The 72,089-nt window shown below is 30.6% G+C and overlaps 5 protein-coding genes across 6 annotated transcripts; 3 read left to right on the top strand and 2 right to left on the bottom strand.

The window, feature by feature from the left end:
* The first annotated feature begins 26,841 nt into the window (after nt 1-26,841).
* Nucleotides 26,842-30,233, top strand: LOC133687787 (CBL-interacting serine/threonine-protein kinase 21-like). Of its 2 annotated transcripts, XM_062107110.1 has the most exons (15): nt 26,843-27,349; nt 27,443-27,505; nt 27,613-27,684; nt 27,775-27,882; nt 27,964-28,035; nt 28,135-28,188; nt 28,347-28,472; nt 28,557-28,646; nt 28,728-28,853; nt 28,924-29,035; nt 29,123-29,238; nt 29,325-29,390; nt 29,476-29,550; nt 29,669-29,775; nt 29,851-30,233. In XM_062107110.1, exons 1-15 carry the CDS (start codon nt 27,188-27,190, stop codon nt 29,906-29,908), a joined length of 1,407 nt encoding a protein of 468 aa, XP_061963094.1. In that variant the 5' UTR covers nt 26,843-27,187; the 3' UTR covers nt 29,909-30,233. The 2 variants fall into 2 exon arrangements, with proteins under 2 accessions (XP_061963095.1, XP_061963094.1); XM_062107111.1 differs by lacking the exon at nt 28,557-28,646 and having other exon boundaries at nt 26,842-27,349.
* Nucleotides 30,234-34,049: 3,816 nt separating this feature from the next.
* Nucleotides 34,050-34,839, bottom strand: LOC133687914 (pathogenesis-related protein PR-1-like). Its single transcript, XM_062107256.1, has one exon. It carries the CDS (start codon nt 34,798-34,800, stop codon nt 34,294-34,296), a length of 507 nt encoding a protein of 168 aa, XP_061963240.1. The 5' UTR covers nt 34,801-34,839; the 3' UTR covers nt 34,050-34,293.
* A 5,898-nt stretch (nt 34,840-40,737) lies between these two features.
* On the top strand, nt 40,738-43,433 carry LOC133688625 (flavonoid 3-O-glucosyltransferase-like). Its single transcript, XM_062108173.1, has 2 exons — nt 40,738-41,332; nt 42,404-43,433. The coding sequence occupies exons 1-2, from the start codon at nt 40,840-40,842 to the stop codon at nt 43,261-43,263; spliced, it is 1,353 nt and encodes a 450-aa protein (XP_061964157.1). The 5' UTR covers nt 40,738-40,839; the 3' UTR covers nt 43,264-43,433.
* An 11,084-nt stretch (nt 43,434-54,517) lies between these two features.
* Nucleotides 54,518-57,584, top strand: LOC133689872 (protein DETOXIFICATION 16-like). The gene is made up of 8 exons (XM_062109958.1): nt 54,518-55,054; nt 55,427-55,971; nt 56,071-56,157; nt 56,253-56,309; nt 56,389-56,627; nt 56,922-57,040; nt 57,144-57,230; nt 57,318-57,584. The coding sequence occupies exons 1-8, from the start codon at nt 54,785-54,787 to the stop codon at nt 57,375-57,377; spliced, it is 1,464 nt and encodes a 487-aa protein (XP_061965942.1). The 5' UTR covers nt 54,518-54,784; the 3' UTR covers nt 57,378-57,584.
* A 7,109-nt stretch (nt 57,585-64,693) lies between these two features.
* On the bottom strand, nt 64,694-66,543 carry LOC133690198 (transcription factor MYB36-like). The gene is made up of 3 exons (XM_062110422.1): nt 66,142-66,543; nt 65,893-66,022; nt 64,694-65,672 (listed from the first exon to the last, which is right to left on the bottom strand). Exons 1-3 carry the CDS (start codon nt 66,275-66,277, stop codon nt 64,838-64,840), a joined length of 1,101 nt encoding a protein of 366 aa, XP_061966406.1. The 5' UTR covers nt 66,278-66,543; the 3' UTR covers nt 64,694-64,837.
* Between the last annotated feature and the right edge of the window lie 5,546 nt (nt 66,544-72,089).

Genomic DNA, 72,089 nt, shown 5'->3' on the forward strand with positions numbered 1-72,089 from the left:
AAGCCTTTTAAATGGTTAATGCGGTAGGCATGCTTTTCTTTTTGTAAATTTTCAATCTGTAATTGTTGATTTGGATCAAGAAGGAAGAAAAATAAATAAATTTCGTTGACTTAACTTTTAGGTTAAAAGAATAAGACAAGTAAAAATTGTTGATCTTTTTAACGATAGTTTGGAATACTTGATCGTTTTTCTCTCTTAAAGCTTTTGTCACTGCATATAATTTTTTTTTTTCAATGCTTAATTTGATTGGAGTTAAGGAATTAATTATGTACTTTTTCTAGTTAATTTAATCTTTTTTTAATCTTCCTTACTTAAAGGAATTTTAAGTATTTGCTTGAATTAAAAGAATATTTATTTTACTTCGATGATTAATCTAATTCATTGGACATTTTTGAATCAAGCATATAAACACTGAATTATCTTTTATGTTTTTTTCATAATTTTAATTTTCTTTAGTTTTCTTATTAATCCCTAATCTTTATTTCAGTTTCTCATAAGAAAAATTAGAATAATTTCCCTTGGATTCAACCTGGCTTTCACTATCGTGCTATAAAAATTAATTCCTTAAAAGGAGAGAAAGGTCATAATTAATTTTGGTGGTCTCAACAATGACCAATTGTTAAGGTCCTAGGCTCCTAGTCGTGCTTAAGTTTTCTGCCCGTTATTGATTCATGTATTACTCATTGCTTTAAGCTTTATAATTTTGATCTTATTTATTGTTTCTTGGGCTTTACTATATTTTCTAGTCCTTTAGATTTTCTTTCTTGGGCTATTTATATTACCTGTTAACGTAGTTAGGATTGGCCTCTTACATATCAGAATTTTAGATTATGTTGTTAAAAAAATAAAAATAAAAATAAAAACCTCTAATCACAGAGTTGTACCGGGAAAATCCTAACACCCTTGAAGTCATATTATGATTTGGTTTCTCCTCCCCTCTTCTCTTTTGATAAGATATATATATATATAAACTCAAATGTTATGGGTTTCTTTAATGACTCTTTCTTTGGAGATTTAAGTTCTGATTTTATTTTGTGATGATGTCCCAAAAAATTCAAGTAGCTGAGGAGCAAGCTTAGGTATTTAATAATCGGTTAATCTCTTAATTCTAGTAATCTAATCCATTCTCTCTAGATAAGGTGGTTGATAGTTGGTACTTGGCGTTTGGTAGGTCAAAGTGAATGGTAATTGGTACCTATAAAAAAAAATTTTATAGATTTATGAAGTCTCAGATACTTAGGTAAATATTTTTTTAGAGAGAGAAGACAATTATATTTAAAAGAGAAATGCTCTGAAAATATATACACAGTAGAGAATGGAGATTGTGAACTTGGAGCTTGAAGGATTCATGGTTTATCTATAATCCATGAATCTTGTCTTTTTATAAAGAGTAAAGGCTAAAGTATAATTTTTTCCTAATAGTTTTGATGAGGAAAAATATTCCTAGCATATGTATTAATAAGATGGAAATATGGTAAGCCATTGTGAGATTTTTATACACTATCTCATACACAACATTAATATTAATGAAAATATAGTAGGCCCTTATATGACTTTTATACACTATCACTGACACAACATTAATGTCGATGGAAATATGGTAGACACTTAGAGGACTTCTAAACACCTAAAGTTGTAGGGAAAGTAAGATCCAAAATATAGTTGAGTCTATAAGGGCTGGGCTTTTTCCTAGGTTGAGTCCATGAGAGTTAGGCTTTTTTCCTAGAATAAGCCCATGAGATCTGGGCCCTTTCCCTAGAATGAGCCTATAAAAGCTGAGTTTTTCCCTTAGGTTGAGTCCATAGAGTTGAGTTCTTTCCCAAGACTAAACCCATTAGGGTTAGGCTCAGGCACGTTGCCTAAAACTAGGGATTTTTAGGACTTTATGGGGGTCTTTTAGGCTTGTTAAACTTGTGTTTATCAATAGTGCTCCAAGTCTTGGTGATATTTTATAAGTAAAGACTTAGTAAAAATGCTCGATACAACAAGTTTGTTGAATTTTCTTTGTTTTAGAAATGGGGTGGAAACCTCGGGTAATATACCAGAGAACCCATGTGTAAAGCATACACCGTGATTGAAAAAAAATTCTAAGTATGTAAATGGGAACCATGAATGAACATATGCCAAGAAATTTTTTCTAATAGGTGGAGAAACTCATGGAGGAGAAGCTCGTACTTAGTAAAATTTTTAAGAGGCAGAGGGGACGAACCCATGTTGATGTCAATACTTAAAAAAATTTCTAAGGTAATGAGGAAAACCCAAGGAGGGTCAGCCTATATTTAGAAATATTTCTAAGAGGCTAAGAAAAATCCAAGGAGGTTGAGCCTTAGAAAATTTCTAAATGGCTGCAGGGAATCCAAGGTAAAGCCCAAACTTAAAAAAGAAAATTAAAGGGTAGAGAGGATGGACCTATGTCAACGTCAATTCTTAGAAAAAAAAATTATAAGGTTCTAGTTAGCCTTGATGGTATATATTTGGCTATAAAACGAGGTCTTATTTCTTTGTTGAGATTGGTCATCTCAAGCTATAAAGAAGGGTGAAGCTATTAAACTAGAAAAAACTCTTTCCAATAAGATTATGCAATTGCACTAAAAAGAACCCTTTCCAAAGAGATTGTGCAGGAGTCTAAAAACCTCCATTAAAGATCTGTAGATAAAAAATATATGTTAAAAAAATAATTATTTTAATCTAAAAATAAACTTATTTCCTATAGGAATATATATATATATATATATATATATATATATATATATATATATATATATATATATCCCGAGGTGATTTGTTGGGCTATAGGGAGGCCTTTGATCCATCCTTTGAAAAGTGGTGTCATTGCACTAAAAAGACTCATAGTCAATCCCTTCCAAGGATGTGGCTATCGTGGGTGCTAAAACTTACTTAGATGGTAAAGCCTAATTTTTCCACTAAGCGACCAACACAACCAGGGTAAGGGGTTACACTTGGTTGTCGAGCTATTATAAGTTAGAATGGATAAAAGTGCTTGCAGTAATGAGTAGATCCATCATGCGTTCTAGCCCAGGTGTGTCATAGTTATGTTCTATAGAATGACTTGGAAATGTTATTAGAAAGAAATTGATGGCTTTTTGATCAATTTTTCATAAATGACGTCAATGATGATGTTAAAAAGAATCAAAGTAACTTAACAACAAGGCTTATTTGTTGGATAATCGGTTAATCTCTAGATTCTAGCAATCTGATCTATTCTCCCTGATCAATATGGCTAGTAGGTAGTACCTGCTGTTTGGTATTCTAAAATGGATGGTGGCTAATGCCTACAAAAGGCCTATTTTAATAGGCAAAAGAGATTTTATAAATATATATATAAATAGAGAATGAAGATTGTGAACCTAAAGCTCGAAGGATTCATGATTTATCTATAGCCCATGAGTCTTACTTTTTTATAGAGAGAAAAGGCTAAAGTATAATTTTGCTCTAATAGTTTTGATAAGAAAATATATATTTGACATATATATTAATAAGATGGAAATATAGTAGGTCATTAGGAGATTTTTATACATTATCATTTACATAACATTAATGCTGATAAAAATATGATAAACCTTTAAAGGAATTTTATACATTATCTCTCACACAATATTAATGTTGATGAAAATATGATAAGCCCTTAAATGATTTTTATATACCTAAAGGTGTAGGTGGAGTGGGATCCAAAATGTAGGCTGAGTCGGGCTCTTCCCCTAAGCTGAACCTATAAGAGACGGGTTTTTCCCCTAAATTGAGCTCATGGCATTGGATTCTTCCCTAAAGTTGAGCCTTCTAGGGCTAGGGCCAGCAATGTTGCCTAAGATCGTAGATTTTTGGGCCTTCAGGAGGGTTTAGACCCGTTAAATTTGATTTTATCATTTTGTTTTATTTATAAAACTGTTTGATTATTTATTGATAAAGATTGCTACAAAGAACCAATCTCACCAAACTAAGAACAAGATGATAATAGATTTTATAGTATTGATTTATTCAATTCTTTAACTTTCCCATGAAGCTAATACTCCTTTTAAAACTTATAATGTATGCCATTTCAGTACTTAAATAATGTGAAAACATACTTGCATGATAATTTTAATTCATTAGAATATTTAATATTATTAAATTTCTTTAGTGAAAGAGGTCAAGCCACACTCAATGGAGATTAGAGTTAGAGATTAGATTTAGGGGAAGGTAGACTTAAGACTAACAATTTTAATATTGAAGACTTAGAGATCAAAGGTGGATTGAAGAATTGAAATCTCAATTCTTCTATTTCTAGAACTGTTTAAATGTGAAAATATCTCATAAAACATATCTTTTTCTTTCTTTTTTCTTGTTTTATGTGTGTTTTAGACAAACAATATTTCATGTTTCCTATTATATTGAAACTAGATGTTCATATATTTTTAAGTTTTGCACTTAAAATGTTTTTGCTCACATTATGTTGTGTTGTGACTAATGTGTAATGTTATAAGATTAAACACATTTTAGTAATGAATTTTATACTTTGAGTAAAATCTCTCTATTATTTGATACTTTATTATTTATTGTTGTACTGTTTGAACTCATATCCACATATATATATGTGTGTGTGTGTGTGTAGTACAAATTGTCTAAAAACTTTTAATTGATTATTACATTTTTAATACAATATTATAGCATATCTCCAATACTAATATGTAAATTCACCTCATTTCTAATTAAGAAAAATAAAATCAAAATTAAAAGGCTTTAGCATGTTTAGAACCAAATCACATTCTGAATTAAATTCAATTCATGAACAAATTTGAATTCAATTGATAACCTATTATAATTTTTATATTTGAAATAAAATATTAAACCACATAATTAAACTCAATTATACTATTTGGAATCCTTGTGAAAATGAATTGAATTAACAAACTTGACTATTTTGCCCTTAATTTATATTTTAGATATTAGGTATTCTTATTGATTTATATTTATACCACTCATTTGTTCCTCATGTGTTTATCAATTTTAACAAAATTATTTTAATAGAGAGGTGTATTAAAGAATAAAAAAATTAAAGATTACAATTGATTGATGTTTCTATAGAATAAATAATGTAATGTATAAGAACATATTAATAGTTTGCTATAAGTATAAATATTTAGTGTTATTTTGAAGAGATAATTAATTCCATGGTTATGAAATATAATTTAATAGATAATAGGACACCAATAATTAATAACACTTCTTTTGTTTTTATGAAAATAAAAATAATTAATACCAGTGGAATGCAGCCATTATTTGATTAATTTATTTTTCTATCTAAAAACATTCTAGGTTTCTTGCTCGAGCTTCACCACATAATTGGATCTGAGCTATTTAATGATTTGGTTTCCGGCAAAGAGGAGTAACCAAATTGTTTGTTCATGTTTGAGCATTAAGTGAAGTTGTGCTAGATTGATATAACATTTAGTTGACAAAATATTGCTCTCAGTACTAAGGATAAGCAAAGAAATTATGAGTCATTTAATCCAATGATCGATTGAAAAAATAAGTATGAAAAAAGAAAGCATTAAAGCTATATATATATATTTGACATACTAAACAACCTATGTAGCATGTATTAGCTTGAATATAGTTCAGCAAAAATAATCTATGGTAAAGAAAAAAAATCACAATATAATGTGCTACCTGTTTTATAGACTATCTCTAGTCATCTCTGATAATTCTGAAAGGTCACTTTTAAATTATAATGTGTTAATTTAACTTTTTTTTTAATAATTTGATTTGTAATATTGATCATGAGTATTTTTTTTAAGTGAGTTTTGTTTTATTTATATATATGTTGATATTGATTGATATGTGTTAGATTTTCTTTTTATGCGCGGATATGATATGTGAAAATATTTTATTTACGTATGCTTTTGTATGCATGTTTGATTCCATGGATGAAAATGTGTTCAAATACGATTTGTGTGGATGAGTTTATTTGCATTTTTATATAAGGTGTGAATCCAAATATTTTCAATAATAGTATTCTTATAAAAAAAGGAAATAAATTTAAACAATAATATAGGTGCGAATTTACTTTTTAATCTTGTGCACTATTTTTCATGGATGAATATAATAATTTGGGTTGTGTCAACATGACTTATCATAAATGAGTAAGAGAATTCAGGTCCATTTTAGACATAATCAAATTAATTGGGCTAAAGCTTGATTTTTATCATCTTTATGAATCCAATATTCATTTTAGAAATGACCAATTCAACAAGTCTTCTTTAAAAACAAAAAAAGAAATCAATGTTGAATTTTGTAAATGACTTAATCAACAACTATTCTTTTTTAAATGATCGATATTAGAAATTTTGCAAATGATCTAATTGGCAAGTCTTCTTTTTTAAAGGGACTGATGATGAGTTTCGCAAATGACCTAATTGATAAGTCTTCTTTTTTAAAGGACACGTGTCAAATATTTTGTAAATGGCCTAATTGGAAACTGTCTTTTTTTAAGGGATCAATGCCAAAATTCTCACAAATAACCTAATTAATGAGTCTTTTTTTTTTAAGGAATCAACATCAAACATTTCAAAAGTAGTTTAATTGATGAGTCTCATTTCCCAATGGGTCAACATCGTATTTTTTTAACAAATAATTAAAATAAATTGCAAATAAAACTCAGAAGGTAATTAGGATAATTAATGTATGTCAATTAAAAGATAAATTTAAGAGAAAACATATACTAAAGATAATCTTTCATTTGAAAGTACGCGGTAAGAGTGATATCGTTCTTTCCTTAAGCATATATTATCTTACTTGTGTCTCTGGAACCAATTCTTATTTCTTAGGAATCCTAGTTTCTTATAAATACTATGTGACAATTCCATTTTTCATATCTTTTCCCTTTTAATCTTGAAGATTTCTATTTATATTCAAGTGCGATAATATGATACGAAAATGTTGGTGACCACCATTAGTTGTAGTGCTTTGTACTATCATTGATGGAGAGGATGGTGAATGTCATTAACTTGTTGGCTAGAAATAGTTGTTGGTCGAGAAAAGAGGTGTATGATTGTATAGAACATTATGCGGGATTGCATTATTGACCATTAGTTAGAAAATATAGTGTCAACCCGCATAAAAGTCTGTGCTTGCAAAGAACTTGTAAGTAAAAGCATAAAAAGAATTTATGAGTAGTCAGTGCATAACACTACATTTTGAGTCCTAGGAACTTGAAAATTTTTTTTGGTGTGTGTGTATTGGAGAGTCCATGTGCTAAAAAGAATAGGAGAAAAGGAGTGCACCTGCAACCAGGAATTTTGCATGGTACTTCTGAGGTCAAATCAAGAGAAAAAAGATGAGGCAGCATGAAGACTTTGTTGTGTGGGCCTGGCCCAAAAGGTGTACAGATGGGAAAACATTGAATACTCTCAGATCTCAGTTACTTTTTCCCCATCCCTAACTCCCCGTGGTGTTTGCTTGCTTTTTTGGTGCGTAACTATATGTAGACATAGACAACATAAATGCATGAGGATTTTGTTAGCTCTCACCTTGTGTTGTGTTTCTTGAATATCATACACACAACGGAAATAATAAAACAAAATTATTTAGGAGTCCCTATAATCCTATTAAACAGATCTAGAGTTGTTAAGAGATTTATTCCTTGAAGATCTAATCTTTTTCGGCTTTGAATAATTATTTAAAGATTGGTTTGTTGCAAACCATAAGTTATCCAATTGTCTGGTCTCCAACGGTAATCCATACGAACCACCAGTGAGAATATCATAAATACTTTTATAGGAGAGAGAGGGAGTTATGCCTATAATACTAGCTATTTATTATGTAACTTACATAGTTTTTTTGTCTAACAAACAACCCTTTTAAAAAAATTAGAGACATGGCATACTATTTATAAAGAAATCTGAAAAACCCTATAAATTAATAAAATATCAATTTACCCCCTAAATAATATCCATATATTAATTCAGGATAATTTTTCTGAGTTTAGAAATATAATCTCTGTATTAATTATATTCTAATCCTTAATTTTTAAAATATATTTTAATCAAATCATACTTAATTAAATCATCCTAGTTTAATTTCTGACTAATAGTTTTTAATGTGTGTGCCTATTAGGTTCCTAATGTATTTGCCTAAATATAAATTATAATTATAATTAAATAGAATTAAATAAATTAAACAATTTAATTTATTATCAATTCAACAATTTATTAATTTATATTTGAAGATCAAGTGTATTGTCTAGTAATGTATCATGATCCCTCAAATATTAGAAAAGTCATTAGTGGTGTCGCACGTCAAAATCCGCGCGGCGTCCGCTGGCGATTTTTTCTATTATTATTATTTGTGTTTTGCTTGGTTCTTTGGAGTCGCCACCTAGTATTATGGTCACTAGGAACCTATGGTATGCGAGAGTCTGAGTAAGGGACTGGTTGTGCAAGGGGAAGACGCATCACCCCCAGTGCACCCTACCTAAGGTAAGCTGCATTGTTGTTTGATTATTTTTCTAGGTCAAGTTTCTATTCGTTGGTCTTTTCTAAGGTTCAAGGCAGATCTCCCTTCATGAGGGAGTCTCTACCTTATTGGGTTAAATCCTAACCGTTCTAAAGTCTAAATGACATTTATTTACACCTTGTATCTTTAATACTTGAGGGTGTACTTTATCGTGTAATTTTACACCCCACAAATATTAAATTCTACATCTGGATCCTAAAAAAAAATAAAAATAAAAAAAAGATTGGAAAAATGTTTTTGATATTTTGGCCAAACCCTAATGGATGATCATAAACCAGTTATGATATCCATTTTTTGGATTTTTAAAACATGAGAAAGATGCAATTTTTTTCATTTTTGTTTTTGAAAACAAACATGCTTGGAAAATTATTTAGGAATTGGCCGTATGCAATAAAATATTTTTTTTCCTTTTTGAAAACTTTCTTTTTTAAAAAAAATATTTCGGAGAAAACCGGGTATTTTAATACCGGACTTGTATCTCACAATGTAAGTATACAAACCAATATTAAGCAAACTTGGTGGAAAAATATTTGAGAAAACCACAAAATTTTTTAAATGATTTTTTTTTGAATATTTTTGAAATTTTTTCTGCATGAACAGTAAACATGAATAGTAATTCATGTCTGCTGTTCATGCGTGAACAGTGACGACGAAGAAGAAAGGGAAAGGGAGCGGACTACCTGGCGTGGCGGCGATGGCTGGCTGGAGGAGGAGGACCTGAAGCTAGTGGTGGAGACGGCGGTGGAGTTGGCCGGAGCGGCTGCAGCTGGAAGAGGAAGAAAAGAAAAAAAATCTGCAGCAGGAAAAGGGAGGAAGGCTGGTTTTTTGGCTTACTTTGGACTCGATTTTCTCCTCCCTCTGAGCATGAAGATTGCTACTATTTATAGGGCTGGAAAGAGGGTAATCTTGTCTTCAATGTGGAAAAAGTCTCAGCCGTTGATTCGACTCGAGTAATCCAAGCTGTTGGTTCAAAGTGTGCACCTCGAGCTGCAAAATTTGGCAGCTCCAGGCTATGAACTGCCCGAGGTGGCCACTTTGAGCCACTTAACGGAGCACTTTCGATGTTTATAGGCTCCATAGGATACTTTTAGGGGATAAAGGGGTTGCAGGTGGCCATTTGGGTTCATGCTTTGTCAATTTTGGGGAACAAACGAGGCAGAAAATGCTCCTGGAAGTCTGCCACTCGGGCAGTTTCGCGGGGAAGATGATGAACAGTGACCCGTTTTTTTTTTTTTTTTTTTTTTTGCAAAAACTTGGTAAAAATTAAATTAGGTCTTTCAAAATTCCAATCTTTCAATTAAGTTCAAATTAGGCCCCCAAACTTAATTTTTCACCAATTAAGCCCTCAAATTAATTTCGACCCGCTTAAAGTGTAATTAAGTCCTTGCACTTAATTAAATCCTTCAATTGGATCCAAATTAATTCTTAAACATAATTAAAATTTAATTTGGCCCATGATTAAATCAAATTGGCCTATTAAAAATTTAATTACGTCATTGGACTTAATTTTTATGCAAATTCGTCCAATAATCATTTAATTTGACCTTGAATTTGCATTTTTTCTCTATTTTTTTGGGCGTAATGGGGTACAATTAGGCCTTGAATTTCCTCCAAAAATTACAGCTTGATTTCCCAGTCTGCTTTCTCCACGTTACCAGCCTTTATTTTATTTTTTGATTTTTTTTTATTTTGAAAGAAAAGTGAATTTTGGGGAATCACCCAAAATTGGGTGATGACAAGTGGTTTGACTTAACCTTTCAGTTATTGATTTCTTAGTGTAATTAATATTCTTTCATCAATAATGTTTCAATGTAACATTAAAGCTTGCAGTATGTATGTCATGTTAAATTATTTTTGTTCTCTATATAATAGCCATTAATTGTTTGAATAAGATTTGAAACTCTTTTCAAATTTTATTCCACCTTGGTCAAAGATTTCTCAGTGAATACTATTTGAGAACAAGTGAAACATTTTCCCTAACTCATCTAGGCTGATGAATCCTCTATTGATCACTCAAGTACCTTCATATAGCTCATGTTATATCCAATATCCAATATCTACCCTTTTGTTACCTCTATTAAGATGATATGTAACAGGATCAAAGCATAGCATTCTCCATATAAAATAACTTGGTGATCTCAAGTCTAAAGATCTCTTATACAACTGTCGTGTAATCCTTCCCATAGATATAAGTGATATCTTCATATGAAATTCTTATACGGGTCAATTCATTGTATATGTCTTATAACATGCACCTACATATTAGTTTTAGGTATCCTTCATACCTTAACTTATGATAACAACTGCTTCCTTTCATAAAGAAAATAACATAATATATATCAGTCTTCACAACTTTAATAAATGTCCATTATTTAAAAAAGTATTGACCAGGAACATTTTAAAAACAATGCTTTGATGCAATAGAAATTTCATAATTATAACAACTTTATAATTTTTTTTATAAAATATTTTATCTCACAGACTTTATTTTTACTTTAGATTTATAGATCAAATATTACATTCACTAATATAATATTATATTAATATTAAAAATAAATTAAATCTCTATTAATAATAAATATGTATTTATATGAATATAATAGTGTGGTATATTAAACTAACACAATGATTGACTAGCATTCCCCTTTCCATTCTTTATGGTTCACATATAGCCCCTTGTTTCGTTTTGTTTTTGTTATATTCCCATTATCATTTCCTATTTTATAGATTTTTCTACACCAAAACTTTGAAAATAAAAATTAATATTGTTCATTCATGCACTTTTGACTAAATTTTCCTTTTGATTTTTTTTTTGTTGTCTCATACTCCCACTAAGAAGTTTTTTTTTTGTCTTTTGTGTAAATAAACTGAAAATAAATTAGATGTTTATAATTGTTTCATCTCTTTTATTTTTCATTTTTGAAAAGTGAACTTTCTTTGGCTAGATTTTTTTTTTCAGCTATTATGATTCACAAGCTTTATTTTTTTTCTTTGATTATCCTTATTGTTAATAACAAATTATCTCTTTGCTTGTGCAGGCTTTATTCAGATGTATAGTTTCTTGGTTTTTCATGGTAAAAACTCAATTTTTACCAAACCAAACTAGTTCAGTTGGAACCAATCTTCAATTCGACCAAGATTGTTTTCTTAAAATATTACTGTTTTTTATTCGGTTGATTTTTTAATCCCAAACTAGATTGGATTATAAGCACCCCTGAATCTGATACTTGTCTAATCTCCACCATTTTTTTCCACTTTCATTTAATTCCTGGACCCACAGTAATGCCCTCTTATTTCCAATTTCAACTATGTTACAATTTGTAGTTTCCATGCATTTAATTGCTTATATACAAGCTACGGTCCACTTGGATAGCTGCATAACATTAATTAACATTGTTCGTGGAGATTATTTCACTCTATTATTTTCCACTTTGATCACTAGCATATTCATGTCCAACTACCGACGAAATCAATAGCGCTTCACGAATACAAGTTCTTACACTTTGCTTTTCAGTTATTGGCTTGTTGCAGCTATTTTTTATCCCAAAGTTTTAAAAAATAGAGACAAAACAATACCATACAAAATGTAATATAACAATTAATCAACAAAAAGTTTTTCCCTCACAATTTTAAAATTTAATAATTTAAATCCATATATTTTTCTATTTCTAGTGATGAGATGATTGAATTTAAGTGCCATGAATTCCTTGACGTAAGAGCTTTGATTTGATAATATTTTTTATTAAGGTAGATGTTCAGGTTAGTTTGCACGTACCTCGACTAATTCTACGGGTCCCGAAGTTAACAATAATTTAAACCTCCAGTGGTCCTGAAGGTACTCGAACTCATGATCATTAAAAAACAAACTCAAAACCTAATCAATTGAACTACCTCTTAGAGTTGATTTGATAATATTATAACACGATGTTATTGCTAATTTGCTGGAGATCCTGACCAAGCAAAATTCTATATATCTCTCTCTTTCTTATTATTTTTTTAATTATTTTTTACTTTTCAAATATAATGGATATGATTTAAAAGTAGGAAATGGTTTCGGATTATGAAAGTTAACATTTGTCTTGGAAGTCTCTCTCCCTCTTGAAATACTTTCTTTATGGATACCAAATAGACTCAACCCTAATCTAAAGATTGAACCAACCAAAGTTTATCTTCTATATGTTTCTTTTATCCTAAAAAATATAGCAAATTTTTGTATCTCGTCTCACCCTTTTCTATATGTTCCTTTTATCCTAAAAAATATAGCAAATTCCTATATGTTCGATATGTTTTTTGTTTTTTTTGTTTTTATAGAATAGCTTGATTTTCTTTTATAGAAGAATGTTAGAAGCTTAATGAAGAGTTTGCTCCTTAATGAAAATATTGATCAGTCCTGGAAACAGTGCAGGCGTATTCATTGGCATTTGTTGAACTAGTCAAGTGCATTATCCTTCGAGGAAGAACTTTCTTACATTGCTCTTGATCCAAAGGCACTAACAATTGTGACCTTTCTCTTGTAGAAGCAAACCCAAGCCCTCACAAATGGGCATGAAATCCAAAACCAATGCCCTTACATTGTTTGGGCTGCAGCTGTTCCCGGTGGTGGCCGAAGACTCGAGGGAGGCCAATTATGGACCATCAATGCGAATCCCTAAACAACGCAAACCGTATTTGGGCAAGGACAACCTGCAATTTCGATGGAGTCGGGTGAGGTAGGTGTGAAACAGGTGATTGCAATTCTGGCAATTATGGTCCAACAGATTTCTCTAGGTTTTTCAAGCAGAGGTGCCCTGACTTATAGTTATCCCAAAGATGACCAAACAAGCACCTTTACTTGTCCTGGTAGAACTAATTATGGGGTGATATTTTGCCCTTGAAGCCATTTTAAGCCAGTGTAAAATGAGAACAAGGGCCATGGTTTGAATTCACTCCTGATGGGATGAATTGTTGCTAGGGTCATAATGCTTCATTATCATAAAATCTTACTAGAATGTTAACAGTGGCAAGACCCTTTATTTTCTCTATTAAATTCCTAATACCAACTGTATTTGATCCTCTCATAAGCATATGAAGTACTGTTTTCATTTTTGGATGAACAGGAGAAAATAATTCATTCCAACCATAGGAAACTATAAAATACAACAATGTTGCAAGCAACCTAAATAAAACGATTCATGTGCTGATCAATACTCTTCCTTTTTTGTTTAATCCTTGTTAATCTGTTGTGCTTGCTTTTAAGTGCTTCACAAGAGGTACTGATCAATAGAAAATATTAATTTACTGGTAGAGTAGAGTGCATTAGCCATCAAATTAGCAATTCTAATACTAACGAGAACCTAAAATTGTAGCATCCATCTCATCTCCACAGATAACTCCTGGTACCAGAAAACAGAACACGCCATCTTAAAACTAAAATCTACATGTTTTTTATCTCCTGGTTGAAGCAGTATGCAGGTGTTTGAGTCATTGAATCATCTAAAACTAATGCACCTTCCTCAAAAGTTATTATATGAGTGGAAATACCTACCAATATATACAACAACAACAAAAAGCAACCATGATCAAATGAACGAAGAGCTCTGCAGCTTCAAATTAATGAAACAATATAAAAACTCATAAAAATCACATCTGACAAGCCTCCCTCTTAGTATAAATAGTAAGATATGGCCCAAATAGACCAGTGATAATGAAATCTTAAATGGTTTTAATTAATAAATATTAAAGGCTATAATACTCTTGGTCAATGTTGAGAAGCAGTTTTTGTATTAAACTGCATAACACTTGATAGAAGTATGGAATACAAAGTCTATTTAATAACTGTTTATTTTTGCAGTAAAGAAATATTTTTAAACAATTTGAATTTTTTTTAATTAATTAATTTTTTATGTTTTTAGATTATTTTGAAATGTTGGTGTTAAAAATAAATTTTTAAAAAATATTATTTTGATATATTTCTAAACAAAAAGTATGTTGAAAAGCAACCTTTATTACAATACCAAATAGACTTTTAGAAAACTGGTACCCTATAACCATACATTTTCTTTCATCATAAACCTATGTGAAAATTAGAAGGGTTAGAAGAAAAATATAATTTTCTTCATAAAACTATCGCTGCTATTTGTATACTTTATTGTTTGGTTCAAAGAAGTTGTTTAGTAGTGGAAGTGTTTTTGTTTGAGAAGAGATGAGAACTGTGCAGAATGTGTATATGCTCATAGGTTGGAATTTAATCTGGTTAGGATTAAGAGAAGAGAGGTCATAGTGTAATAGACTGAACAAATAGCCCGATAATGGACTCCAAATGGGTAATTGGGTTTAGAAATTTCACTATGGTCACCAGCCAAAACTAAAGTGGTAGTTAGACACTTGGCAATATTCCTTGGCAAGACTACATGGATTTACATCAGCGCACTTAGAAAGTATGGTCAAGACTATAGAAAATAATATAAATTTTATTTTAAAATTTTATTTAATAATTTAAATGAGTTAATATAGTTTTTTTGATTAGTATTAGAGTTTTGATAATTAAGTGGTCATAAGTTCGAATCTCGTTATTTCTATTATTTGATAAAAATTAAATATAAGGTAATGTGGATCTATGCAAGTTTTAAGTTTAAAGGGTTTTTATTTGAGGAGGTATGTTAGAGAATAATATTAATCATATCTTGAAACCTTACCTAATAGTTTAAGTTATTGAGTTGAGAATTTGATGATAAAAAATAAAAAAAAATTAATTTTCACTTGTAAAAATAATTATTATCATAAGTTTTGGAAGTCACTTCCATGTCCTTTGATAATAATAAGGAACATTTGTATAAAGATGAATTGCTTGAAATAATTAGAATTTTAATCTGTTTTTAATGTGAAGTAATTATTGTTATATGTTCCTAAGTATAATTAAAAAATATTAAAAACATGATAAATTATGACTATATGTTAAGATATTTGTGTTTACAGTTTAGAATTTATATTATGAATGATTTGTTAGTCACTAAAATGTTTAAATTCCTGTGACTATATGTTAAGATATTTGTGTTTATAATTTAGATTTTATATTATAAATGATTTGTTAGTCACTAAAATGTTTAAATTCCCGAGACAAATCAATTTCAAATTGAATAATATTTTCCTTTTCAATTACTCATTAATTTTGATACTTATAAATATCATGATGATTGTTTATTTATGAGTCAATTGAAATTTGATGTTATAAGATATTTTAGAATTATCCAAAGATTGATTAGTTATTTTTATGACCAATGAACATGATTGTTGATAATAAAAAAATATTATTAGTTTTGTTTATATATTTAAAATTAGCAAATACATCTTATTAGTGCATATGTAATTATCAAATGAAATCAAATGTTATTAACATCATTATCGTTATTTTTTTATATTATTGCATCACCCAAAAAAAACATTGATTTACATTTATGGTTTATGTAAATTATTATTTGAACATGTGTCATGTAAGTTTTTGACTTGAAGCATTAATTTTTGAGCTTTTTTACCAATCTTTGCAAGTATTTGTTCTTATTTCTCTCATTTGCATGCTATAAGAAATATTGGTCTTAAAATATTTCAAATTTTGATATTGATTAATATTAATCAAAATTTAATATTATTTTTTACACTGACATAAGTAAAAATATATTTAAATTAAAAATTATAAGATTCGAGAACTGTATTATTATCCTTTAAATAATTTTGGATTGCTTTCTAAAATGCACGTTAGACTAACATGGATGGAAAAAAGGGCTTTGGACCACCATATTATTTTTCTTTTGTTTATCCTTTTGCACTAACACACGCTAAAAAGACATGCATCCATCACCTACGAAGCAAGCCATAACATATCAAACCACAATTCATCAAACTCCATAAATGAAAACAAACAACACTCCATTCCAAATTACATATGTCCAAACAATCCAAAAATCACACTCACAAAAGTGAACAAAATTTCACCAATATTTCAACAAATGGTATGAGATTAGTGATTGAACTTCCAAGGTGGATGGTGTGTCCGAGAATGCCAAAAAGGTTATTGGAAAAGTGGTGGCACATGCACCCATCACCACCGGCGCGTGGCGTTCACGCGCCGTCACCGGTGGTAACTGCCATATAGTGGATCTAAAACACCTCATTCCCCTTGCTTTTTCTAAGCTAACGGTGTGGTCAATGGCCACCTAGGAGAGGATATTGTTGTGTAGTCCCGCACTATGTGATGGTGGGACCACCATATTAATTGTCAAGAGACATGCTGTCTCTTGGAATTTAAATTAATGTGGGTCGGCTACTGTAGACGCAGTAGAGAGAACAGATTTGAAAGAGAGAAACAGAGGAGAAAAACGTGAGAAAGAAAGAAGAGGAGGCAGCAGAGCAGTCTGTCTTCTTTCTTCGATTTCCAGTTCCTTCACTGTTGGATCGGGCTGAGATTTTGACAGAAGCTTCTAGACACGTTCCTCTTCATTCTGAACGGTTGGATTGAAGATTGGTGGTATGGAAGCTGGTCGTTTTGACAGAAAACAGGGCTGTCAGTGTTGTGAGCTTTTCTCTAACATTACTCTCTTTAATCTTGTTGTAATATGAGAATAAGTTGTTCTTGATGATATATATGTTGTAGCCCTTAGTTGAATCTGAGGAAGAACCGTTGTGAACCCATTATTTGTGATAGTGGAAGTTTTTAGATGGACTCCGGTCCCGTGGTTTTTTCCCGCATCGGGTTTCCACGTAAAAATCTTGGTGTTGATTTGTGTGATTGTTGCATTATATTTGTTCATTGTTTGATTCTGTTTTTACTGCACAAAGAGAGAAAAAGATTAGGACTTGTAAATTATGAATTGTATTCCGCTGAATTGATTCGGTTAATTGATTCGGTTAGTTTTTCCTAGTTTTGTTTTGATTTCCCTCTTACTCTCTTCCTTGACTCTCTCTTTTACTAGTGGGTGTTGCTGTCGTGCATGGCCATGGTGATTGTGGAGAGGAGGTTATGAGTTTAGTGTTCATCGCAGGTGGCGTTGTCGTTGCTACTATCAACATTGTACTGCTTTGTATGGTTTCAAACGATGAGATCAAAAAGGGAGAGAGTCGGGTTCGGTTTAGGTGGAGAGGGAGAGACCAATGATTGTGTCTGAGCTGATAGGAATGAGGGCTTAGGTTTGTTGATATGGAGGAGTTAGGAAATTACTGGGAGGGAGTTTAGTGGCTGCCGTAGGTGAAAGATTCGTCACTGGTTGTTGCTTCAGTGGGTGTGAGCTACAGGTCGTCGTTTATGGGGTCGAGGAGAGAAGAGATGCTGGTTTCGGCTAAAGATTGTAGCTTGAGGTTGGGGGTGGTTTGGCCAGGTGTCAAATGATGGGGCTATCGTTTTTTCAAAGGAGGGTGCGTGGCTGACTGCTTGGTTGGAAATTACTGAGAGATAAGGGCAGCTAGGTTATTTATTTATTGTGTTATTTTGACGGAGGGAATAAGATGGAGGAGGCTAAGGTTTTTTATTCAAACAGTGACCTCTCAGCTGCCATTCTTAAGGTTTTATAGGCAAAAATGGAAAGGCGTAGACCTAAATCTGACCCTTTGATGGTTGAGGGTCTGAGGCATAGCTATCACATTCAGTTCGAGGGTGATCGGTTAAAGGATAGACTCTCGGTTTTTATAAATCAATCCGAATTAATTTAAAAACAATTAAAAATAATTAAAAATTTTAATATTTTATATGAAAAAAATTAAAAAAGAATTATATAAATATAGATTATTAATGTTGTAAATAATAAAGTTTAAAATAATATTTAATTTTTTTTTATCTCACATTAAAAAAATACTATATTATCTTTTTAAATTGAAATATTTAAACCAAAAAAGTTTTGTATCTTAGATTCAAAAAAATATAATTTTTTTTTAACATAAAGTATATATATTAAAAAGTTTCAAATCTCACACTGAAAAGAGATTACGTTATTTTTTTTTAACTTGAATTATTTAAATCAAAAGGTTTTTTATCCCATATTGAAAAAACATAATTTTTTTCTTGTGAACATAAAGTATATATACGAAAGGATTTCAAATCCCACATTGAAAAAATAATTTTTTTCTTAGAAACATAGAATATACATACTAAAAGGTTTCCAATTCCATATTGAAAAAATATAACTTTTTTATTATGAATATAAAATATATATACAAAAGGGTTTCAAATCCCACATTGAAAAAATAACTTTTTTCTTGGGAACATGAAATACATATACTAAAGGGTTTCAAATCCCATATTGAAAAAATAAAATATTTTTCTAATATTTATATAATTAAGTTTAAAAAATGTTAATAACCAACTAAAAAAATATATAAAAAGAAAGGTATAGAAAAAAAACCACATTTGAAAAGAAAAAAAAATCGGGTCTCGTTCAGGTCATTAGTTGATCTACCGAGTCGATTGAGTTTTGCCGGGTTATTGTACCGGCCGGTTTTTTAACAAATCTGGACCGGTCCCATCACCAAACCAGGCCGGGTTCAATAACATTAGTGTGAGGTCCTTGTTTTAGCATAATGACAAAGCTCGTCCTGTTCCGCAGTCGTCCTGTTTGTAGAGGATGGATTTTTGTTGTGTTATGGGAGCAGCAGCTTGGGGGCAAAGAAAATAGATTACAATTGTTGGATCTATTGACTGGCAAGGTTTCTAGCAAGGTTGAGAAACCTTGCAATATTTTTTGGTGTGAGAGAGAGAGAGAGGTTAAATCAAGGTTGAGAAAATTGACACCTCGGCAATATTTTTTGGTTTTAGAAGAGGAGGAAGATGAGTGGTAGCTAGATGATATGTAGTTCAGGTGTTATGAATGAAGAATCAGATGACAAGTAATTTGTCAAAGCTTTTTCTCAATTTCTCTCCCTAAACTTTCAAAACATTTCAATTGAGCCCTAAATTTTCCCTAGTTTTGACAATCTTGGCAATTCACCCTTGGTTTTCTTCAAATAGACTTTCAGATTTCCACGCACCTTCTGCCATTGGTATTGGATAACTTTAATTTAGTTTTTAATTAACTTTTAATTATTTTAAATTCACCCTTGATTAAGTCAATTAAATCATCAAAACTTCAGCATCTACTTATTTTGGTATCTTGGCTTTAGTTATTGTAATTTTAACCCGAGTTGACTCTTATTATTTCTCCAAGTTAATCCTTCAACATTTACTTAGTTGAGAAATGAATTTCATGATTTTTTCATATGGAATGCTTCCGGTCTAATTCTTAGGGTTGCGGGTTTGAAAGTTAATGCAAGTTGATATTTTTTTTAAAAAAAAAAACTTATTTTCTTTTTAGCTTTGTGATTTTTTCTGTTTTCTTTTCTACCGAATTATTCCGATCTCATGACTTGGGCGTCAGGTTTGAGAGGTTAATCTGGATTGTCTCATCATTTATTTCCCGAGTTATAGGTTTATCATACTTACTCGGATTGACTCGAGCCAGGGTTTCTTGTCCCTGTTTTTACTTTATTTTATTATTTTATATTTAATGAGATGAAAATTAATGTACATTTTTTGTCCTTCTTTATAAAAATATTTTTTCCAAGGTTGTCATTTTTTTTTAAATAGTCTATTTGCTATTGTTATCTTTTATATATATATAATTTGATTAAAATAAAATTAACCTATTTAACCTATTCTAATCTATAACCTGGTCTAAAAATATAGGTTTTTGTATTAACTACTATAAGTTTGTTTTCAGTTGTATTTTAAAAACATATTTTATTTAAGAAAATATTAAATTAATATTTTTTAATATTTTATTATGATTTTATATCATAATATTAAAAAATTTATTTGAATATATTTTTAAATAAAAAGTATTTTTAAAAATTATATTATTTGACGCAGCTGCCTCGTACCCAAAAGAACCAAAAAAATAATTGCATCAGCTTTGATCTTGTCTTAATCGCTTTCCCTTCCATCAATCCCTAAGACGCCATTTTCAAAATATCACTCCAACTAATGCAATTAGCAAAGTACATAAACTAGTTTAAGGCTTCGAATCTCTCCGTATGATGGGGCCAAACAATGGACTTATCACTTCTTCAAATTTCATAAATGATCTGGATTTTGTGTGGAGGCGGACATGGACGGATCCAATGGTTCAAATTGATCGGGTTAATTTATGAATTGATAGAAGAATTCTTTTTTTTTTTTTTGTGATTCTGTCGGTATATTTTTTTCAATAGAATCAGTTTTTAAAGACCTTGTCAATGTTATGCAATAGTCCGGTGGTGAATTACAAACTGAGAAAAAAATTTACCCTTCAAGCCCTTTTTGTAGAATTACAATTATTAATTTTCATTATTTTTCTTTAATTACCCGCTATAATTAGGTAAAAAAACTTGATAGTTTTGACTATAAATTTTACTTCAAAAACCAAAATTGTTTAAGAGTTGGAAAGCTATTGTTAATATTGTTCATTCCTAGGTTAAAAATGAGATGGTAAAAAAAAATTATGGGTCAGATAATTATTTTACAACAAATTCAAACTCAAGCCAAGAATAAATTGAGAAAAAAAAATTTATAATCCAAAAAATTATTAGTGTTGAAGATTATATAAACTACAAAGTACTTTTCATTATATAAATTATAATTTCAAGGTAGAATAGAGGATTTTGGATTTTACAAAAATATATCAATTAAAAATTCTTTGTAATTAATTTTTTATTCATTCATCATTTTTTTTTAGTGGTGTTAATATTTTATATTAAAGAATTTTTGTTAGAGAATAATTTCAAATAAAGTTTTTATTCTAAAAGTGAATGAAATTGAATTAATATATATTCCATATTAAATAAGGTTTTTCTGGTGTTGTTGAAATTTTTTGTTTTCAAATACTCACCTAATTTTTTTTCTTGGGAATTAATGACACTTGTCATTCCCTGTCCACAACTCCGCACCGTATCTATAAAAAGAATCATTTATTTATTTAGGTTTGTATGAGCATCTATCAAATTTAAGTTACATTATCGATCATTCATATTTATATTATATTCATTATTTATTAAGTAACAAATTTAAATGTTCATATTCGATCTAATCTCAAGTAGCCATAACTCAATATATATTGAATTGAGTCTTAGATTGGATTTATCAATATCGATAACTATTTTTCACCCATTGAATAATTAAGAATGGTTGATATCTATAACCAAACCAAAACAATAAATATCCAAAAAAATATTTTTTATAAAAAATATAACCATGAGGAATATAACCTAGTTTATCAGGTCCTAAGTTTGCTTTTTACATGTTACCAATTTGAGTTTCATAAATCTTAGTATCATTAGAAAATTATATGAATTTTAATCTTAGAACTCATAGGATTAATCGAAATTCGTATAAACTGATCCGAATACCGATATTAATAAAAAAAAATCTAAAAAATTGTACTTATTTGAATCGCAAACTGTCATCCCAGAAACAATGAATTAGAGACAAAAAGTCAGAAGTTTCGGCCTCAGAGATTTTTAGTGTTGAAGAACCGGCAACGGTGATGCTTGTATGATATAGTTTGACCGCAAGAGAGGGAAAAATAAAATCATTTCAAGCAATTACAATTCCTTCTTTATGCATTCACCTAACCTAATCTTGGCTATTTACCTTCCACAAGAAACAAATGCCATTGTCAGAAATCTCTTGATTTGGTGAGAACACGATCAAGGATCTTTATCATGAGCCTTTGTACTTCACCATTGAATATTAATAGATAATACAAAAATCCACCCCATGTGATTCCATCAACCCTTCCTCCCTCGCTCTCGCCATGGACGCATTGGGAGTTAGATAGCTGTCTCTGCTTTCAACACCGACGTGCTTTTCTTTTTTTTGGATATCATTTGTTAAATAATCTCATCTATTTAATACGAGACCACCAATTTCATGTGGATATCAATTTGACTTGTTATATATCAAGCGTGGATTGATCAAGACTTGACAATCTGGGAAAAGCAGTTTCTGTGGACATTACAGCAAAACTGTATTTCAATTCTACGGGTTTTGCCACAGTCGTGTAAAGAAGGAGAAATACAGAGCAAATCATCTCATTTAGGGTTTCATTCTCCAGAACGTCAAAACTCAGAGACCCTCGAGAATATATAAGTAGACTAACAAAAAGATGTGATAGCTAATTATGCTAATATTATTACACTACATGCACACTTCGATCAAATAACGCTTCCCGGCCACCCGTCTCCGGCCACCTTCGAATCCGAATGGTTCAGCAAAGCCAACTTGGATACTGTATTTTAAAAAAGTTCATTTATTTGAATATAATAGACTGTGAGGATTCGATCATGTGCTTTTTAAAATGGTTTTGAAAGAAAATGAGGATTTAAAATTTTGTTTGACCTTGTAAATAAAATTCCTCCTTCAACTAATTTGGAGAGAAACACATCATCAGTACTTTTTACCTTTTCTCATACAAGATGCCTCTATTTTCAAGAATTTACTTGTTTTTTTTTTCTACATACAAACATCTCACTTGTACTTTTAAAAATTGATTAAGCAAATACACATAAATTGTTTTCCAGGATCAATCATTTAACTCATTTAACCTTGTAAATAACATGTTTTGACTTTCAATCCAAATACTTAACATAAAATATGAAAAAATAAAATTTAAAGTATATAAAATTGAAGAAAAATAAAAATAAACTACACAATCAAAGTTGCACCCTTTTATGTTTTGTAGAATATAATTCATCTATGATCGAATTTGAATCGATATCTCCAAAAATCCTCTTTTATTTTATTGCGAAGCATAGTGTTAACATGTTTCATAGCTGAAAATATTCGCTCTATGGTGATAATGGAATCAAGTAAAGTCATGACAAGATGAATCAACTTGTCAATCAAATGATAGTGCTATGACTTATTTGTTTCAACTAATACTCGATATAATTAAAAAATGATAGATATATTCTGAGAGCTCTTATGATAAATCACATTAATCAAATAATGCTCTAGATGAGATCTCAAATAATACATCTATTTTTCATTGAAATCTTCAAGATAAAATTTTTCAGCAAGCTTGCAAATAGCATCAACTTTAAATGATTTAAAGTTGTCATTAGGTTTTAAAATAGAGCTAAGTACAAGGAGTTTCACTGTTCCATCACCAAATCTAGAATTTAATTCTTCCAATTGAAAATCTATAGTTGAGTTAAATATATCATAATGATAGTGCTAGTAAAATGTCATCGATCATTGTTGCTAACATGAACTACTTGTAGTCTTTTTATACAAAGCATTCATATGTGGGATGTCAATCTCATATTATGTGCAAACATATTGCACATATGTAAGGAGAAGATCAAATCCGGCATCTCTCAAAGTTTAAAGCAATGCTTTAATAGTTGATACAAAATCCATTACATTTAAGATGTCAAAAGATTTTTGCTACAAAGCTCAACAAAGTAAATCAGTAATCCCCATTATTTTATGCATCAAATATAAGATGGATATAAATTCAAAAGATTTCATCACAATCAACCAACCATCAGCTTCTCCACATATAGAGTTAGGAGATCCTTCTTAAACCATACTTTTAAGCACAATAATAGTTATACCGTACATATCTATTAAGTTGCAAATAGAATCAAAATAAGAGTTTCACCGAGTAGTTCCACTTCGATGTAAATTACCAATTTGATTAGCCCTTCTACCAGTATCAAGTTCTCAAGTAGCTACCATATGTGTAATTTTTATAGCCTGCGCATAATGTAACTCGGTATGATGTTTGGGAGAAGCACTAATAAGATTGATAATGGTTGTCAATTTAAAAAAAATAACTAAATAGAAATCTCATTTCTAGTTGCTACAACTAATGTACATAATATGCATAAGGGGAATCTCTAAAAAGTAGAGTTTGTAGTCTGTTCCATGTGTCACGTATATTGATAACACCATCATACCCTTGACCTCGCATATTAAGGATATGCAAGTTATATCGAGCGAGTACATCATAATTTTTTTTTTAGTGTTGAAGAAGTAGTAACTGAAACATGTATAATTCCAAAAAAAAATGCTCTCGTAAAAAACCCTAAATGTCAACAAATCTCAAAACAATAGTAATTTATTCTTTATTTGATACATCTTTGGCTTCGTCAACTGAAATATAAAACTTTGCATCTATAACTTCTTCACAAATCTTTTTCCTCACTTTGTTCGCGAGAATATGCAAAATCTCTTTTTGAATAGTCGATGAGGTATACTTTGCATTTTTCATAGCTTTTTTCTTATGCAACATCATCAATGTTAATGTTGAATCTCCCTATAAGTCTTATCATCTCCATAAAATTGCATTGATTATTAGAAGCTAAAGATTCATCATGACCTCTAAATGCATATGCTTGTACGCGAAGCCATCAAAAACTTTCAATTGTTGTCATAAGTCGCAACCGATTTTTCTGAACTTCTTCAAAAGTGTTTACATTCAACACTTTATCAATGTGTCTACTTACTTTCATTAAATTTTCAGTAGATTTCATGTCATTATTATGTGGTGAATGTGGGACAACGAGGCACTTTGTTTTCAAAGAAAAAGTATGGAAAACAAAATATTGCATCCTTTGATGAAGAGTACTCTAACCAAGAAAATTGATCAAACCAAGTGTATTGAAATCGACGATATTGTCTCTCTGATTTAGTTCTTAGATACTCTGCTAGCTTAGGTTGATATGGATCCTTTTTTATACAAACTCTTCTAATTTTATCTTGTTGATTAATAGGTTATTGCCACAATGGAATTTGTATTTTAGGATTTCGTTCAAGAGTATTAACATCAATTTCAACTTTTTGAGATTTGAAAGGAGGTTGGTCATTACGATTTAAGACATTAACATTGGATGAAGAATGTCTTTTACTGGTTGATGTTTGTTTGCTTGGTTAAAAAAATGAAAACATAGTTTTTCTTCTCTTGCTTCCTTGATTTTTCCATTATAATTTATAACTTATTCAAGTACAGGGGATTAGGGAAGCTAAGTGCAAGATGAATAAATATTAATGCCATAACAGGATATTCATGAAATGCAGACTATACAAGGATAAAATGGTAAAACATCATGTTAATTGAACTTGTTATACTTCTTGAATACTGCTAGACTTACATGGTAAGATTAGGAATAGAAATTGTGGTCAAAGAACTTAAGTTTCAAAAAGCTTTCCAAACAGTCATCAGAATGTGGGTATTTTTAGGTCAAATAACTTAAGTTTCAACTTGAACACTGATAGACTTGCCTTTTTATCTAAAGAATTAAATATTCTAAATTTTGAAAAACTAGTATGATGTTAGCAGTTACAAATTCAAGGAAGAAAGAAATTAAGATGATAAAGACTAGAAAAATATAAACACAATAACTTGTGCTTGTGTGTTAGATGTTGATACTGATAAACAGATAAAGATGTGGACTAAATTGATTGTTTGTATCTATTATGTCAACAAGTGGTCTGGCTGGCATAACCTGCAATGTACATTGTATATCAAACTTACTAAGAAATTATCAATAAAAGGGGAAGAGATAATAACCAATAAAACAAGTATTAAAACTAAATATAAAGTCTAGCAGTAAGTAGCACAAGTTATGCAAATTTTCTAAGTTGTTTTAGGAATTGATCCAACCCTAGATGCACAAAGATTATAACAAAATTAATTATAAGTTTTCCTCTGCATTTAAATTCAAAATAAAAGATACATAAAAACAAATAAAAATTTAGTGCAAAGAACTTACATTTTAAAAAACTTCTCAGCACCTAGCAAAACATGGCTTTTTTTATTTGATATTTTTTTTTGGTAAAGGGAGAAGGTGGAGTTCTTTTAAGGTGAGTTATTAGGTTTTTTTAGGATTTGTTTTTGTTTTTTTAACCTGGGCTACAGCCCATCTTTGCCTTCTATGCCCCCTCCGCCCTTCGTTACATGCATGCATATAATATGATGTCAGTGAATGAAGAAAATGCGCCATCAATGACGCAACGAAATAGCTGATAAAAATGAAATTGTTCTTGTCTTTTGAGAACCCCTTTAATGGGTCAGATGGAAAATTAAAATTTGAATAATTCTTCCTATTTCAATTATATGAAATAAAATAAAACGGCTACGATCCAAATCCAAAACTGAAGTGAAGGGCTGCCATAATTTGGGTGGACGTTTACGTATTTTCCAAACCAGCAAGACGTGACCATACCACAGGTAAGTATATTTAAGACTGTACATGTTACAGCAACTGCTAACTTACCATTCAAAACAGAGTCAACCGACTAGCCAACTAACAACAAGTCATCGTTTCTTCCATGGGAGAAACTTATATTCTAAGCCTCTAACAAATATACACATGCGTTTATATAGAAAGAAAGAAAAATTTGAGCCAGAGACGGATACTTTCCTTCTGAAAACAGACATGAGAAATATTGAGAGCCATGTAAATGGTAGTTGCTGGGAAGAAGAGCACGAGTTAACCTCCATTCTCAATCAAATTAATCGCTTAGCCACCGGTTTGAAGCAAAGAGGATATTGAGAAACATTTGCAAGAGGTGCAGGTGCTCGTGATCCATATCAGTAGAAAAGGCAAGGGAGGAACATTTTGCAGAAGCTAGAGAAGGAATAGTTGTTATTAGCTGAAGAAGAAGGAGAAAGGAGTCGATATTTTGTCATAAAATATGGCATACGGAAATAAACTTGGTAAGTACCAGGTAGGTCGAACAATCGGAGAGGGAACATTTGCGAAGGTTAAGCTTGCTGTAGACACCACCAATGGCCATCAGGTTGCGATCAAGATCATGGATAAGAACATGGTCATGCAAAGCGATCTCAAGAATCAGGTGAATCTCTCCACTTTCCTGCAGTAAGGTCTTGATCACTAACAAAACCAAACATGCTTCTTTCTAATATATCGGAGTTAAAACTAATTCCAGGTACAAAGGGAGATAAGAACTATGAAACTCCTCCATCACCCTAACATCGTACGGATACACGAGGTACGTTAGCTAGTTTCATGTGGTGTCACGTGGCCTCAACTAAACTTCAACTCGGCAAGTCGGAGAGCTCTTTCTCAATACTTATTGGTGTTGAATTACAATTACAGGTTATCGGATCAAAGACAAAGATTTATATGGTAATGGAATATATCTCAGGAGGACAACTTGCAGACAAGCTGGTAAGGATTATCCAAGGAGCAGCTTCTGCAATTCCTAGAGTAAGTGTTTCATTTGACATTTCTAATCCTGTTCACACCCTGTTTACTCAGTCGTATGCCAAGAAACTAAATGAATCAGAAGCAAGAAAAATCTTTCATCAGTTGATAGATGCAGTGGACTATTGCCATACCAGAGGAGTTTATCACAGAGATTTAAAGGTATAGTATACAATGTTCTTCGCATTATTTGTCAATTATATACAAAGTATATACGCAAATTAATGAACATCTTGTGTACAGCCAGAAAACTTACTTCTGGACAGCAAAGGAAATCTGAAAGTCTCCGACTTCGGACTAAGTGCATTTCACAAGGTACTGAAAGTCTAGCAATCTTTCTTCTATTCTTATTTATTTATTTGCAGAGTTAGTTCATACAATTCCATTAACATTGGTTGAATATATGATCGACAGCCTGCTAGCATGCTAACGACAGCCTGTGGGTCTCCATGCTATGTAGCACCTGAGGTAAGAAGCAACTTTCCTTTTTTACCAAATTCCTGAAAATAATTCTCAGCTGGTAACATCTGAGAAAACAAGGGAGGTTGAGGGCTAGGGAATAGTTTAGAAACTTGTACCTCAATTCTCCTCACCACTATAGCTAATGGTGATTTTCTTCTAAGCAGCTTATTGCAAATAAGGGTTATGAAGGAGCAGCTGCAGATGTTTGGTCCTGTGGGATAATCCTTTTCGAACTACTGTCAGGATATCTACCATTTGACGAACGTAACCTCATAATGTTATATAAGAAGGTATTATTTTATATATGTGCACTGTTAATTCTCTCTCCCAAGTGAGAAAGAAATCACTCCATTGATGACCCTGTCTGTGTAAAGATATCTACAGCTGAATACACCTGTCCACTGTGGTTTACAAAAAGTCAGAGGAAGCTAATATCAAGAATATTAGATCCAAATCCCAGAAAGGTATATCCAAGGAAAGATTTTATGCTTTAACAAATACCAAGATCATAACAAAGAAAAAAATGTCATCATCCTTCATTGCAGAGAATAACAATACCAGAGATCATTGAAGATGAATGGTTTCGGATAGATTACGTGCCTTCTTGTGGATATGAAAGCGACGAGAAAATCTTCCTGGATGATGTTAATGCTGCTTTTGATGCAGATGAGGTAAATTTCCATAAACAGTAAATGACAGCAAGTTTTATGATTTCACCTGAATACCTGAAACTCTATGCAGGACAATGCCTCAGAAACAGAGACCCCTGAATCCTCAAGTTTCATAAACGCTTTCCAATTGATAGCAATGTCCCATGACCTTGATTTATCTGGTCTCTTTGAAGAACAGGCAAGTCTATAATCAGAACTTGAATTTAATTACTGCAAACTTCCTTTGTTCATTTGTGAATTTCAATCAATCTCCTCTCTTTCCTAGGAAGACAAGAAGCAGAAAACCAGGCTAGGGTCTGAACATTCAGTTCATGAGACAATAAGGAAAATTGAAGTTGCTGCAATGGATGCGAGTCTGTCAGTCGAAAGGATGAAAAATTCCAAGGTAAAAACTCATTAGATTACTGAGTCTTCATCTATAGAGATCTTCTCCGTTACAGAGTGACTAATGACTATACTGTATCATATCAGATGAAAATGAATCAAAAACTAAAGATGAAAAGATGTAGCAGATCATATTATGACCTATCAGCAGAGGTAAAATGTTCCACACAGCTTTAGGATTTCAGAATTCAGGAGTCTAACATCAATAACAGTCTAATGATTCCGTGTCAAATGTCAGGTGATTGAGGTTGCTCCCATGAATTGCGTTGTAGAAATATCAAAATCAGTAGGGGAGCTAAGATTGTACAAAGAGGTATGAAAGCATTCTGTTAAGTTGCATTATGTCACTTTCTTGCAAAAACAATGAGTGTTGATTAGACATGCAGCATAATGACTATTACTGAGTTCATATCATCATTGTCAATGAGCAGTTCTGCAAAAGTTTATCGAGTTTGCTGACAAAGAAACCAGACGTATCATTGCAAACACAAGGATCAGAAAAAACAAGCAGCAATAAAAGTACCCAGCAAATAAAAAGGTAATGTAGAACTCAGGAATACAATTTCACTTTAATAGCCTATCCAACTCACAGGAAAATTTTCAAACTATGCAGCTGTGAGGAGCAAATTGAAAAGGAGACCAATGGCCTTCAAGGCTATTCCACTTCATGATGATTACCTTACCCTGCATTTGACCAGGAATTCAATGGTTCATGAAGAACCTTCATAAAAGTTAGAACACTTTATTATTCAATAATCTTCCAAGTGCAGAACCCAAGCACCATTGACAATTACCGCACTCAAGGCACAATTCACCCAGAGGAAAAGGTCGGCTTTTTTGTTTAGAAGGTTGTTTTCATGCCTCAAAGTCTTGGTCATTCTTTCTTTCTTTCTTCCTTTTTGAAACTAATACCTCACTACAAAATGTATATTTGAGGCCTTAATTCTTCTTTAATATTTTCCAAGGAGAATAAATGACAGAGAAATAATTCCTCAAGTACCTTTATTAGACCAATCTCAGCCTGGTTTTTATCTGTTGACAGCAATTTGTAAATTTAGAGGAAAGCAAGGCGAAGCCAAGTAGCTCATCCCAGTGGAAATTTGGCATCATATGCATATGGTGGCTCTATTCTGATACCTAAGATAATTCATTTGCCGACTTCATCTTTTCAAAGGGATACAATATTTACATATCTGAGACGTAAATAGGGAGTAATTTCTTGCTAATGTTCATGAAAGGACAACAAAACACGCCAGTCAATCCAGAAACTATAGTAATCATGGATGTTCATAAGAAAAAGTAATTGGTGACTGTTGAATTCAAGCATGGAAGGTATCCATAATTCAAAAGCAAATTTGAGGAAGGAAAAGGATGTGATCATAATTTGCATTTGCATATACCACACGACGCTTGAATGAACGTGTGAAGCTGATCTACAAGTCAGAAACAACGTTACCAAATATTTATTCATGAATAGACTGACGGGTGGCCTTTTAAAAGATAGTATGGTAGATATGCTCACATGAATCTTGACCATGAGAATCATTAATTAACCATTAAAATAAAATAAATAAAAAGTGACAGCTGTTTATATAAATAGTAAAATAGCTAGGAAAACCTAATGCGTCTTTTAGTAGTTTTGTTAATGTTAATTATTTACGTAAAATTCACTCCATTAAAATCGTACAAGAACAGTTACATTGCGACAATGTAGAAAAAATAACACAACTCAAATCAAAAGCCAAATATTTTTTAAATAGAAAACCAGCAGACTTCATCATTGAGAAAGAAAGCAACAGAAGAACACCATCCAACTTCAATAAACACGCCAAAAAAACACCAGCAATGGCTAAAAAGAGAGAGAATTAAGAAGGGAGAAAACCGGGAAGAATCTTAGAGTTTTTTTTTTTTTTTTATAGTGACACTCTAGATTAGAAAGAGAAACAAAGGGAATGTATGGACCATGGAGGACAACAAATTTAAAAAAAAATTGCAGGGGAAGATTGCCTAAAAGGATATATAGTTGGCAGGAAAGAATGATTACTGCAATAATCTAAAACAAACAAAGAAGAGTCCCCATAGACAGAGCACATGAAAGTGATACCATCCCAGCAAAAAACAATCCTTAGATCAATAATGAATTCACATCCTCTTTTAGTTTTTTTGTTAATTAAAAAATTAAAATAATTTTAAATTAAAAAATTAAAAACAAATTATAAAATTTAATTTTCAATCAACTCAATGTTAAAGAATGAAATTAAAAAAAAAATTCAAGTAAACTCTAGTAAATCAAACTCATAACCCAGATCAGTAGACCGAGATTACCCTATAAAAAATAAATTAAAACAAATTATAAAACTTAATCTCAAATAAATCTAATATTAAGAATGAAATTGAAAAAAAAATATCAAAGCATTTTTCAAGTGAAAGTACTTGATGTGAATAGTGAATTTACCTTCTATTGTATTTTATTTTATTTTAATTAATTAATCCTCTTAAGATAACTGCTAGTTTGAAAAATAAAATTCAAATTGTGAGCCATTTCTCTACGTAGTAGCCTATTTTTTTTTGTTTTTTTTAATTAATATAGATATTTGGATTAGTTTGTGTACACTTTAACTAATCTTATGGATCCTGTAGTTAACGACTATGTAAATCTTCAGTAATTTTAAGATTTATAGGACTCAAACTAGTAATTTTTAAAAAACAAATTCAGAATCTAACCTATTCATCTATGCTGGGGGTTGACCTTATTGGTACCAGCTCAGAAGTCACATTGTTACATCAATTAATATTTAACAAATATAATTAAAGGAGAAGTGTTTTTACTATTTCTTTTACTATGGATCGTTAGACACTTGCAATGTGGTATTCTACAATGCAATTATTTTGTTTCTAAATTGATTATTTGTTTTGGTTTTTAATTTTTTTTAATTTTATCTTTTTATGTCATGTTTATATTGTTATATAGTTAATGACTTGTTTTGGATCACGTGCTACATTACATTCAAGATGTATAAAAATACCCCTTCATTAGATTGATACTTAATTTTACTTAGATTGATCCCTATTTTTTAGAATTTTAAATTTTATCCTTAAATTTCTTTTTTATATATACTTCAGTTAATGAAAGTGACGTAGGGAGAAAATCACCTCAAAATAGAACAGAAAAAAAAAGATCAATCGGTCATATTTTAGCTACCAAAATGGATGATCATGATGTCATTGAATTCTACTTAATGAGAGAAGTTCCATTAAAATGTTTTTATGCTTCCTCTCACTGAAAAGATTAATCAAGGTTAAAAGATTTTTTTTTTTTAGTTTGGCTCTTTGGGTGTTTTATATTTTTATTAGTGTTTTCATGTGAAAAATAGGTTTTAAAAGTAAAAAAACACAAACCTAATTTTTTAGCCATTGAAAATGGTTTTTGGTGGATAAAAAATAAATTACCAAATGGCATGTTGTTTATTTTTTTTCAATAAAAAAATAACATGTTATCTATCAATTAGTTTTTTTTGAACCAGCTAGGCATGTGAGCATGGCTATTTTCTCCTAAGCTTTCTAAGCCCATGCATATATGACATGATCAAGTTATTCCAATGTGTTTTTGAAAAAGAATATTAGGGTTTTTTTATAATAATATCATCAATTTTTTTTGGATGATTATGCATTCACTTAATAAGTGTAATTTTTAAAATATTTTTCTCTTTAATATTTAATTAGAATGAAATATATTTTTTATGATTTTTTTAAAATTTATTATTCTTAAATTTCTTCATCTAACTGCATAAAATTGATTGGTTAATATGTTTTAAATTTTATGATTAAAACTTGCTTTCACGACCAATAATATCTAATTATATTATTGTATAATTAAATAAAAAAATTAATTTAAGAAAATAAAGTTATTAAAACTTGACTAGGTCTATAGTCTAAATTACGAGTTGGACGAGTTAAAAGATAATTCTAAAATAATATTATTTTAATATCTAAAAATTATTAAGATGGTTTAAAAAAATAAATCATGAAAAAAATATTAAATAAGTCATTTTAAATTAATTTTTATATAATTTAATTTAAAAATTAGTTCAAGTTAAAGACTGGATCGAAAAAAAAAAAAACACTAACGAAGCATTCCACGTGGCAACGCATGGGCAACAAATTACACTTACCTGTTTCTAGTTTCCCTTGGCAACTACAGTTGGTGCATTTAAACCAGTTAGTTGGTTCTCTTCGTTCGCAATTCATATTAATTGGTTAGTTGATGTTCTTAATTACTCTGTGATAGAATCAGCTTTATTTATGGATGTGTCAGAATTGTTTTTGGAATTTTTTTTTTGAAAAAAATATAAATTTTTTTTAATATTTTCATATTTTTTTGATGTATTGATGTAAAAAATAATGTTTTAAAAGTAAAAAAAATATTATTTTGATGTGTTTTGAAATAAAAAACAACCATTACCACACTTTCGAATATATTTTATATACAAATAAATATTGGCTAGTCTTTCATATCAATGATCTGTTTAGAATTATGATAGTGGTTGTGGTTTAAAGTGTTTTATACTTAGAAAAATATTAAAATAATATTTTTTTATTTTAAAAAAATTATTTTTAATATCAACACATAAAAACGATTTAAAAATATATAAAAAAAATTAACAAAAAAATTAAAATTTAAAAAAACCGTATTTTCAAACAAGCTAAAAAATAACATAATTTAGTATTAAAGTTATAAATAATTACCAATGACACGAGATTGAATGCTTTGAAAACTAAGATCGCTGTAGTGAAAAAAAGACGAGCGGAAACTGAAAGGATGAGAAGCCACACCGTTAATATTGAAAAATCTTTTTTTTTTCTTACATCGTTAATTATATTTCATGTGATATTGAAATTTATTTTACAATAAATACATAAAATAAAGAAGGGTGAAAATTGTGTCAAGGAGAACACATCAATCACCCATATGATAGAATGTAATAATCATACGAGGTTTCCACAAAAAAATAGAAATAAAATAAATAAAAACTAGGCAAAATTTCAAGATACACATTCAATAAGGCTTTTCTCCAATATAATTCCCAGGAGGATCATAGTTGCAAGACATGAAAACTCCCCTTCCACGAAAACAATCCACCCTAGCACACCCAATTCTTTCTGTGCTGTTCCAAACAATTTGAGTATAATGTCCACATTCTTGATCCTCGGCACAAGAATTAGACCAATAATTATACCATTTACGCTCCGAGACCCATGCGGCGGCGGCCTGAGCTGGAGTCCAGCCACTGCCACTGCCCCAGAAGATGTTCTCACCGTATGGTCCGTTAGAATGCTTTAAATCACAGTCGTAGCGCCTTTGATTGCAATACGATTGCGCGTAACGTGCCAAATTTGCATCCCACACTAATGGCCGAATCCTCAAAGAGGCACGGGCAGCATTTTGAGGAGCCATGAATTGGTTTGCCGCACTGAGGTAAGGGTGCGGTCGTCTTGTGAAGACAGCATGTGTGCTGGAAATGAGAAGGATAAAAATGGAGATGGTAGCATAACGAGTATGCATTTGCAGAATAATATATTGAGCCTTTCATTCATTCTGGGATTTTAGGAGGGGCCTGTGCATATTTATAATGACGGGGCTGCGGTGGTTGCTAGATTAGGAGGGGTATAAAAAGTGTCAACTATGGGGTGGCACCCATGTTCGATAATGATTGCCACCTTTGTTTTTGTGGAAGACATTTTAGTCATTTCCTTGTTACATTCTATCAGTGGCTTTGAAAATTGGAAACCAAATTAGCAGCGGCTCCACCCTTCAATTACCAGCACTTTTGACGATGAAAGTAGTCCTTACAACCAACCATGGCAGCAGCGCCACCAAAAACCCAAGCTACAGAAACCCCCCAAAAAACCGATACTAATTAACGCTTCTTGTTCTTCTGGAGCTATCATTTTTTAAGTTCAGTAGAAATTAAATCCATTTTTCTCGTTTTTTTCATCCATAGTTGAGATTTGTAGTGGTTTCTGAATTTTGACTAGCATGCAGGTGGGAGTGGCTGGATGGGAAAAAATAAAAAACAAGGATGCAGGCGTGGTGTTTAATTGATTAATGAGGTTGTAACAAATTAATGTTTTTTTTTTTAAAAAAAAAGAAAAACAAAAGGATATTAAAGTCATTTAACTGAGAAAAAGCTGTGGATGCCAGTAGACAAAAAGGCTGTTCCAATAGCCACTCCCGTTCTAAATTTTGTAACCTCTGCCTCTCTCTCTCTCTCTCTCTCTCTCTACGTAGAAAATTGGTTGTTAAATAGCCAAACTAAATAAATAATTATATATTCTGGATTCTATTCAATGCACAGATTATGAGACAAAGACTCGTTCAAAGTTCTCATGTTTTAGTCTCATTATATTTTATAATTTATTATATTATATTTAAGCAAGATTTGTTTAATTAAACGTATCTAGCTTTGACAAAACCCAATAAGAGGGCACCACGTAACATGAACTTTTGAGTTGTAATAGAGCATGAAAATACGTTCATTACAGCTAATAGATGTCATCACTAGAATATGCCTAGATTTTTCCCAGTAAACTATTTTATTCTTAAAATCAACTTTGCTTAGGTTACGTACTTCTAACGATTTTTAATGACGGGAATTATATTCTTGCATGATAATAAAGGAAGAAACCGAAAATATTCTAGCACCCTTGCTCGACCAAAAAAGAATTTGAAGGGGGATTGCTTTTAATTTATACAGGAGGGACGAGACTGAAATAAAAAGAAACAGAGTGAAAAAGAAGTAAAAAAAAATAAATGATAGTTTCAAAATTGGATAAAAATAGTTTATTTTAGTCTTTCTACTTTTTAAATTACAAAATCCCCCCCCCATATTTCTAAAATTTAATTTTAATCCTAAACTTTATTTATTTTTATTTTTTAGTCTCTAATTTGTGAGAGTAAAGATAAAGTGACTGAATTTTGATGGTAGAAGAGAAACACTTGATTGATACCAATTTCGACCCTAAAAAATCAATTTTTATATCAACAAGTTTCATTTAATAAAGAGAGTTTATAAATCTGAGCTCATGAAGTTTTTTTGTTTTAAGTTAATTTTTTATTTTAAGAGGATTTTGTTTTTGTTTTTAAAGTCACATGTAGGTTTATCAAAATGTCTTTAGATAAATAATGAGTTGAAAATAGGTTTCTAAGTAAAAAAACAACCTTAATATTTTGGTTATAACTGTGACTGAAAATATAGGGAAAAAAAAAAGCAAAGCATCACCTTTTTTTATATAAAAAAATTAAAGTCATATGATAAGTCATTCATTTCTTAATAAAAAATAATAAAGTCAGCCCACATATGTGCGTCTAAACTGAAAGACTCACACACCTAGGTTTTTTTAAGCCTATACACACTTAAGTCACTTAAGTCAAGCTTGCGAGTGTAGGTTTTTTTTCCTTTAGTTTTTTGGTTTTTTTTCCTTGCAATTTCATATGTTATTGATTTTTTTTTCAATCTAAATTTTTTAACAAGTTTTTATGATTTTTATGATTTTTACGAATAAGATTTCATCTTTTTTTTTTTTTTTAATGTTAGGAACCCTTCTTTCTTTTTAGCCCAACCCCCGTATTATCATTTTATTAAATAAAACATTCATTTCAAAAAAAAATATTATTAAATGTAATTGAGTTCATGTCCTATATTTTTTTAGATCAGATGTCTAAAACCACATGTAGCTACCGTGGGCATTATCACTGTTAATCCAGATTGTAGTTACCGTGGATTAGAACAGTTCTTCTTTCGTTTCTCATTTTGGGCATCAATGGTAAGTTTTTTGGTGTTGTTGTTGGTTGGCTTTTATGTTTCTGGCTTGGATTGTTAGCTCCTTTGTGGGTAGCCCGCCATGTGTTTGATGCTGAGTCTGCAAGGATGACTGAGCTTGGTGTTTGATCAATCGAGCTGCTCAATTCCTAGATCATGGTCAAATGGAGCGCGTTTGCTGTGATTTCTAGCTTTCATGGGCTGCTGAGATTTAAGGTGAAGGTTCTCTCTTGGTCTAGCTCAGCTTCTTTAACTAATTGCTAATGGGAATAATAATTATATCCCAAATCTAATTTCTATATAAAACTAAATCTAAATCACAACAATCAAAAGCCAAATAAATTTATAAATTATTGTAATTTAAAATATGATATTTTAGCATCGCTGGAGGGCTTCTGGATTGTTTTTTTTGCAGCTACAATCTCTATTTTCCTACCTTGGACATGGAAGATTATTTAACATGTCAGATTTTCTTGTTATCTCCTCAAAATTGTCTTGCGTTTTTTCTTTTGCATTGTTTGCTGCCTTCTTCTTCATGTTTTCAGCTGCCATTGTTTCCCAGTTTCTCTTTTCCTCTCCTATTCATTGGTTAGTATGATTGCTGTGCTCATCAGGTTCTTCGTCGCTTGGTTTTCTACCATGTTGATTCTGTTGCTGTCTTTTCTTTGCTCCCACCTCCTACTATTGGTTTTCTTTTCTTGAAGTTTAGGAAGGAAAGAGAAAATCATTAAAAAGAAAGAAAGAAAGAAAGATCATTTTAAAAAACAATTACATCTTTTATTCATTAAAAGTAACTTCATTTACTGGATTCAATGCTCATCAACAACCACCGACAAAAAAAATTCTTGAACTTGGGCTCTAAAGTCAATGCTCACAGGTTTGGAATTGACAAGCCTCTGCTATATTTTCTTTCTTTCTTTTCCTTAAAATCTTAAAATAAATTATCTTTAAATAAATAAGTAAAATAATATTTAAAAAATTATTCTATTAAGCTATAATTTTATATTTAATATTTTTATAGTTATATTTAATATTTTTATATATAATTATATGCCAAACTAAAAAAACTGCATATAAATATTTAAAAATAATATATATCAGTATAATATTTTTTTCAAGTGTTTTTCATTCAGAAATATATTAAATTATATATTTTTTATTTTTTAAAAATTATTTTTAATATTAATAATTTAAAAATATTAATTTTTTTTTAAAATACTTTGAAAACATGAAAAAACAAAACAAGCTTGTAACTATATCTGTTGTGTTTGCCTCTCTCCTGGTGTCCCTTCATGAGGTTTTTTCCATGTTCGAATGGGACCAGACAAATGCATTTCCCTATTTTGTTTTCATTCAGTTTTCACCCTTTGCTTTGTAGAGTGTGTTTTGGAGGGTAGCTGTGAGTGTTTTTTAAATAATTTTTTGTATAAAAATACATGTTAATAATAATTTTTTATTTTTTAAAAATTATTTTTAATATAGCACATTAAAACAATATAAAATATATAAATTATATTAAATTTTAATAATTAAAAAAAAATCAAAATTTTTAAAAACACAGCCCAGCCGTGTTCTGAAACGAGCTCTTAGTATTGCGTTATTGTCACCTCAAACTGACCCTCGAGGGCTTCTGGATCCCTGTTTTCCTCCCTTTTTTCACATCAGGACATTGAAGAGTATTTAACATGTTGGAATATATTTTTCATTTGATTATATTTTGAATTTTTAGACCCGTAATAATGTATTTTATGGTTGTAAATAGGTTCTTAAGGGTAGATATGACATTTTTTTTATTTTTTTATTAAAAATAATTTAAATCTGTGTTTTTGGAGTTCAAAATCCCGAACCCAAAATTTTTTATCATTTAATTTACCTTCATTTACTAGAATCTGTTTTAGGTGGACGGGGCTTCGTCCACAATCTTCAAAATAAATAAAATAATTCTGGACTTAGGCTCTAAAATCAATGCTCACAGGTTTGGAATTGACAAGCCTCTGCTATAGTTTCTTTCTCCTCCTCTTTTTTCCTTTAAAATCTTAAAATAAAATTTCATTTAAATAAATAAGTAAAATAATATTTTAAAATTTATTCTATTATGCTATGATTTTTAAATAATATTTAATGTTTTTATAGTTGTATTTAATATTTTTATATATAATTATATATCGAACTATATACAAAAAGTCTTTTTTTATATAAAAGAACTGCATATAAATATTTAATAAAAACAATATATATATATATATAAATTATTATTTATTTTCATCTTGTTTGTATTTTTATTTTGAACTAAATATTCATTAATGTTTAGATGTATAAAAACGATTAAAATTTTATTTTTTCTTTATTGATTTAAAATCTCTTTATAAATCTTTTTAAGTAGAAAAGCATGCCTTTCATAAAAAAAAAATTAACATTTTATATTAAAATTAAAAAGAAACAAATTAATAATGAAGAGAGGATTTCGACTTAAGCAATACATTTTTTTCACTTAATTTAAATTTTGTGTTTATACAAGTACTTATTTTAACTGCATCAAATTTGTGTTTAAATAACCAACATATAATAATAAAAAATATTTGTTCCACGAACATAAAAAAATAAATAAAAAGTAAGAATTATGATAAAAATAATACTTTTTCTTAGAAACTAAATCATTAAAATTAAAAACAAAATGCTGAATTTAGTTATGTTTCGAAAATTGTCCCACACGAGATGGGCTTTATGACTAGTCGTTACTTATTACACCTGGGTTATGATTATTTTTTAAAATTTATTTTTAAATTTTTTTATATTTATTTGATATTAAAAAAGTTAATCAATAAAAAATACTTTTCAGTCAAAGAAAAATTTAACTTGTTTATCTAGAAAGTATTTTTCCAGAAAATTTGAGCGGAAAACACTTTCCGGGAGTTGTGAAAAATTAAAAAATATCATATTATTTACTGATTATATCAAATTTAGTCCTCAAACTTTTAATTGTTATATATGTTTTGTTTTGAATATTTATTTTTAATTTTATCTCTTAAAATTTAATTTTTGTATTAACTTTAATCTTTATTTTTATAAAATTGTTATTTGCTTTTTTCTTATTATTTTTTTATTGAAATTTTTTATCTATCAAATTTAGTCATCATTCTTTTGATTGTTACTTATTTTTTTTAAATAATTTATGAAATGTTAATTATTATTATTTTAATTTCTTCATCCTTTATTTTTTTAATTTTTAGATTTGATCTCTATTATTTTGATTATTATTTATTTTATTTGAGATAATTTATGAGATTATATTTTTTTTTCAATTTCATTCGCATTCAACTTTTTAATTTATAAGATTTGTTTTTCATTATTTTAATAAATTTAAAGAAAATAAAATATTAATAAGTTATTTTTCAGTTTATTTTCTATAACATAACCAAACACTAAAAAATATTTTTCAATTTATTTTTTATTACACAATGAAACATCATAAAATAATTTATTTTTTTAAAATTTAATTTTTTAAAAAATTATTTTCTAACAAATAAACTAATGCTTGATTGCCCTGTGGTGAATTTGAAAAGTAAATTATACAAGTACGGTTGTTGAACTACCATCTCTTTGTCGCTTCTTCATGTTTTTTTTTTTTTTTCTTTTATCCAAACGTTACTAGATACTGTATTATTGTGCTTTTTTATATTCTTTGAGCTGTAGAAAGCCACTTTACTTCCTCTTTAACTTGAAATCAAACATATGATTAAGCGCATCTAATACCTCCATTGTTGAAGCAAACCAAATTAATCATGTCAGAAGCCAGAAATGACTTGAAACATATTGCTGTGCTAGCATTCCCCGTTGCAACTCATGGTCCTCCACTTCTTTCTCTCGTTAGGAGGCTGTCTGCTTCTGCTTCATATGCAAAGTTTTCATTCTTTAGCACAAAGGAGTCCAACAGCAAACTTTTCTCCAAGGAGGACGGGCTGGAAAACATAAAACCGTACAACGTTAGCGATGGTTTGCCTGAGAACTACAACTTTGCAGGGAATCTCGATGAAGTAATGGATTATTTTCTTAAGGCGACGCCGGGGAATTTTAAGCAAGCAATGGAAGTGGCGGTGAAAGAGGTAGGGAAGGATTTTACTTGCATCATTAGTGATGCATTTCTTTGGTTTGCAGCGGATTTGGCTCAGGAATTGCATATCACTTGGGTGCCCCTTTGGACCTCAAGTTCTCGTTCCCTCCTCTTGGTCCTTGAAACCGATTTAGTCCACCAGAAAATGAGAAGCATTATTAATGGTAAGGTTTTATATTATCCTTGCTGAGCTGGTCATCAACAATATAGCTATTTTGTTAGCATATTTTCAAGTGAAAAGAACTCGTAAGTATCAAGGGAATTGAGATTTTTCTACACAATGAATGGCTAGAACACACGTTGTGCTTTTACTGATTTCTAAATTAAGGAACTCGACAGGATCGAGATCCAATCTTCATCATCCTAGGTAAGAGGTACAGTTACTATGCATTTAATGGCATCTACATGGTTTTCCACGGTCAGAGTAGAATTTATTTGTAATAATCAATTCTCTATTTTAATTAAATTAAATTATATAATTTGATTTAAATTCAAATGATAAATAAATTTAATTTACATATTTAAAAAAGATAAAATTCAATTTGTTCAAAGTGTTTTTTTTAAAAAAAAAAATTAGATGAGTATTTTAAAAAAATTAATTTTAATATTATTTTTTTGAGTTGTAAATCAGAAGGTTTACAATGAAAGCACCAATTTTGGGAAGAAAATAAATCTTGGAATTGGGATTTCATCAAATTAGGCATGGCCTCTTGGCCTTAGCTAGCCTGTATAAAAGGGATTTTAATTCAAGCTAATTTATATATGGGTGCCTAAAACATCTCATGCTAGTTATTTATGTTTTTCCCTAAAATTTAGTCATGGCCAAAATTTCATTCCCTTTTGCTTTTTATTTCCTACCATGCAAGGAAGCATGAATCGTTAATGCCGATATTGGTACTGCGATTAGATGAAAATGATAGCCTATTAATTACTATTTGATATGGAGCTGGAATGGTAAGCATCGGTTAAGGAATATTGCTTTTTCTTGGTTATTGGATGACATGTAAATTTTAAGTTTCTAGCTACAATGGTACAGAATGGAAACACCACCTTTTGCATTATACTGCGCCTGATCTAGATAAGCTACGAAAGACTTTGAGCTAGAATGGCCTAGACAACATCATCATTAATTGATATTGTCTTTTTTCCTTTGTTGTCTGCCTAGCATATATAGGAATATATATGTTATCCTTTATAGTCTGATAACTTATTCATTTTGCATAATCTTATTGCAGAGCCCGAAGATAGAACAATTGACATTCTTCCAGGATTTTCTGAACTACGTATTTCTGACATACCTAAGGAACTATTCCTTGACGTTAAGGAATCACAATTTGCAGCAATGTTGTGTAAAATGGGATTAGCATTACCACAGGCAGCTGCTGTTGCTTCAAACTCTTTTGAAGAATTAGACCCCGATGCGGTGAATCTGTTCAAGTCAAGGCTCCCCAAGTTTCTCCACATCGGCCCCTTCGTGTTGACATCTCCAGATCCGTTCATGTCTGATCCACACGGTTGCCTGGAGTGGCTGGACAAGCAGAAACAAGAATCTGTGGTGTACATTAGTTTTGGAAGTGTGATAACGCTACCACCCCAAGAGTTAGCAGAGTTAGTAGAAGTGCTAAAGGAATGCAAGTTGCCATTTCTTTGGTCATTTAGAGGCAATCCTAAGGAAGAATTGCCTGAAGAGTTCTTAGAAAGGACTAAAGAAAAGGGAAAAGTAGTTTCATGGACTCCGCAGTTAAAAGTCTTGCGACACAAAGCAATCGGAGTGTTTGTGACACATAGTGGGTGGAACTCGGTTTTGGATAGTATAGCTGGATGCGTGCCTATGATTTGTAGGCCATTCTTTGGGGATCAAACAGTGAACACGAGGACTATAGAGGCAGTATGGGGTACTGGTCTCAAGATTGAAGGAGGAAGAATCACAAAAGGAGGTTTGATGAAAGCCTTGAGGCTTATTATGTCAACCGATGAAGGGAACAAAATGAGAAAGAAACTTCAACACCTCCAAGGTCTTGCTTTGGATGCCGTGCAATCAAGTGGTAGCTCTACCAAAAATTTCGAAACTCTGTTAGAGGTGGTCGCCAAGTAATGTGAGATGATAAATTCCAAGAATTTGTGCTTTTGAGAGTAGTATAAAGCTGCAGTACGTAGTTCTGCATGGAGATAGGCTAGTTCTAACTAATAAGGTTGTGAAAGATCTTCGAACTGGGCTTGGAAGATATGTCTGAATCGATTATGTTTATTTCCTTTTTATTTTTATTTAGATTTTATGTTGTTTTTCTTATTTAATTTAAGATTCTGGTTTTCCTTTCGATCTATTTAAAGAGTAGCAAATCCTCCAAAGAAACACATTAAATTAGAGAAAAATATTAGAAATAAAATATGAATTAGAGTTTATGCAGTGAAAATACTTTTCAGCAACAATTATGCGTTTCTATTATAACAGAGATGGTGCATTACTTTGATCTGATAATTTGCGGGATTAAAATAAATAATAATAAAAAATAAGGGTTAAGTTGAACTTGACCAATAGTTCAGGAGATATTTTACCAATTAGCCATTAATATAAGCTAATGTTGTTGCACAAGCAGCAAGTTGCAGGCATGGCTTGCTATGGCTAATGTCCCATATTCATGGCTAAATTATGTCATATAATAATGAAGGAAAGCAAATAGCAACTGTTGTAATAATTAAGACAACGCATATGAGAGTTTTTTGACTCCAACTTGTGAAGATAACATAATTGAATGAAAGAATTCTAGAGATTTAAGAAGAGAAATGAAGAAGGCAGAGAGAGCAGTTGACAGTTGAAGGAAGAAGATGAATATATTCACTGTTTTTCATTGATCCATTTTACATTATTGAAGATGTATTTATAACAGAAGCTGCATACGTAAACCAGCTTCTTTCTTCAACGTTTAACTGCTTTTCTAACTGCCTAATAGTATAATAACTTTAACTGTCTAACAATATTTTAATTACTTCATCCTGTAATCACTTGACATGTGGCATGATTCTGATCATTGATATCTTTACATTCCCCCGCAATCGTATGCATGGAGGAACCAAGCATAAGATTGGAGCAATGGTGACGAAACAATGGAGAAGAAAAACCCTTGGTGAGAATGGCAGCAAACTGATATGCAGAGGAAACATGTTGATCAAGCAAGTCACCTTTGATAACATGTTCTCTAACAAAGTGATAATCAATCTGAAGATGCTTCGTTTTGGAATGAAACACTGGATTGGAAGCAAGAGAAATAGCACAGATATTTTGAAAAGCTAGCAAGAATCGTCACAGAGATGAACATAGAAGTGAATAGAATTAGAGGGAGATATTGCAATAGAGATGAAGAAAAGTAGAGAATAGAGATGAAGAGAAGAAAAGCAGAGAATATAGATGAAGAGAAGTAGAGAGAAATTCTGCAGTGTAGAGGAAGAAGAAAATGTTTGTGTATATTCTCTTATTAGAGTTGAACAATCTGAAGTTTAGAAGTAGTCGCTATTTTTAGAGTGCAAGAGATAGAAAAGAAGAGAATCAAAAATTGAGAAGCAAGAATCTTGCAGAAAGTTGAAGATTTGAAGAAGAATTTTTTTTTTTCCAGTTTGACAATATATCAAACAAATAATAGAAAGATCGATTATTATGAAAGAATTGTTTGGATAAGGAGATAATAATGCCAGAAACAGAGATTAGCAAGATATTAGAACCATTTCATATGCACGTTTCGCTTCTGCAGTAACTTCATCAAGAGAAAGGCCAGCAGTAACTGCAGCTCCAGCAACCTTATGAACAAGAATAGTCCCTGACCTATCAACCCTCTTCGTCCAGCTATGCCTCGAGGTGGAGGTAAAGCACACTCATCTCTAACAATTACAGTCTCTACTTTATAACCTTCATATTTGGCTTGCTCAGCAGCCAAACCAAAATTTCGACGCTCGCCAGTATAATTCTTGACAATCAGAAGACATCCCATTGGACCAGTTACAACTCTGATACTATGTGAAGATAGCATAATTGAATGAAAGAATTCTAGAGATTTAAGAAGAGAAATGAAGAAGGCAGAGAGAGTTGACAGTTAAAGGAAGAAGATGAATATATTCACTATTTTTCATTGATCCATTTTACATTATTGAAGATGTATTTATAACAGAAGCTGCAGACGTAAACCAGCTTCTTTCTTCAATGTTTAACTGCTTTTCTAACTGCCTAACAATATAACAACTTTAACTGTCTAACAGTATTTTAACTACTTCATCCTGTAATCACTTGACATGTAGCATGATTCTGATCGTTGATATCTTTACACAACTAGTGTTGGGAATCTAAATAGAGCATCCAACTAGATAGTTTTTGCTCTCGAAACCAGAATTAATTTTTTTATATAGCTGAAAGAAGCCGATCCACACAATATCCAAAGTCAACTAAATAAAAATACAATAACCAAAATCAACTAAATAAAAATTAAATCACAATAAAATTTAATAATCCCTTACTTGATAAAAAAAAAATTGTTTAATCTCATGTCACCAATTTATTTGTTTTTCTTCATAAAGTACTATTTTGGCTATTTACTAATTGAAAGAAATCCAAGCATAGTCTGGCTATTTTCTAAAAAATTAAAGACCGCCTCCTCGGCTATTTTTTTTTTCTACATGTGCCAAGTCAAACCTTTTCTCACATGATTCCTAGCAAATGATCGAACATTGGAAATCACTATAGAACACACATTGTGCATGAAACCCGAGAAAGCATAGGGCAGAGAAATATATATTTTTTTGACATAAAAAAAGTGCTAGGCTAAAAAAAAAAAAAGTCTTGAGACATTGGTTGAAGTGACAGTTTATATAATATGAGAAAAGAAAATAACAACAATAAATAAATATACTAACAAGAAAAAAACAAGAAAAAGATATTAAAAAAAACATACTTGAACTTATTTGGATTATCAAATAGCCCAATATTAACCTAATAGAAGGAAAAACACAAAAAAAGAAACTTCATAAACAAAAAAAAAACATCAACCTAAAAAAAGGGGTAAAAAACCCAAGAAAACCCAAGCAAACCACTGAAACCTGGTCTAACTTAAAAGTTTGCAACTCGTTAAATCATGTACTCGAGATCAATTAAGAAACTTAATTGTCAACCAACTTAATCTTAAAGAATGAAATTGTTAAAAAAAAATTACAAAAGTAATAAAAAGAATGAGGATAAAATTTGAGAGAAAAACAAATGAGGACAAGATTTGAAGAAAAAAAATCCCAAAACAATAAATAATAATTAAAAGAATGACTTTCAAATTTGAAAGATTAAAAAATCATAGAGGATGAAATTGAAAAACATTTGTAAATTGATAAATTATTTATAAATTAAAAAATAATAGGGGTGAAATTGAAGAAAGTTATTGAGGGATAACCGAATAAAATCAAACCCAAAAAAAATAAGAAAACGAAAAACAAAGAAAATATAAAAAAAAATTAAGAAAAATAAGCTCTAGAAGGAGGGGGGAAATTTGGCTCAACCTCCTAAATCTGATCTAATCTCTAAAACCTACAACTTGTGAAATCATATATATGAGTTCAATCAAGAAACTTAACTCTCAAACAAATAATTTTGAAGGATAAAATTGAGTTAAAAATATTAAGAAAAAGAAATTACAAAATAAAAAAAATCAATAAAAAGAATGGAGAAAACAATTGAAAAAAAAAAAACCTAAGGAGGATGAAATTTTAAAAAAATAAAAATGCTCCCATCAAAATAAATTGCAATTAAAAGAATGATGACCAAATTTGAAAGATTAAAAAACCATAGGTGGTAAAATTGAAAAACATTTGTAATTTTATAGATTATTTAATATTAAAAAATGATACGTGGTAGAATACAACGAAACTATTAAGAACTAACCTAATAGAATTAAAACGTAAAAAATAACAAAACAAATCCCATTAAAAAAAGATAAAAATCAAGAAATATGAGTTTAGAAAAAAGAAAATAAAACATGCAAACTCGGTGAATCTCTTAAACCTGATCTAATCTCTAAAAGTAGTCACCCGTGAAATATTTGACCCGAATTCAATCAAGAAACCTAATTCTCAACCAATTCAATAAAAAGTAGTGAGGATAAAATTTAATAGAAAAAAGTCAAAGATGATGCAATTTACAAAACAAAATTAAAAAAAGAGCCAAATAAAATAAACAACAATTAAAAGAATGAGAAATAAATTTTAAAGATAAAAAAATAATAGGGGTGGAAATGAAAAATGTTTGTAAAAAATAAGCAAACCCGGACAAATATTTTAAACCTAGTCAAATTTTAAAAATTCACAACCCGTGAAACCTTGGATTCAAGAACAATCGAGAAGTTTATTATGAGTCAATATAAGAATATAAATTTTAAAAAGTTGTCAAAGCAAAAAAAATTGTAATTAAAAAACTAAAGATTAAATTTGATAAGAAAAAAAAAATAAAGGATGGTGAAATTATAAAATAAAAGCAGTTATAATTTAAAATAAAAACTTGTGAATGCTAAAAAAATTGATAATAAAAAAAGGGATTAAATTTGATAGGGGAAAAAAGCTAAGGAGGTCAAATCATAAAACAAAATCAATTGAAAAAATGATTCAAAAAAAAATAGCAATAAAAAGAATGAAGATCAAATTCAATAAATTATTCAAGATAAAAAAATCATAATAAAAAGAAAAAGGGACTAAATTTGAAAAACTAACAAATTAAAGGGATGTTCTTGAATTTTTAATGGGGTAGCACAACATTCTAGGTGGGGGGAGAGAGAGAAGAAAGAGGGAAGAGGTGGACGCCGACGTCAAATTGCTGTGAATCCTAGCACACGCGTCGCATCATCTGGTTTGGGCGCCAAGACCTTTCAAACATTACCCCGAAAGGTAATGTTTTATTGCTGGAAGCCCTCTACATGCCGCTTGAATGGCATGAGGGTTGTTCACACATTGACGTGTGTAAATAAATATAATTTACAAAAATACCAATGAGAACCCTAAAAAATTACAATAAAAACAATGTAAAATAACATAAAAAGCTCTTGAGTTAGAGCTCAATTGGTTTTGTCTTTAAAGGCATCAAAGTAATTACACTATTCTAAAAGAATTGAAAAATACAAAAATACCCCTAAGTATCAGGTATTAGATTATTTTATTCTAGGGTTAAATTAATAATCTCGCTATACAAAATAATATGAAATTACCAATCTAACACTATATATTTAAAAAAGATAAATTATGATATGATGAAAAGACAATTTTACCCTTAAAACTTAGTGCATTGCTTCTTCTTTTTTTCAATGATAAATTCACAATTAAACTATTATAATGAATATAAACTTTTGTTTCATAGAGGATTTAGTTGTTTTTAATTATATTATTATACATTCATTGTTGAAGCAAAACAATTAATCATATCTTAAGCGAAGAAAAGACTTAAAACACATTGTTGTGCTAGCATTTTCATTTGGCACTCATGGCCCTCCGCTTCTTTGTTGAAGCAAAACAATGTGTTTTATGTTTTTAGTTGTTTTTAATTATATTATTATACATTCATTGTTGAAGCAAAACAATTAATCATATCTTAAGCGAAGAAAAGACTTAAAACACATTGTTTTTCAAAGACTTAAAAGGTATTTTGAATTGTGGTGTGAAATATTTTTTTTAAAAAAATTTTGCTTGAAAATATATTTAATTGATTTTTTTAGAATTGATTTTTAATATTAACACTTTAAAACTATTAGAAAATATTAAAAAAAATATTAATTTAATGTTTTTTTAAACAAAAAACATATTTGAAAAACATTTAAAAGCAGAAACAGAAATTGTATCAAACACTATCATTAGAGGCTATCATCAACTACTTCATTCACAAAGTTTTCATTCTATAGCATAAAAAATCCAACAGAAAACTTTTCTCCAAATAAGAAAAGGTGAAAAACATAAAACCCTACGATATAAAAGATGGGATGTAAAAGATGGTTTGCCTGATAATAACATCTTTCCAGGTAATCTCAAAGAACAAATAGAATATTTTCTTAAAGTAACTCCAAGGAAGATTTTACTTGCATCATGACTTCATGAGTGAGACATTCTTTTTGTTTGCAGTAGATATGGCTAAGGAATTGCACATCTCCTTGGTGCCATTTTGGACCTCAGAACCTCGTTCCCTCCCTTTTCTCCTTGAAAGCGATTTAGTTCGCTAGACTATCAGTTGCAATATTAACAGTAAGCTCTTATATATATATATATATATATATGTTCATAAAGTACTTGTCCTAATTTGCAAGAATTTATGAGTTTAGTTTGTTTCTATTTATAGGCTGTGATGATATTCTAAAATTCAATATGCTCAAGAATAAGATTTTTGAGTGTTTAAATGGTGGGTAATCATGCCTTCATGTCATTATTATTTTTTTAGAGGTTATGAAGTTTATGGTTGGTGATAAAAGACCTAACACATATAAAACAATTCTTTTGGTGAGATTTTGAAACTTTCTGATGATAAAGTTAATGAATTTTAATAAAAGATGAGTTTTAATAAAAGATTGCAATAAATGAGAGATTAAGAGTTTAATTCTAAGAAAAAAAGTGTTTTGTTCTTGTTTATGTATAATAAATGTTGTGAGACTAAGAGTATTAGTATTTAGAGAATATAAATTATGAACTTTTTAAACATATTTTCTCTTGATAGCATTAATGAAAGATAAATATCTCTTATATAATATTAATGAAGGATAAATATCTTTTACAAAAATTTAATGGTAATGGAAATATAATAGGTCATTATAAGACTTTTATATACTTAAGGATATATGAAGATGATCATTCTTGACTTTTAACATTTTATGTTAAAATATATAAAAATAAATAAATAAATCCTCATGATCTAATATAGGGTCTCGTGACCCAATTAGGAGGCCAACAATGATTGTTAGTTCTATATACATTTAGGAATAATTCCAAATCTAATGGTGATGGTCTGATAGCTTATCAGACTCATATGTGTTTAGGCTCAATACAAAGCTCAACCCAATAATATTAGGTATGACATCTCGTTAAACCTACATATACTTGGGCTCAGCTTTAGTTGAATTCAAAGATATTGGGTCTATCATCTTGTAATCTCACCATATCCATATATACTTGGGCGCAATGTATGGCACGTAACTGAACCTAAGATTGTTGAGCTTACAAGTAAGTTAGACTCATGTCATCTAGGTTTGACATTCAACCAAATCTAGATACGTTGAGTTATTACCCTACCTTTAGCCTTTTATAACATGAGTTTTAAATAAAAATAAAATATATTAAATATATTGATCTATCAGGTTGTATAATTTTTATTCTATTTACATTACTTATGCATTCAAAGACTTGTTTGAAAATGGCCTTAACCATATCACACTAAGATAAATCAAAATCTTAGTTATTCAATATTTATGTGATGTAAAAGCATTCCTAGTAATTCCATCATTTATATCCACTAATCAATTTGGATTAGATGGTTCTAAATAAAGCTTAAAAGAACTTGAACTCAACCTAAAGAAATCAACAAATTCAAATGGAAAACTGTATCAATATAGAGCAAGTTACTGAGCAAAGTATATATCCCTAGAAAGCTATTTGTGTCTAGTTTTCAACAAACCAAACGGTACATGATTTGGAGCTTTGTACTAAGAGTTATGGCCATTTTACTCCTAATACAAGCTGCTGGAAGAATCGAAAATCCTCTTGCATATTTTGCAACTTACAAGATTACCCTCTTCTTCTAATAGTATTTAACTAGATTTGTGGGCCGCGATTCGTCATGGGCCAGTTATATTTTTTTGCAACGTAAAAAAAATACTAAGAAAAAACATCTGAGACTAGATTTATTAATTTAATTTGTAATTTAAATAATATAAATAAAAAATACAACAATAATAAATAAATTGATAAAAAAATAACAACGAAAAAAAGATAAAAAGAACTCGACCTAAGCCCATCCAGAGTATAAAAAACTCAATGTTGAATGGGCAAAACTTAAGAAAAAAATAAAATAATCAATAAAATAATCCTTAATTAAACCAAGTTAAATAGCAAACTCTTGAACCAGGGACATAAAATTAAAATAACTTTATAAAAAAGAAGCAAGAAAAAATGTTCGAAGACCAATTTCTAATAAATTAAATAAAAACATGATAACTTTATATAAACAAAAATGAAAATGAAAAAGTTGAAGCTTAATATTAGCAAGTAAAAAGTTGCAGGATGAAATATAACAAAAATTATAACAAAAAAAAAGGTTGATAAAATCTCGATATGAGCCCACCATGTTCAAGATGCAAAATCTTTGAGTCAATCATGATACTAAGGTAACCACTTTGACAAGCAAATGAAATAAATCTTGAAGTTTAATTATCAAACAATTCAATATTGAAGGGTGAAAATAAAAAAATAAAAAAATTTAATTAAAAAATCAAAGAAAAAAATGAGTTAACCTGAGGTCAACCTGCTAATCTCGCGATTATAGGCACAAGATCAGATTACCCAATCGAAAGGAAAAGAAAAGCAAGTACGACAATAAATTTTCAATAAATAAAATGTTAAAGAATAAATTTGAAATAAATCAATTTAAAAACAAACAAAAAAAACAAAATTTAACTTGCATTAATTTTTGAAACCAGTGACTCTTGTCATTAGCCCGAGATTAACCCTTTAAAAGGTAAATAATAAAAAATAACAAAGCAAGACTCTAAAAAAAAAGATAAAATATAAGATAATGTAAGCTTGAAAAAGGGAAGAAATTATTATTTTTTAAATACTTTTAAAATACAAAAATAAATGCAGCAGAAATAATATGTGGCATAAATGGGGGAATAGCTGGAAATCCTTTCAAAGTTTCTTTCCAGCTGGCTCATGCACTCTGAAGTAAATTGCATATCAGCTCTTGCTGTTCAATGAACGTCGTGATTTTTCTTTGTTTTTGAATCCTTTTTACACTCCGACAAGTAAATTTTTCATAATTTCCTAGTCCTGGTCTGGATAAGCCTGTTTTTTACCCAACTACAAATGTGGATTTAACATGGTTGTTGTGTAAGAAAGCTGACTTTTGAGAATAAAAAAGGAGGAGATTCTTTAAATGCATACAAAAATAATCATTAGCATAAGCTAAATATTCTTAAAGTTCATGGCCCCTAAGTTGCAATATCATCGAGTACAAGGAAATAGTAAGAGCATCTTTGGCAATGCTGCGTGTTCTTAATTTTTTTTAGTTTAAAATTATTATTTTTTATTTTTTTAAATTGTTTGATATGCTCATGCTGTTTTTTTTTTCAATCCATGTAGTTTTTGAAATTTTAGTTCTAATAAAAATTTTATTTTTAAGTTTTTAAATATTAAAAATAGAGATAAAGTCACTCAATTATAACAAAAAAAAAAGAAAGTTAAAAGAAATTTTTTTATATTTTAAGAATGCTTATTAAGTATTTTTAAATAAAAATTTAATTTAATATTTTTAAAAAACAAATCTTTGATTTTCCAGCTACCATCGATGAACAGATTACGTCTGCTTTTTTTTTTTGCTCCTTAAAACAAGGGATAGTCGGTGGGAAGATTCACATTTATGAGACCCGACAGATGATAGCTGGAAGATAAACATTTGTCCGCTCAGGAAAGTGAGTGAGAGAGAGAGAGAGAGAGAGAGTAAGCACGAGCATCTCTCTCCTTTTGTTTTGACTCGCTTGAATAGGAATTCGGGAATATTCCCCAAAAACAAATAGACAATTTGCTAAATCCAACAGATGTCATGTTCGTCTTGATTTCTTTTCTTTTTTCTTTTTTCTTTTTTAATGGGTGTCCAAATTGTGGGGTCACAAATCCGATAAGAAATAAGGATAATGATAGTCCTTGGTTTAAAACTATCTAGTCCCCTGTATATATTGATGGGTTCTAGTAACATGTGAGTTTACCATTTTTATTTTATTTTTTGTAAAAACAAATATATATCAAAATGATAAAAATATTTTTTAAAAAAAATTAAAATTCTAATTATTTACTCAAGATAAAAAAAAATAAAAAAATCTGATTCAAACATGATGAATTCATTGAATCTATAATTTCAAACATGATATTGAGATAACTCTATAGAAAAAAAAACAAAAAAAAAAAACAAAGATTATCAATTTTCTATTAACCTAATGATGATGTATGAAATAAAAATAAAATAAAAAATTACTGAAGCCAACCCGGTCTAACTTTTAGAACTTGTGACATGAATCATGAGATTTGATCATAACATAAAAGATAAATAAAAAAAATAACAATGTAAAATTACCAACTAACCAAAATAATTAGAGATAAACTTGAAAAAAAAATAAAAAAAAAATTGATAAGAAAGAAGAAAATATAGATTTGAAAAAAATAAGAATCAAATTTGACATAAAAAAATAAATAAAATAATAATGATGAAATTGAAAAACAATTTCAATTAAGAAAATAATAAGAGAAAATAAAAATTAAGAGAATGAGTATCAAATTTGATATAAAAAATTATCAAGAAATGAAATTAAAAAAAAAAACTAAATTAGTAAATAATTCAAGACCAAATACATTGCAATTAAAAGAATGGTAATCAAATCTGATATAAAAATAAAATGCCAATGGATGAAATTAAAAAATAAAATTAACTCAATAAATATTTTAAATCAAACATATTATAATTAAAATAATGATGATCTAATTTGACTTAGAAAATAAATAATTATATATATTTGTTTCAAGACCAACATGTTTTTTCAAGAGAAAAAAGAGAGAATAATAATAAAAAAAAGTAATCATAGCTCAATCGGTATTCTTCTGACCGCAGGCGCCTTATTGTTCTTGTCATGATAGTCAATTTTGTGGAGGCTAAAACTTGCTTTTTGTTTTTTTCTAAATGGCAGATTCAATTATCTCTGATTCCACATGAAAATAACTAAAAAACCATAGCATAATAACTAAAGTGTCTCTGCAATCAAAGCTAAGAAATATTATTTTTAGGGGTATTTATGTAATTGTGAGACACAAATAAATTGAAAAACAAGAAAAGCTCCTTGACATAAGGAAAATGTTTTTTTTTAAGGCTTCGCTAGTAATTACACCGTGTAATAAAGAGATAAAAAATATTATTTAACCTCTCTTTCCTTTAATGAGTAATATCTTTCTATCCCTGAAACTAAGCTAAGTGAATTTAAAATTCTAGAATAAAAAAGTAATATCACGTGCAAAATTCATAGTGAAAGGTTCTTTTAGCTTTTGATATAAAATATCAAATGCGAATGAATCACTATGATATCTCCCTTTTTTCCTGGAAATCACAAGGAATTGAAAAATAAAAATTCCATGGTGACCTCATAGGAGGAGAAACCAAAATTGAATTGGACAAAACAGAACAAAGACAGGCCAATTGATTTATTTTTCTTGGTCATTATTTTACCATTTTTGTTGCTTGTCAGATTGCTTGTCCTTGTCCAACTTGCCAAGTTATGGAACTTGTGTCATCACGAACAAAAAACAAATTTGTAAATTGTTCTGCTAGCATATTGTGCTGTGAGTGATTGTAAGAAACGAAAACAATGGACCTAGAAGAAGAAAAACCAAGTATTTACTTACCATTGATCTCCCCAGAAACTGCAGTAAAATCAGGACATGGATTCAGCAAAGTTGAGGTTGTTGAGGAGGTGAAGAAGCAGCTTGTGCTAGCAGGGCCTCTTGTTACTGTTAATTTCTTAATTTTTCTTTTACAGGTGATTTCGGTCATGTTTGTCGGTCATCTTGGAGAGCTAGCACTTTCAGGTGCTTCCATGGCCACTTCTTTTGCTTCGGTCACTGGCATAAGTTTATTGGTAAGAGGGGTTTCTCCCAGTATGGTTGTGTGCAATTTATGAGTTGAAAATAAAACCTCAACTACAATAAACTTTAGAGCTGAGATATCACAGGACTTATTTGCTGAAAAGGATGGTAGAACTTGTGCCATTTTCTACAGTAAGTGAATATATTTTTCAAATCCCATTTCAAGCTGTTAGAAGGAAAGATTAAAAACCATTTGCCTCTTCTAACTTAGTGATGAATGAAGCTAAGCCATTGTTCAGGAATAAAACTTGCTTTCCCTTTTTCTAAATGACAGATCCTCGTGTCTTTCAAACTTACATTTCAAGTTTTTGTATCAAAGTTTCACATATCTCTCTATTTATATATAAAACTTGTTTGATGAGTAGAAAGGACTGGCAAGTGCATTAGACACATACTGTGGTCAATCTTATGGAGCAAAGCAATACCACATGCTTGGTATACACCTGCAGAGAGCCATGATAGTTCTTCTACTTGCCAGCGTTCCACTTGCAGTTGTATGGGCCAATGCCGGGGCCATTCTAGTGTTCTTGAAGCAGGATCCAGAAATATCAGCTGAGGCTGGGCGTTACGCTCGTTACATGATTCCCACCATTTTTGGTTTTGCAATCCAGGAATGTCATGTCAGATTCTTGCAATCCCAAAACAATGTGATTCCAATGATGGTTTGCGCAGGAATTACGACCTTTCTTCACATCTTTACATGTTGGATTCTTGTCTTTAAATCCGGACTTGGAAATAAAGGTGCTGCGTTGGCAAATGCTATCTCCTACTGGGCTAACGCACTCTTACTTATTCTTTATGTGAGGATATCTCCCTCTTGTAAGAAGACTTGGACTGGTTTATCAAAGGAGGCCCTGCATGGAATTCCCAATTTCCTTAAACTAGCAATTCCTTCAGCTATAATGGTCAGGTATTTTTTTTATTTCAATCACTCCAAGAGCCAATTGAATTGGATTATTTGGGTTTACATATCTAGTAATTAATTTTCATTATTATTGTGTTGGAATAGCTTGGAGATTTGGTCATTTGAGATGATGGTTCTGTTATCTGGTCTTCTTCCAAATCCTAAACTTGAAACATCTGTCCTTTCCATCAGGTTAGAGTTATGTGGAGCCATCAGTGATAATCTGTTAGGCACATGTGAACTTGTCTCAAATGCATGAATGCTAACAAATTGCTGTGTATTTCCAGCCTTAACACATGTGCTTTGACTTATATGATACCCCTTGGTCTTAGTGCTGCTATAAGGTGAGCCTGCACAAAATGAACTGGTAGATATACTTAAAACTGCTTCATTCTCCTGACAAATTTATTTCTTTGGAGTCAGTACAAGAGTCTCAAATGAACTGGGTGCTGGGAAACCACAAGCGGCTCGTCTAGCAGTATGTGTTGCGACATTCTTGGTCGGTACTGAAGGCATTTCGGTGGCCTCCTTAATGATCTTTGGTCGTAATGTATGGGGCTCCTCTTATACAACAGAAAAAATAGTAGTGAACTATGTGGGAGAAATGTTGGTTTTTGTTGCAGTATCTCACTTTTTTGACGGAATTCAATCTGTGTTTTCAGGTCTGTAGCAGCGATTTAGCTTTCTCTTCTCTGTGCCTCCTCCATGCATAAAATCAACTTCTGAACATAGGAATTTTTCACGCTAAATTGAGGACCAAATGAATATAGCAAGTGCAATCAGTAATTAGAAACAAAACCAAAATTCGAAAGGATAATTTAATGCATTATACATGCCTTCATCAATGAAAACTATGATGTGGATGCTTTCACCAAAATTCGACTGTACTTTGCGTGGAATGACCTTGTTACATGATTTTTTATTCTGGCTGACAAGACCACAATTGACAATTGTAGGCACTGCTAGAGGATGTGGATGGCAGAAGATTGGAGCGGTAATTAATCTGGGTGCATACTATCTTCTAGGCATTCCTTGTTCTGTAATCCTTGCTTTTGTCTATCATTTTGGTGGGAAGGTAACTCCATATCCTTGTCTGTCTGTGACTGAAATAAAATATATTTTTGTGCCAAGCAAGTAACAGAACAGCATACAAAAGCTTACTAAAATATGCTCTACAGGGACTGTGGACAGGCATTATAGTAGCTCTGTTTTTCCAAGCATTAGCGCTTTTTGTAGTAACTCTTCGCACCAACTGGGAGAAAGAAGTAAACGCCTATTCCTTTGTTAATTCTTTTGTGCATCGCCTGTTAATTTTAGTCTCATTTCTTATTTTTTTGCTCTCTCTTTTGCAGTCAAAGAAAGCTAATGACAGAGTCTACCGTGCAGTCATACTTGATAATTCATCAACATAAAGGGTGCAAAGATCTTAGTATAACTTGTTTGCCTGAAGAAGAGAAATTGTATTATAGTATCAAAACTTAAGTTATCGTTCACTGACCCTGTTCTGGATTAGGAAAAGAGAAGTAATGACCAATTTCACACACTGAATGTATGAGCCAGGCCATTAAAAGCACTCCCTGTTCAGATATATTTATAGCAAAGTTCCATTCTCATTACAATGTTCTTCTCTCCTTTTTAAGAAGGTCAACATTCAATTCGTTGTTTTTAAACTGGAACCTAATAAATCATCGCCTCAGAAACGAGTTCTTATCGTTAAGACCATTGAAGATTCATATAGAGCACTCAACAAATATTATAAGCAGGTCAGCGCATATAATAAGCAGGTCTCTTTAGTATTGATTATGTTTTATTACAGAACGCAAGTGTAGAATCCTAAGATACAAGGCAACAAGTAAATGGTGAATCAGATCCCAATATTACATATGCTGGAGGAAGTGAAACCAGTCCTAGCAGTTGTTACTGGAGCAGCATTAATCTTGCCAAAGATTGCATTAGTCATGTCCCTGATTTATATGCATGTAGCTAAATTGTGTGGAATAATAGCTAGGGGGGCCAGTTTACAGAAGTTGAAATAAGGTTATGGATGTTGGGGTTTCTTGACATAATGCTTTCGAGTTAAGTATTGGCGCATTAAGCTCCTGAAAGTGAAACGGTTCGTTGTCCTTGTTTCCTTCTTTGAGTGAGATTAATATATGTCTTTTGTATTTATATGTATACAACTTGAAAGCAGTTATCAGCCTGACCAAGAAAAAAGCAAATTACACACCATTTTTTATTACCATAACCTCATGCATACAGAATAAGGACATTAAAGGGGTGGACTTCACTCTAAGTTCCTGTCAGATATGATGTATATACAGTTTATGTTCCTGTATTGACTTGTATCAGCGCTGAAGTACATGTAAAAGTTCCAGTATCCGATTTCACCTTACAGGTTTTCGCTTCCCTCTAGTTATATGGAAGTATCGAAGCATTCTAACTGCTGATTCATGTGAGCTCTGAGCAGGCTAGATCGGAAGAATTGAATCTATACTGATGTGATACTTCAGCATTTTTCATATGTCGGCTCTGTCACAGCACTTGTGGAACTATTTCTTTTGTGTGTGTGCGTGTTTGGCGATAAGGTATGCAGATCCTTGGCTGGAACAGCCCTCTGAGAACACGCAAGCCGGCCGAATCACAGGCATCGAGAAAATTCCATGAGCACTTGCGAGCATATCACTGCTTAATGCTGAGATCAATGTTTCTACCTACAATTTTATTGTGATTTTGATTCCCAAACTTGGTTTACATTTGCTCCTTTCATTTTTATCTGAAGCAGATCTAAACACTAAGCAGGACTTTGTTCCTCTTGTTGAAATCTTTAATTTTAAGTGTTAAAAGCAATTAATTGTTAAAGCTTCCAACGCATTTAAAAGAGGGAGAGGTACCTGGAGGAAGACAATTCTTTTTAATCATCAAATTATACAAAGTATGAAAAGTAATTGAAAGCTAATTCATGTATAGTCTAAAAGAAATTTAAAGTCTTTACCTATTAGTGAATTTATTTAAGCAAAATCCATTCATCTTTCATAGATTTTTTCATCTTTCATGTAAGTGGGTTAGTAGAAAATAAAGGTTATGAATAGTTGGGTGAGGATTTGTTATATTTTGATAAGAATATGTCACCGAAGAATCATATAGACAATTTAGCAAATATGTTTATAAACCAATAAGATAGAGCTAGACTCAAGAAAAAGTATGATCATGATACCCTAAACAAAGTGGCATTAAATGATATAACTTTTTATTTGATTATTGGATTGAACTCAAGTGTTTCTAGGAGATTCTCGACACCAAGTTCTATAGAAAGCTTCAAAGACCCTCAAATTAAGCTCAAATTATGCTATTTGAGCCAATTTTATTGTTTTTATGGATTACATGTTATATTTTTTTTTTGTTAATTTTCACTTTTGTTTGGAGATTATGATTTTCTTCCCTGTTAAGATTGATTTTAGACCTATTTAAATACCTGTAAACCTCTTAGACACAATGAACTCATTGGACTTTATTTTCATAAATAAACCTACATTTAGGATTCTTGTGGTATAACCTTATTTTGGCCTAATACTCTGTCTTCTTATTCTTTTGTCCTCTTATTTGTGCTTTTGTCTACTTCATAAATTTATTCATCTTTCAAAAAAGCAATCAATGTTCAACCAAATTCATTCATTTTAAGAAAAGGTTCAATGTTCAACACTCCTCCTTGAACCTTTTGGAAGCAATTCCTAGAACATTTTTCATTTCATTAAACTTCAAACCTTTAGGTTGAGCAATATAAATTTCTTCCTCAATCCTACTATTAAAAAAAAACACAGACTTAACATCTAAGTGTAGAATTTCCCTTTTCCTTTAAGCTGCAAGAGTAATAAAAAGTCTTACAATGTCCAACTTTGCCATAATTGTAAAGGTGTCGGTGTAATCAATTCCAAGTATATGAGAACATCCCTTAATAATCATTCTTGCTTTCAACTTTATTGCAGATCTATCAGAACTCACATTATCCTTGTAAACCCAAGTCTTATTTTTAGGCTTATCTACATGCTCCCAAGTATATTTCTTCATAAACATAGAAATTTCTTCTTGCATTGCTCTTTAGCCTTTATGTTTACTTGCCTTTTTATAGGCTATTGGTTCTAACACAACACTGTTATATATATGATAAATTTCATAAAGAGGCCTATGACCTCAAACTGCAAATCCACAATCATTATTATCATCAATCACTTGTTCATCATAAAAAACTTTAATTTTTATATAATTTTCTTCAATCTTAAAAGTCTAAAATAAAAAACTTCAATTTTTATATAATTCTCTTCAATCTTAATAGTCTAAACTCATTTTAAATTTTGTTTTTCCTAATTCTAGGTGACTTCTTTATCAAATATTATATCTATACTAATGAAAATATTTTTAGTTCTCAAGTTATAAAGTTTGTAACCATTTGTTGACTATTATTCCCTAATAACGTAAATTTTTTTTCTTGTCATCAAATTTACTCCTCTCTTTAGGTATATAGTCAAAAAAAATACAACCAAACACCCTTACATGTTTAAGTGTTGGTTCCATTCCATTCCAAGATTCAATTTAAGTCATATATTTTACTGCTTTAATTGGCAACATGTTAAACAAATGCACAATTATTTTTATGGCTCCATCTTAAAGATATTTGAGCATCTTTTTCTTAGCCAACAAATATCTTGTCATCTTCATGATTGTCCTGTTATTCCTTCTTTACAACGACTTCATCATGTTAAGAAGATAGCTTATAGTGCATTAATATTACATTTTAAAATCAAAATAAAAACCATCAAATTCTACAGAGGAATGCTCATTGCCATTATCAGTTCGAAAATTCTTCAAAGATAAGCCACTTTAAGTTGCTTTAAAGCTTTTAAAGACTCTAAACATATCACATTTCTGTTTTAGAAAGTAAATTCTTGTCATTCTTATACAATCATTAATGAAAAGTAATAAATACTTCTATCCAGAGAAAATATTCTCAAAGCCTATATAGATTTGATTGAATTAGTTACAACTTCTTCTTAGCTCTCCATGTTACAAAATTAAAGAATGGCATCATGTGTTGTTTTCCTAAATGACAGCTTTGTCCTATATAATTGTATACTTCAATGGATGATAAGTCTAGAGTTTTTCATAGTTTCATCACTTACCAAACTAATATATAGAACAACATTGTGGACAAGCATATTAGGGATTATATACAAGAAACATACAATGAGAGTAATTCTACTAGAGATGTTTTTAAAGAGAGATCCACGAGAAGGTATGGTTACAAGGATGAGTACAAGACCATATTTACTACCAAGATTAGTGATAAGAGTAGTTATTGTGAGTACTAATATGAAGAAAAGTTTTACAGATACTTAGCCTAAGAATATACATTTCCTCGTTTTTGGCCTAAGTTTATCTTTCTTAGCATGAGTATAAATAGAACAATCAAATACTTTTAATTTAGAGTAATTAGTAAGAGAACTAGACCATACCTCATATGAAGTCTTCAGCTTCAAATAGTTAATAAAGATTTATTTATCATATAACAAGCCATGTTAATTGTTTAGCCTAAAAGTTCATTGATAATCTAGAATGTGAAAGCTATAACATGTTCTTTCCAATAGTATCCTATTCATACGTTTTATAACCCTAATTTGTGATGGTGTATTTTTGATTGTGCGATGCTTAGTAATTCCTTCATTCTAGTAGAATTCATTAAACTTGTCAAAATAGTTTAAATGCATTTCAATGGAGAATATCTTCTTTTTAAATAGCAAAGTGTCAACGTAATTGCATCTTACAATCATTTCTAGACCATAATTATAATTTTCTATTAATCAATCTCCCTAAATTAAGCTCTCTATATCAAATAATTTCACATCAATCAATCAAGATATTACAGTTATCCCCTTTTAAATTGTTGTTGATAGATCACAAAGCATTAATTTATCAACCAAAAATTAATGTCAATAATGAGATAAAGCCTAGATAAACACATTAGCTATTTAAAACTTAGTGGAAATCTAAAGAAAGTAATCACATGTTGGTCAAGTGGTTCAAGAATAGAATGACAATATACTTTAATACGTTTAGTGTGCTAATAAAAAATTGGATGAACAATAATTTGAAAATCATTGGTGTTATCATAAAAAAAGAGTTAGAATAAGTTGAGAAATACACAATTCTCCCAACATACCCTAAAGCCAAACAATCTCAATCTCACATTACATGGATGACATAGCATGCTAACTCGATTTAGGATTTATAAACTCGATCCTTCTTCTTACTCCTTCAAGAAATAAGAGCATCATAAAGAAATATGTACCAACTAACAACTAAATGATAAGGCTTTACATTGCTTCTTAATTAAAGTTTTACACTACTTGAAGGTGACAAATACATCACTCCTTTTCTTTTAAAAATACACTCAGACCTTCCTACAATAGTCATAAATAAATATCAAGATATTATACTTCACCTTTTAACATAACAGGAGATGAACTATAAAGATCATAATCCATTATACCCTTGGTATGATGAATATTCACACTAAATTTCACCTTGCACCATTTACTATTAATACAATGCTCAAATAAATCTAATTTACTTGTTTTTGGACCATACAACAATTTTTTTTTGCTTGGCTTTATCATTCCTCTCTCATTTACATGTCCCAACCACATGTGTCATAACTAAGCAAAAGCACTATCTAAATCAACCACAAATAATACACTAGCTAAATCAATAATTTTTGAACCTTAAAGATGGTATAAGTCATTAACCAGCTTCATTTCATCATGATAAGAGCACCCTTACAAACCCTCAAAACTCTACCTTTAATATAATAATTATAACATTGGGAATCAAAAAGACTCAAATAAACTAAATTATTTTTTATCTCTAGAATATATTGAAGATCTAGTATCCTAAAATGTTCTTATATATCCTAATTTGAATTGTACTGAAACCAATAACAAAAAGTCATTTGTTGTATCCTAATAAAAAAGTATTATTGATGACTTTATAAGTGTAAAACTATCTTCTATTAGGACAAATATGAAATGTACAACCGAAATAAAGAATTGACTCATCACTTAAGCTACCAATAGACACAACCATAATACTTTCAGTGTCATTAGAGATTTCCCCTTCACTTGCAATATTTGCAGTATAAGACATTTCCTCATTTTTCCCCTTTATCTTTCCATTTAGGAGAATCTTTTCGAAAGTTCCCTACTTCATTACATTTATAGCATTTAATTTTCCTAGACTTTGTGTAACACCCTACCTCACTCGCAAGATATTGTCCGCTTTGGGCCTCTCAGTCCACCCAAATCCAGGGCTTCCACCCAGGTCCCCCTCACGGTTTTGTTCTTGGCAACCACGCATGATCCCAAAACGCGTCTTTCAGAGTGTGCTCACCCTGTCTGATACTGTCCCTTTTAGGCCTCCCAGTCCACCCATTCCCAGGGCTTCCACCCAGGTCCCCCTCAAGGTTTTAAACGCATCTTACTAGTCAAGGTGAGCATGCACTTATAAGGCCCTGGCTCTGGACACTCACTTTCGATGTGGGATCTTACACTTTGATTTTGATCTAGATTTTTCTCCACTACCTAAACCCTTATTATTTGTTCTACCCCTCATAATCAAACCCTCTCTACATGATCATCATTATGACTCTCTAACACTCACTTTTTCAACTCGTTAGAGTTTATAGAAGCTTTGACAACTTCTAAATTAAGACTATTATTTTCAAAGAAGAAATTATCAATAAAAAGATTATAAAGATGGAGGTAACAAACACAATAAAATCAAAGCCTTATCCTTAAATCCAACTTTAACAGTAACATTTTGCAAATCTAAAATTACTCAATTGAATTCATCAAGATGGTCTTTAATGGTCATATCGTTTTTCTTTCAGAGAGTATGGAACCAATACTTCATATACATTTGATTCGTTAAATATTTAGTCATGTAAAGAGTTTCCAATTTTTTCCACAATCTAGCAGTCATAGTCTCCTCAACAACCTTTCTTAGAACCTCATCAAACAAACAAAGTTGAATAGCACTATATGCTCGTTTCTTGAAATCTCCTTTATTCTCTTCATCCATCTGCTCAGGCAAACTACCTACACCGTAAATAAACCTTGTTGAACTAACAAGGAACACATCTTAATACATCGTAGATTAAAGTTGTTACTACATTAAGTTTCTCTACACCAAACTTCACTACCGATGTTATTTTTGTCACCATCGCAAAAGCCAACTAATAAAAAAGCAAGCTACAATACCAGTTTGTAATGGAAACAACTCTAACATCTCAAATAAATTGACAAGTAGAGAAATATAAGAAGGACAAGCACAATCAATCACATAAGAGTCCATATATAATTTACATGGTTTAATAAATTTAGGCTTACTCAACAGGCGAGACAATAAAATTATTATGAGAAAGTAAAATATTATAAGATGTCACACAAAATTGCTCTCTCATAGGAAATGTCAAAGAAACCCAAAAACTCATCTTTTTCTAGCTACCAAAGTGTTAAGAATAAAAGCTCTCACAAATAAGTCTTACCCTAAAATTTGATAATTTTAGGCTTTAATATGGATCAAGTATATGAGTTTTTTTTTTTAATTTGTGCTTACATACAAACTCAACAATATATATATATATATATATATATATATATACAACTTTGATTTGGCAATATAATGAAAAAGAAATTAACATTATTATTCACTCAATTTACAAAACCTGCAGCGGATAGACTTCTCTCTTTCCTCCCCGTCTTATTACCATTGCAAATAGCTAATTAAGTTTAGACCACTCCCTAATATTTCTTGTTATTGGTGATTACATATTGTAGCCTAATTCATAATCATGAAACATCCCTTCAGACTGAAGAACAGAAGCGGAATCCCAAGAATTTGAGGAGGCCTTTATCTCAAAGTCATTAGACCACCAATTCATGCCTTCCCCATAACGATTCATTTCTTTGAAACAACCAAATTCACCAATCTTATCCTCCTGTGAAGTAAAACCAGATGTTTTGCTGTTGAGAAAGTTTTCGAGCTCAGATTGGAAATTCGGAACAGGCTGGGCTGCTGCATCAGCTGGCTCTACCACGCCTGCTCTTGAAACAATAGTCAAGTCCATTGCATGGTCACCACTGGTGAAGGGAATATAACTGTCTGAGGATGTTATACCATTCAATGAATTCTCCGAGCCCACTACGCTTGAGTTGCTGAATTTTGGATGACCTTGTTGACGCGTGTCAGAATCAACTAGCTGCCCATACATAACAACCTTTTGTTCATCCCCTTGTTGAGGACTAGGGAAAGCGTATTGCATAAGAGGGCTCAAGCTTTCTTTCAGGGATTGAAGGAGCATCTTCTCTTGGAAAGGATGCAACTTGGGCCACAGTACAGGATTGTTGTAGAAAGAGATAGGGTTTTGAAGGCTTTGAAGCTGCATATGATGCAGCTGGAGCCTTTCAAGTGCTGCGTTACTTAAGGCCTGTGAAGATGAGCTATCTTCTACCCCGTCGGCATCTGGATTCGTGGATGATATCCGATTGATGCTAGATTGTTTGCGTCTTCCTAGGAGTTTTTTTTTTAGTCTTGTGTTCCAATAGTTCTTGATATCGTTATCTGTTCTTCCTGGTAATTGTGCAGCAATTACGGACCACCTAATTGTACATGGAATTTAAATATATCATTTGTCCCTCCCAAGAAATAAAAAAACGAAGAGGAATCAAAACAAAAGAATAAACCCTACAACTAAGATACGAATTTATAAGATGAGAATCAATATCTTAAGCACAAGCATCATGGACAAAGAAAAGGAGGACAAAGCAGTGCATGTTCAGTTCCGTGGGAAAAGCTGAGAGAGAGAGAGAGAGAGATTACCTGCTGCCAATACTTATATAGAGGTTGCAGATGATATTGTCTTCTTCTTCAGAGAATCCACCGTGCTTGATGTTAGGCCTCAAGTAATTCAACCATCTCAGCCTGCAACTCTTTCCGCATCTCTTAAGCCCTATAATCAAACCCATCAACTGGTCAAACAAATAATTCTAATCCACTTCCTAAACAAGAATCAAAGAGAGCTAGTCATGAAAGAACATATTTCAGAAAAATATAGAGATAGATATGTACCAATTTTTTGAGGAAGTGCAATCCAATTGCCTCCAGTACCAAAATGGTCAATATAAGCCTTAAGCTTAGCATCCTCTTCTGGTGACCATGGTCCCCTTTTCACATTGTTCTTATCACAACAAGGAGCTCGACCCATCTCTCTAGCTATGCTTTCTTCTTGTTCTCTTTCTCTAAGCAAGAAACTCTTTGAAGGCTGTCTGAGATTGTTGGGAAAATTGGGGAAGGATGACCCACGGTTTATAGGTGGGAATAGTGGGTGATGATGTGCTTTACAGGACAAAAAGTCTCCTCACCCTCCTCTCCTCTCACAAATTCAACCCCCCATTTCTCTTTTCTCTAGGTTTTTTTTTCTTCTTCTTCTTCTTGATAGGTTTCTCTCACTCTCTCTCTCCCTTTTGATTAGTTCGCTCTTCGATATTTAACTATACATGCAACTAGACAAAGTACAACTCAAATTTCTTCAACTTTTGAATTTTATATTACAGTGCTTTTTTCCAGGTCGATTACTTTATTATTTGAACAGATTATGCTACAGGTAAGTATTAGAAGAAACCTCATCCTGTTAGTTTGTCTCCGATATATCCTCGAAATGTTCCAATACTATCCACCTTAATTATAATATTAATGTTCTTGTTAATTAGGCAGTTGTGTATGGTTAATTGTACCATCAGTATTATTATAAATAAATATTTCTAGTTATTATAAAATATTATTTTAATATATCTTTATATAAAAAGTATTTTAAAAAATAACTACTAGAAACATTTATTAAATTTTGAGGCCTGATGCTATATTTTTAAGTGGGAGAAGAATTAAATCCAAACATATCTTATCATGTTATTCTGTCACTTGTTCTAACAACAGCTTGAACTCAGATAATCTCTTATAATTATGTCACTTTCTCTGAGTCCAGTGTTTTGGCCAAACTAAATAAAGAAGAGTACTGCTAGTTACCAGACAACCTTTATTGGCCAGGATTGGTAGCAAAACTGTTTCTCCTAAGTTTGAGGTTGCGGGTTCGATTCAAACCTAAACCATATGCATGTGTCCGAAAATTAAAGGGAATGAATTAAGTTGAGGGAATAATTGCACACACTTAGCAGAAGTTTTAATTTATCATATTTTTCTTAAAACTTGTGATTTATCATATCATTTCAAACAATTGCTCTTACTCTATCTGTCGAAAGAATTTTTAATTATTTTATTGGTATTTATATAGACCATTAACGACAATATTTATTGGTATGCAACAGCACCGTACATGGCATAAGGTATAGTTAATGGCATTCCATGCATTCAATCTCGTGTTGCTAAAATTGATTTAGCTTGTTCTATAAGGTTTTAAGAAGATATTGCTAAACATAGATGGTAAAGAAATTAATATCTCTTGAAATATCACTGAAAATTGATCATGTTCGATCCCTTAGAATTGTCACAAACAAAAAAAGAGGAATTAATTTCTTGTAGTAGTTATCTAGGAGTCTCAAGGACAAGAAGTGAGAGTAACATGCTTCAAGGGGAGGGTTAATATATAGACGGCTTCAAGGAGGAAAAAGCGTCCGTGTTTATTGGAAGTCATTCTACACTAATGCAATGAGGAATAACCTCTCTATCTCCCAGACTCCTATTCAACTATTCCGACATTAACAAGATATATATATATAAAAAATACCATGTTAATTAATTTGAAGATAACTTTTCAGTTTTCTAAAATGACTGAAAATGATTTTATCAAAACTTGTCTTCTTGAAAATACGTGGTTTTTTATTTATTAATTTTCCAGTTTAAAAAATTGGTTCACCAATTGTTCTGTTTTTTTTTATTTATTATTCATTACTTAATGGCTAATTGGTTGTTGTTCTCCCTGAATTAATTATTAGTCAAGTTAATGAAGCCTAGTTTTATTTATGTGGGAAAGCTATATATTAGCTAATAAACATGTTTTTTTTTAAATAAAATTATCTTACGAAAATTTATTTTTGAATAGAGATGAAGAGTAGTGAAGATGAAAATCAGAGAATTGTTTTCTAAAGTACACTACCTAATATAAAAAATATATATATAGATAAACCAATCAACACCTTTGTTTTTTATAGTGAAGAATTTAAAAAACAACTTTGTGAAGCTTTTATGCTTTCTGGGAAATTGCAAACAAATTGTAGAAAACATGTAATTTTTCTAATTTATTAATAAATAGAAATTGAGAGCTTGAAAGTCGAAATGCCCCAAAATAAATCATCCAACACAATACATATATTAATTTATATCAGTTTATCTTGACAAGAGAAGAAAAGAAGAGACACATAAAGAGCTGAGAAATTTATAAATAATATTACTTAACAAAGGCAGAGACCCAACAAAATTACAGGGATCCTTCTTCCAGGAAAAAAAAAATAAGTCCAAAGATTTTCTTGATCACAGCACCAGCAGCCCTCGTTGTCTTAAACTAATCATACAAATAATTTAATACTGAACCCTATTACGTTACAAGGTGGCTAGCTTTTCTTTTCTTTATAATAAAGAATAATGAGGGAGATTGCAATGTTTTGAAATGAAAGGAAGAAGAACCAAAGGACACGCAATAGAAAATTCAAGACATTTTGAAGAAGCAGCACTCATTGACCTCGGTTTCCTATTTTAATATTTTTCCATGGATTTTCTATAAAGAGGAGAAGAAAAGGGAGGTCAAGAACCGGAACCAGTCAGAAATAACAACAAGAAAACTATCAAATTCAAAAAGCACTGAGTCTCATATATTAATATATATATACCAAATGGAGTCGGATCTTTGGGAGGAAGAAACCATGCTTCTGTTTGTCTTTCTCTCAACCATAGAATCTCTTCATTGACACTGCATTATATATATACATATATATATATATATAGACACACACACACACACACACACATATATTATCATCAATAAGACCCTCTGTAGTGAGAGCTGGTAGGGGGTGCTCCTGGTGATAAGAGGATAAACTTGGATCAACAATGCCTAAATACAGTATAAGATGCAATCATTAACTGGTGCTCTAGCTAGGTCCATTATTTATAATTCTTCAACACTATTTAAGCCTCACATTTGGACTTGATGAACAGTAAACATGCAAATATCTCTGTACAGCTAGGTATATGCTGGGCTGTTTTCTTCCTGCTTGATATCTTAGTTGATGTTCAGTGACCAGTAATGTACATAGATATTCTCTAATTAAGTATAGGTACTTTATAGCCTCATCTTGATTAATGCTTCTTGGTAAATGTTTTATTAAACTGATACAAAACAAATTATTATCTCTACCTTTGTTATAAAAAAAACAATTATTTATAAGATTGGTAAAAATCATAATATTTGAGGAATATTAAAGTCTAATACTGAAGAGGTGGCCTATGAGATTTCCTAACCATAAAAAAAAAAAAGTATTTTTCTTGTTTTATATATATATTCTAGTTTGACATAATTTTATTTTTTTTATTTTTTTTTGTACTAGCATTACAAAGACTCGTGGTCAAGAGGCATAATATTTTTTTGCCAAATTCTCCTTCTTTTCATTCTTTTCTTCTTCTTTCCATTCCCTTTATAAATTATCTTATATGGTATCAAAGTAAATTCTTAACAACATCCATGACTCCTCCAGATAAACTCTCTTGCAATTTTTAGTAATAAAAAATAGCATTCCCTCCCCATCAGCTAGTGGCATTCACAACATTATTATTATTATTATTATTATTATTATTATTATTATTTTAAAATGCTTATCAATATATCCCCACAAAATTAAATACCTGAAACTATTTGTTCTAAAAGGCTCAAATCAAGCCTTTTCTTATTCAACAAGGCTTGTATAGCCTTATTGATAGATCAACGCCATTCCTATAAGCTTTTTTTACCTTAAAAAACATATTTGTTACCATACTTGAATCACTTATATTGAGCTCAACAGGATCAACTATTAATGAGCATTTTAATTGCATATTTGTCTATTAATTAACGTATTATCGCGTATGATTGATTTTCAAACCTTTCAACTTATTTAGATAACCTCTAGAATTATCATTTACTTCATTGTTGATATCCAAATTATATCTATGCACTCTGGTTTTCTTGAACTGTGACTGGTCCCTGAAAAATTAGTCTTGGCTTATATATATTGTTGGAAAGAATACAATGACAAATTAATTAGCACTAATTGTTAAGCCACTTACTTTAACATATTTTAAGTTGTATCTATTTATATTTCTACAAGCAAAGTTCAAGGACTTAGTGATCATCTTAATGGCTCGATATGAACTTCTTACCTTCTCAAAATTGTATAGTTTACTCCCTGGACATTTGATAAATGGATATAAGTACCTTGTTATTTTTATTGATTATTTTTTCAACTATATATGGTTTTTTCTTTACATAATAAATCCAAGATTTATGACATTTTAATTCAATTTTAAAAGTTTATTGAAAATCATTTTAGAATCATATAAAATAATTTGAGAGTGTTGGGAATGTGAGTTTAGAAAACTAAATTACTATTTAAAATTGTATACATTTCTCATTGTATTACTTGTCCTTGTACATATGAGCATAATAGGGTTGGTCAATGATATATTGTTGAAACCAACCTCACTTTACTATGATAAGCTTCTCTCTTATAATTTTTTTGGTTATGTGACTTTTAAACTGTTATTTTTCTCATCAACTAAATGATTATACCAATTCTTCAACGTCAAGCTTTTATTTCAAAACTTTTGAATGACAACCTAACTATGCATTTTTAAAGCTTATGATTCCAGTTTCTATGTAAATATAAAAAAATAAACTTGATTTCTTATTTGTCTTATCTTTCTTAGTTATAGTTCGAATTACCTAGGATATCATTGCATGGATATCTCTACTCATCATATTTCATTGTCTGTTATTGTATATTCCATTAGTCTTCATTTCCTTATGCTAAGTCCATTTTATTAGTTTCTTCTCCCTTATTATAACTCTTGCCTTCATATCCTCTAATTTTTTTTTCTTAATTTACATAGATTAAAATCTTGCATTTACCTTATTATCTCATCTTTCTATGCAATTCTATGCGTCACTTTCTTCTACTTTGTCTCCCTGTTATGGGACTTGTCAACTACCCCATCTCATGTCCTTTTTTTGTCCTCTTTATATGATTCTCATTCTCTAACTTCTATATAGTCTCGTGCTGTCTCTCATCATCTATCAATCACTAGGACCTTGTTTGCCGCTTATACTTTTAATATTGTCACAAACAATAATTATCCTAGCTTATGTTCTCCTTCAAGTCTCCCAACATATAATTATATTCGTACTCACCCTATGACCCTTTATCTATGTAGCCCAAACATTATCATGTCCTAAGTTTTTCCTTAGCCAAGTTCGTTTCATCCTTTTTATTCGAACATACTTGTTACATTGAGGCCAAACAAGATCATAAGTGGAATTCAGTGATGATTATAGAAATCAATGTGTTTGTCTATAATCATACTTGATATTTGGTTTTTATAATTCTAAGAATGTTATTGACTATAAATGTTGTATAAGATTAAATGAAAAGTCAATGGATCCATTGAATATTATAAGGCTTAGTTGGTAATTATAGGGTATCATCAATAAGAGTGTATTAACTTCGACAAGACTTTTAGTCTAGTTATCAAGTTGGTTATAATTTGAACAATTCGAGTTATTGTTTTTTCTTAGGGTTGGTCTGTCTATTAGTTGGATATTCATAATGTCTTTTTTAATGGTTTTTTTTACACTAATATTTATATGTAGCAGCCTATAAGTTTCAATGATCCTCATATTCTTTCTAGTGTATCCAAACTTCATAGATCTCTCTATGGACTTAAACAAACAACATATGCATAATTTAATTAGCTTCATTAATTCTTATTGTGTTTCGACTTTTGTGATTGTTAAACTAACACTTCTCTTTTTATAT

Source organism: Populus nigra, chromosome 3 (assembly GCF_951802175.1).
Source record: "Populus nigra chromosome 3, ddPopNigr1.1, whole genome shotgun sequence".
Taxonomy (NCBI): domain Eukaryota; kingdom Viridiplantae; phylum Streptophyta; class Magnoliopsida; order Malpighiales; family Salicaceae; genus Populus; species Populus nigra.

Excerpts from the sequence above, each read along its gene's own strand:
- LOC133687787 (XM_062107110.1), top strand. The coding sequence starts at position 27,188 with ATGGCATACGGAAATAAACTTGGTAAGTACCAGGTAGGTCGAACAATC. Across the intron at positions 29,391-29,475 it reads ATTATGACCTATCAGCAGAG|GTGATTGAGGTTGCTCCCAT; the intron begins GTAAAATGTTCC and ends GTCAAATGTCAG. Across the intron at positions 29,776-29,850 it reads AGTACCCAGCAAATAAAAAG|CTGTGAGGAGCAAATTGAAA; the intron begins GTAATGTAGAAC and ends CAAACTATGCAG.
- LOC133687914 (XM_062107256.1), bottom strand. The coding sequence starts at position 34,800 with ATGCATACTCGTTATGCTACCATCTCCATTTTTATCCTTCTCATTTCC.
- LOC133688625 (XM_062108173.1), top strand. The coding sequence starts at position 40,840 with ATGTCAGAAGCCAGAAATGACTTGAAACATATTGCTGTGCTAGCATTC. Across the intron at positions 41,333-42,403 it reads AATGAGAAGCATTATTAATG|AGCCCGAAGATAGAACAATT; the intron begins GTAAGGTTTTAT and ends ATCTTATTGCAG.
- LOC133689872 (XM_062109958.1), top strand. The coding sequence starts at position 54,785 with ATGGACCTAGAAGAAGAAAAACCAAGTATTTACTTACCATTGATCTCC. Across the intron at positions 57,041-57,143 it reads TCTATCATTTTGGTGGGAAG|GGACTGTGGACAGGCATTAT; the intron begins GTAACTCCATAT and ends TATGCTCTACAG. Across the intron at positions 57,231-57,317 it reads GCACCAACTGGGAGAAAGAA|TCAAAGAAAGCTAATGACAG; the intron begins GTAAACGCCTAT and ends TCTCTTTTGCAG.
- LOC133690198 (XM_062110422.1), bottom strand. The coding sequence starts at position 66,277 with ATGGGTCGAGCTCCTTGTTGTGATAAGAACAATGTGAAAAGGGGACCA. Across the intron at positions 66,023-66,141 it reads TGCACTTCCTCAAAAAATTG|GGCTTAAGAGATGCGGAAAG; the intron begins GTACATATCTAT and ends GTTTGATTATAG. Across the intron at positions 65,673-65,892 it reads TATATAAGTATTGGCAGCAG|GTGGTCCGTAATTGCTGCAC; the intron begins GTAATCTCTCTC and ends ATGTACAATTAG.